General features: G+C 44.8%; 1 protein-coding gene across 1 annotated transcript; it reads right to left on the bottom strand.

Moving 5' to 3' along the window:
• Positions 1–30,176: 30,176 nt before the first annotated feature.
• Positions 30,177–61,392, bottom strand: LOC142290681 (collagenase 3-like). The gene is made up of 10 exons (XM_075334667.1): positions 61,273–61,392; positions 59,162–59,406; positions 50,039–50,187; positions 48,088–48,213; positions 43,571–43,732; positions 42,867–42,984; positions 39,157–39,290; positions 36,956–37,115; positions 34,384–34,487; positions 30,177–30,296 (listed from the first exon to the last, which is right to left on the bottom strand). The coding sequence occupies exons 1-10, from the start codon at positions 61,390–61,392 to the stop codon at positions 30,196–30,198; spliced, it is 1,419 nt and encodes a 472-aa protein (XP_075190782.1). The 3' UTR covers positions 30,177–30,195.
• Positions 61,393–72,089: the final 10,697 nt, after the last annotated feature.

Below are 72,089 nucleotides of genomic sequence, written 5' to 3'. Positions count from 1 at the left end.
AGCAGCAGACAAGGGGGGGAATGTTGTTGTGTTACCAATTGAAAAGTATGAAAGGGAGGTACTGAGGCAGCTACGCAACAGGGAAACATACAGGAAACTCCCCTCCAGCCCGTTGGTTGCATTTTCCAGTGAGCTCACTACCATCCTGAATGAGGCTCTTGAAAAAGGTTTGATTACCAAGAAAATGTTTGATGGACTTTACAACAAATATCCGAGGATACCAACATTCTATATCCTACCTAAAATCCACAAAGACGCCATCAACCCACCGGGACGCCCGATAGTGTCCGGCATAGAGGGCTTATGCGACCCCATTTGTAAATTCATAGATTATCACCTGAAACCTTTGGTGGAAGCTTTGCCCTCTTATGTGCGTGACACTACGGACGTCCTGAGTCGCATTGACGGTGTCTTTGTTGAGGATGACATGATTCTGGTTACCGCCGACATCGAGAGTCTCTATACTTGCATCTCTCACGAGGACGGTCTCAGAGCGGTCCGTTTTTTCCTCGGGATGTCGGGTCGCGATGACGATATGGGCGAACTGATTATTGAGCTCCTCCGCTTCGCCCTGTCACATAATTTTTTCGTGTTTAAGGATGTCTTTTACTTGCAGCAGCGGGGCACTGCCATGGGCGCGGCTTGTGCGCCTTCGTACGCCGGCCTCTTCCTGGGGTATTGGGAGAGGCTAGTTTTCGGTGACGGAGGTCCTGAGCTTTGCGCCCATGTGCAGTGTTGGCTGCGATACATAGATGACATCCTTTTTGTGTGGCAGGGCGATGCGGACCAACTCAATCAGTTCATGGGACAACTGAACATCAATAAATTCAATATTAAGTTAACTTACAAAAGCAGCAGATGCAGGATCGATTTCCTGGATATACTAATTACTGTTGATGATAGGAGATCGATCCAAACGGACGTTTTCCGTAAGGAGACGTCTGTTAATGCACTGCTGCACGCGTCCTCAGCCCATAATCCATCTGTAATTCACGCCGTCCCGACCGGGCAATACCTGAGGATGCGACGGATTTGCTCATCTGACACCATGTTTGAGGCACAATCTGTGGACCTCAGAGACCGCTTCCGTGATAGGGGGTACAGCATGAGGAGCATAAAATCTGGCTATAACCGTGCGAAAAAAACCTCTAGAGCACAGTTGCTGACCAATACCCCAAAAAAAACAAAAAAAACAGGATGGTATAGTGAGGTTCATTGGGACCTACAACCAAGAGTGGGAGACTATGCGCCAGATTATGAAGAAACACTGGCCAGTACTCTTCACTGATCCAGCACTTGCGGAGGTATTGACTCAAAATCCAATGATGACCTCCAGGAGGGCCAGAAACCTGAAAGATATTCTGGTACGGAGCCATTATATCCCGCCCAGGATTAACCCGTTTGGCTCCAGTGTGCCCATACGGGGATGTTTTCCGTGTGGGCATTGTGTGGCCTGCAGCAATATTCTCCGTAGCTCATCTTTTTATTCATCAGATGGATCTAAGAACTTCCAAATTAAACAATATATCACGTGTGGTACTACTCACGTGGTATATTTTGCTACATGCACGTGCCCCCTGACCTATGTGGGGCTCACCTCCCGTGAGCTCCGCGTTAGGGTCAGGGAGCACGTCAGAGATATTGCTGCAGCCAAATCAGAGGTAGATCCTAGTGTTTTAAAAACACTACCGCGACATTTCAGATCTCACCACTCCTGTGATCCATCCAAACTTAAAGTCAGGGGCATTGATGCCATAGTGGGAGGAATCAGGGGTGGTGACATCAGGAAACGTCTCGCACAGTGCGAGACGAAGTGGATCGTGACCTTAGACACTCTGGTCCCTAGAGGTCTCAATGAGGCCGTCAGTTACTCTCCCTTTCTGTAATACTAGGACATACGTTCACACACATGAGAGTGGGTACAGCCCTGTGGATGAATTCTGCAGGGACTAGTAACTTGTAGATATCTCCTTTGTCTCACTTATTTGTTGTGGTACCACCACCTTTCCCTAACCACCTATGATCTTATCACTTTTTAACATTCTTTTAATTTTTTACCTTTCTGCCCGTCTTTCCCAGTGTTTTCATTCATACTCTTTGTGATTGCAGGATAATCTAAAAGCTACCATTGGTGGAAGTGTGACAGGACACCCACATGGACTATTAAAGATATGAAAGGATGTCCCCTGTGGAAGATGATATAAATAATGTTACTATGCCTGCCATTTCCCTGTACCTGTGGATTCTGTATACCTGCAACATGATGTTTTGTAGATTCTATTACGCTTTTGGTGAGATCCGGGGGTTCTTGTGCGCGTGCGCCGGCTCACATGCTCGTCCCTGCCTGATCGCCGCCGTCTGGCCGTCTCGCGCCTGCGCGGGAGTCATGGAGACGCGTCCGTGCTCCCGCGCATGCGCGACTATGACGTGACGGCGGCGGTCTCGCGGGACTTGCCTGCGGGCCGGCGCATGCGCCGTATGTGAACTTCCGGGCCGGTCCCATAGCGCGCATATTTAAAAACCGGAGCTCTGGGATGGACGGTCAGAATACCTCCACCCTGATGAAGATTTTAAGAATTCGCCATTCGAAACGTACGTCGCTATTGTGAGGTCTTTGCTGTGACCAGGCTGGGTCATACCACCCCACCACTGACTGGTAGTTATACCAATGATAATATGGCAATTGCATAATATGATGGGGCTTTGAGGGGCTATAATTCTGACAGGTTGACATGGAATTGAAGTGTATTTGATACATGCACCGGTATGGGTGCACTATTGTGTTATATTTCATTATCGTTGTCTGAAATTAAGCCCTGATATGGTATATATCCCAGCTCTGGGTCCTGTGAATAATGGTTTTTATGTGATTTTATGATTACTCACCTTCTGTATCCAATAAAATTGTCTATTTTTGCACACAAAAAACTCTTGGTTCTCTTGCATGTATAATATGTTTTTGAGTTTGTGCCATTTGTGGGGGCTTTTACCATATTGTCCCCACATACTAATACGTTGTGCTTTCTGGAGTTTTTGCTTGACGTGTATATATATCTGTCATCTTCATCTGTTTAATGCTTTTATGTTGATGTACTGGTCCTGAAGAAGAGGTTTTACCTCGAAACGCGTAGACCTATGGAATAAAAGAAAGTTTATCTTCATCAACACGTTACATCTTCATTTCGGCTGATGCGCGGCTTTAACCCCTTCTCGACTCCATTTTGTATGCTCATCCACGTGGGGCTGCAGCAGACGCCATTATCTTATGTGCATTAGTGGTTGTGACTATCACAACCCGTTCAGGTGAGTGAATACTTATAGTTTAACCTCACCGATCTCTCTGGTATTACACTATCAGCGCTCCTTATTTTCAGATTCATATAATACATTAATAACAACCAATTTAACCTTAGATTCACACATAATGTACATAAAAAAAATCAATTTCCTGGATATTAATTCAACCCATGCTATGGTTAGAGGATTGATCATTTCCCATTTCAGAAAAGAATCTGCAACAAACTCTACTTTATATGCTATCTAATGTCATTCCAAAAACGTAATTAGGATCATTTTGGAAAGGTGAACTTTTCAGAATAAAAAGGAACTCAACACCTGGTACTAATTATCAAAAAAAATCTTGAGAATGTTACAATTATTTGTGAGAATGTGGCTTACCCCCATGGACACTGAGAACAGCTGAAAATGTAGTAGCCAAGAAAAACTGCAGTGACATGCTATCAGAGAATCATACCCACCATAATAGACATTACAGAACATTTAATAACCAATTAACATTTATCTCCACATTTAGTCCACAATTATCAACAATTAGTAATATTGTTAAAAATAATATACTCTTTTTATTTCAAGACAAACAAATGAAAAAAAGATTTTGTTAGAACTGCTACAGTTGGTGGCTAAAAGCACCTACCATTGTTTCTCCTAGTCTTAGAGCTTAAAAAGACCTTTCAGGATCAGTAAGTTTTATTGCTGTACGTTATCCTGTTATCTTGTTGTATGCTCCATAGAATTTAGTGTGATGTGTTAACTAGTCAAGCATATCTAAATACAAACTGCATATGCCCTGCTCCCTCCTCCCATCTCTCAGTGCTGGCATCAGTGAAAATAAATCTGAAATTAATTTGCACTGTTGCCCCTACCCGTTCTCCCTCCCAGCTCTCAGCAGTGATAGTGAATTCACTGTAAGGTGTGAATATACAAATTATATTTAGGCACACTTAACTAGTGTGCATGAGACACTGAATTTTACCGAGTTTGCAGCAAGATAACAGGATAAGATAGAGCAATAAAACTTACTGGTCCTGAAGTCTCTTTGAGCCCGATTTAAAGATAAACATTAGTATTGTGCTACAAAATCACCTGACAGATTCCCTTTATCAAACCTTTAAATCAACATCAGACAAGACTATCAGCCAAAGGTTCTTATAAATGAGGACACATGATCTATACGTGCTGTAATGCGGGCTTCACACGTTACGATCTATCGTGCGATTGCATGAGCGATCGTACCCGCCCCCGTCGTTTGTGCGTCACAGGCAAATCGCTGCCCGTGTCGCACAAAGTCATTAAACCGCCATCACACGTACTTACCTGCTGAGTGACCTCGCTGTGGGCGGCGAACATCCTCTTCCTGACGGGGGAGGGACGTTCAGCGTCACACAGCGGCTTGCCAATAGAAGCGGAGGGGCGGAGATGAGCGGGACATAAACATCCCGCCCACCTCCTTCCTTCCGCATTGCCAGCGGGTGCCACGGGACGCAGGTAAGCTGTGTTCATTGTTGCCGGGGTGTCACACGGAGCAATGTGTGCTATCCCGGGTACAAATTTTTTTAAAACTTATGTGGGTTTTACACGAGACGAGCTATAGTGCGATGCATTTTCGGGGTCACGGTTTTCGTGACGCACATCCGGCATCGTTCACAACGTCGTTTCGTGTGACAACTCCGAGCGACGCAGAATCGCTCACAAATCGTGAGTCGTGTACTCGTCGCTAAGTTTTAAAAAATTGTTTATTTAACATGGCACAGGTTGTTTATCGTACCCGGGGTAGCACACATTGCTCCGTGTGACACCCCGGGAACGATGAGCACAGCTTACCTGTGTCCCGCGGCACCCGCCGGCTATGCGGAAGGAAGGAGGTGGGCGGGATGTTTACGTCCCGATCATCTCCGACCCTCCGCTTCTATTGGCTGTGTGATGTCGCTGTGACGCCGAACGTCCCTCCCCCGTCAGGAATAGGATGTTCGCCGCCCCCAGCGAGGTCGCTCAGCAGGTAAGTACGTGTGACGGCGGTTTAACGACTTTGTGCGACACGGGCAGTGATTTGCCCGTGACGCACAAACGACGGGGGCAGGTATGATCGCTCGTGCAATTGCACGATAGATCGTAACATGTAAAGCCCGCATTAGCGACGAGTACACGACTCACGATTTGTGAGCGATTCTTCGTCGCTCGGAGGTGTCACACGAGACGACGTCGTGAACAATGCCGGATGTGTGTCACGAAAACCGTGACCCCAACGATGCATCGCGCGATAGCTCGTCTCGTGTAAAGCCCACCTAAGTTTATGAACACAACACCAAAACCTTTTCTTCTATTGTTGCAAATAAAAATTACAATATTAACACTTATTATTTAATCACGTACTAGTTGCAATTTACTACGTCGGATGCAGTGAAAATCTGAATTAGGAGACATCTTTCTGATGTGGTTAACAACTTGGTTCATAAAAGTTCATCTGTTTCCAAAATTTTCCTATTAAATATAATGAAGACTATTCTTTCTTCAGAGTTTATGGGATTGAAAAATATTAAATAACCACTTAGAGGCAACAATTACAAATTCAAGCTTGTTAATCGTGAGTCATAGTAGAAGTATATTTTACAATCTATATCCTTTTGGGAATAAATATTAGGCAACATCTTATTATCACTATGAATAAATTATTGATATGTTGCATGTCAATTATAATTCATCTGTTATCAATATTAAATTTGTGATTTGATAGTTGCCTACATGTGATAGCCACAGGATATGACAAAACACAGTCAATTATTTGCATGCAACAATTAAGGACTCTCGGCAAAAACATGTCTACTTTGTATTTTAAATAATTTTATTGTTTAAGATGGATGGAGTGCGTTTATTGAATAGTTTTTTATTTTTTTCTACAAATATAATATGAATTTTTACAGAAGTTGGGTCCTCTTCCTCTACAAACTAAGTTCTTAGCCTGTGGTTGAGACGCAGGGTAGGCAGGATAGGCACCTGTCTAGGGCACTACCTCCTGCCTCCTCAAGGGGAGGCACTTTGGAGGAAAAAAAAAGTGACATTGTTGAATGCCTGCAGCCATACGGCATCATTATATTTCCACAGGCATTCAGCCAGTGATGGCGCAGCGTAGGCATGGAGGTGAGCGATTTTAGACACTGACACCGCTCGCCCCTCTCTCTGCCTGTGCCCCATTCATCCCTCCCTCCCTACAATCTATCAATTGCTGTGAGTGCCACCCGGGACAGAAGCAGAGGAGCTGGGAACTTCAGCAGTATGCAGGCTATTCCCATCCTGCAACCTGCCGGAGACAGCGCATGCACAGGATGTTGGATGGCACAATGCAGTGACGTCATCATGCCATCTAGCGCTCACTGCTGTAGAATGCTCAGAATGCTGTTCCAAAGGGACAGATGCCCTTATCATAATGGCTCTACACTTTGGCCAATAGAGGAGGGTTGGGGGTTCACAGCATGGTAATAATTACATCAATATTCCCTTTTAATCCATGTGGCTTGTGTATAAAATGAGTGTTTAATATGATACATAATATTGTGTCATCATCACCAAACCACAAAAACAATGGACAAACATCTGTTTATACTCATTAACCTTGTATAGTTTGGTGAAGGAACCACATGTGTCATTGACTTCCTCCCCGGGAAATGATTACTACAGGTTTCCCAATAATCTATCTTTAAGGTATGTACACATAGAATAATGATTTGTCAGAATAATACATTGTGCATTTTTTGGAATTTTCATCAGAAATTCAGAGAATTAAACATTGGGTTTAACTCCACGGAATTTCCACTTTAAACCAGGGGTGTAGCTAGGGTAGGCAAGCATGGCATTTGCTCCTGGCACAGCGGGAAGGGGGAGCTGTTGAGACCCCTGAGGCTGTGGTTCAAGGTGTCTCTTTAGTGGCTGCATTCTGCAGCCCCCCAAATTGGGATTTGGTCACTCTCTAAACCGGCTGTCAAGCTGACAGCATGGAGGGCATGTACCATAAGAGGGACAGTGTGTGGGTCATATCATATTGTGTACAGAGAGCATAGTGAAGGGCAATTATTTATTCAGGGGCACAGTGTAGGGCTGATATTTTTATTCAACAGCTTTATAAACATTCTTCAATTTTTAAGTGCACCATGTCAGGGTATGCTGCAGAAGCTTGGAGAAGATGGAAGTCTGTATAGACGAGCTGTAGATATGAAGTAATCATAGCGTCTGGACAAGATGAAGATAAGAAAAAAATGTCTCTGATTAGAGACATCATCTATAAGTTGATGTAAATGTTTATTTCTGATACTGACTGATTCTCATTAGTTCTGTGGTTCCTGTATGGTCTGATAAGGACTGATAACTACAACTCCCAGTATCTCCCTACTATTTTTAAGGACATATTGGGTGTTGTCGGATCATGCGATACAAATATATATGGATCTGTGTTATGGTCAAGAGACCGCAAAAATCTTGGAAAAAAAACATAACAAATGATAGAAGATAATGCACAAGAGTAGTTGGAGACTTAGCTAGCTTCAATCCACTAACTGCACAAACACAACTAGAAGTAGCAGTGGAGCGTTCCTAACCAACCTAGATGCCTCGTCACCGCCAGAGAACTAACTAACCTCAAAGATGGCAGCTAGAGATGGGGAGACAGAAGGCGCAATAGGGTCTTACCCAGTATTTACCATGTAAAAATATATAGAAAGGTACACTCACCTGGTCGGGTTGTGCCAGTCACAACTCCTTAAAGAGCATGTGAGTGTCCACGTGGTCCAAGCAGCGGCCCCGTGCAAAACGGGATGCAAATATAAAAACAGGAAAACGGGTTTAAGCCGTGCTAAAAAATCCTGGCAACTGTTTTTTTAGCGTGGCTTAAACCCATTTTCCTGTTTTTATATTTGCATAACCTCAAAGATGAAATGAGGAATCCTGACTTGCCTCAGAGTAGCCCCAAAGGAAAGAGAAAAGCCCCCAACATATAACGACGGTGATATAAGAAAAAACAACACACAGATGGTAAATATAGTGTTAAGCAAAGTGAGGCCCTGCTAGCTAGATACAAAAGGATAAGATAGATTTGCTGGTTGCAGCCAGCAAAAACCCTAAAAAAAAATACCAACACCTCATAATAAAAGATTCCTTTAAAAGATGACACGATCTTTCCTCCACTATATCAGGAACTCTTGTGCACATACATTTAAATTTGAAAATGCAAATATAAATGAAAAGAGCTTTACTACCAAAACACATGAGATACAAAAATACATGTGTAGGAGTAGGAGTAATCCTATAGCTGCGTATACATTAAATGGAAGTAAACTCAGGACTACAGACCAGGAGAAGGACTTGGGTATTCTCATTACAAATAAGCTGAGCAGCTGCACTCAATGTCAAGCAGCAGCTGCTAAAGCAAACAAGATTTTAGGGTGTATAAAAAGAGAGATTAGATCCCGTGATCCCAACGTGTTGTTACCCCTCTATAAATCACTTGTAAGGCCACATCTGGAATATGGGATCCAGTTTTGTGCTCCACATTTTAAGAAGGACATTCAGAAATTAGAGTCAGTTCAAAGGCGACTAACTAGACTACTACAAAGAATGGAGGCTGCCCATATGATGAGAGGTTGAAAAAGTTAGATATGTTTAGCTTTAAAAAAAGACGTCTCAGAGGAGATCTCATTTATATGAATAAATACATGTGTGGCCAATATAAAGGTCTGGCACATGACTTATTTCTTCCAAAGACAATACTAAGGACCAGGGGGCACTCACTGCGAGTGGAAGAAAAGCGATTCCGACAGCTAAATAGGAAAGGGTTCTTTACAGTCAGAGCATCCAGACTGTGGAATGCCCTACCACAAGAGGTAGTAATGGCAGATAGTATAACAGCTTTGAAAAAAGAGCTGGATGATTTCCTCAGTACACACAACATTGTTGGTTATAAGTGACTTAGGGACAAAATGTAGAATTGATGGAGGAAGGTTGAACTAGATGGACCTAGGACTTTTTTCAACCTATGTAACTAAGATCAGACAGGGAGCAAAACTCCCTTTCTTGCTGGGAATAAATCGACCTCCAAACATGGTGCAGGGAGAGCTCTTATTCGCATGCAAGAAACAAAAGGTGCATGACAACTAATTCAATCTCAGAAGGAAAAAACAAAAATAATTATCAGGCATAGCTGCAGACCAGGATGACATGGAAACAAAACTGATGCAAAGGAATGAAAAAAAACGCTGTAGAAATAATTCCTTGAAAATCCAAAAAGGAGCAGAAAAAAGGCAAAAACAGAACCTACAGGGAAAGGCAAAAGCCTAAAGACTGGATGACAAAATTCAGTACATTGTCTCATGGAGCAGAAACAATTAACACCGGCAAAGGTTAGACCCAAACTGCCTTCCTTTAATCCCCCAGGCTGGACTCCATAGTCTTCCTTTAACAGCAATCATCTCCTACACCTGTCTGAGAGACAGATGCAGAATCAGACTCATTACCAGCACTAGCCACCTGAGGGAGCCCAGAAACACTTCCAGGAACAGCACCATCTCTGATGATATTCACAACAGATCTGTCTTGAAATGACAATTGATGTAACATGTACTGATGTTGGTTCTTGTGATATATTTTTATACTTCTGGTGGTTCTGGTGATGTTATTGGTTCTGATTCAAGATAAGGATTACTATATATTTATTTACGTTGGGAGCGTTAAAGGGGTTGTTCGAGTTTTTGACGAAAGTCTGTAGCCACTCTATGTGACTGCAGACTTCTAAATGCTCATAACACACACACTGCATGCTGTCAGGCTTCTCTGGTGCCGGTGGTGAGAGTGTGAGGTCACAAAACCTTACTTATGCAATTTACAGTACATACAAGTGATCATGTGCCGGCTAGACATATGCCGTCTCACTCAATACAAGTGAATTTAGTAAGGCCATACACGTCTGGTCCTTACATGACCATCCACTCTTGCCGCCGGCATGGATAAGTGTGTAGTGCGCGCTGTGAGAATTTATAATTCTGCAGTCAACTAGTCTGACTGCCAACTTTCATCAAAACCTCGACAAGCCCTTTATTTATAAAATTAAGCCGTCTAGCATGCTAATCCTAGCAGCGTGTAATATACTCACTGTAAGGAGTCTTGTTCCAGCAGTCATCACATGACCATTCATATACGATTTTCATAGTTACAGTCACATGACATCTAGTTTTTTTCCTGCTTCTCTCATGAAGCAGAAGCTGTAGTTTTCCACTGAATATTGGGAGAATTAGGACGAGCCGCTCATTGGCATGTAACTGTAAGTGTGCAAATCGCATATGAATAGGCAGTCAGTCACATGATAACTACTCAAATGGGTGAGGGGGGGTGCCAAACTGAATTCCTGCCCTTGGTGCTGGAAAACCTAGATCTGCCTCTGCTTTAAACTGAATAGAGGTTTATCCTCATGATGCTACCCACTGTTGAAATCCCTTTAGTAAGTAACATGGTGTTACGGGAGGACCGGCAGATTAGGACCAGGGGGTATATATCCCAATCGCCAGTCGGGGCCCACCATGCTCCAGATGGCAATGGAGCTGCTGGTGTGGCACCCTGGACTAGCCAGGTCGTCACAGGTACTACAACACAACACCCCCACCCCGAGATAGGCACATCAGTTAGACACACCCTATATCCCAGTTAGGAACACCAAGGCTACTAAAATCCTTGTTGCCTCCCTCCAGGGGCTGATGTCCACACCAGGTGGGGTGGAGCCAGGCGGCTGGCCCCACCCACTGAGGAGTTCACAGTCCTGGAGGCGGGAAAGGAAGTCAGTGCAGTGAGAGTTCAGATCTGAGTAGGAGTCAGGAGAGGAGTGAAGTGGTAGTAGAGGAGCAAACTGACCGTGTCCGGGTACGTGGCCCGGGCACCGAGAGCAAGGTTGGCAGACGGTGGTGGCCGTCTGCAGGAGAGGCAGATTGATGCGGAACCGTAGGACCGGGGACGGGCGGTGGCCCGCCGGTACCGAACCGGGGAGCGAAGTGAAGCCAGCACAAACCGGCAGGGCCTGCGGACCCCGACCAGGCTTGGAGTCGCCGTTAAACAGGTCAAATCCGTTAGTGACCGGAACCCCAGGGGTTTCCTAACAGCCAAGACCCGATTGAAGGCAACCGTCCAAACAGCACAAGGGAAATACAGCTACCGCCACAGCTAGAGTTCCCAGGGCCAGAGCCTGCGGGCAAAAGGGCTCCTCCAGCCCATATACACGCTGGGGAGCGGGTTACCGGTGGGAAGCCATCGGGACCGAACACACACAAAAGGTGCAGGGAAAGGAAGCCACCACCAACCAGCCGGGAGAAACCACAGCAGCCGGCTGCGGGACCCGTCCATCTAGCCATTTGTTTTACCAGAGACTTGCATCCGTTTGTGGCTGAGTGAGTACTACCGCGCCGTCCGGCACCGCGCTGCGCAGTTCCAGCGCCCCCTGCACCTTGCCCAGCCCTGCTTCCCCGTCACCTCAACCGGGCCCCGGGACCACCAACCCCCTACCCACAGAGGGGGGAAAACATCTCAGCTGCTCCCTAACAACGCTCCCAGGATCCCCGTCAACAGAAGCGGTGGTGCCCAACCTCACCACAACCCGTGGGTGGCGTCACGGACCAAATCCCCAAACCAAACTTCTCCCCTTTCACTCACGGGCGAGGAGCGCCGCTCGAGTCCCCGGATCCAGCCCACCGCTCGAGCCACCAAGCAGCAGCAGCGCCGGACCCGAGCATGGTGAGCGCAGCGCCCTCCCTGGCCGCGACACTGGCACCCAGTGGGTTAGGCGGAGACTATAGAGCTGATGACTCAGAGATAACCCAGGAGACCTGGGAACCGGTCACGTGTGTAGGGACACGTCAAACCGGACGACAACCCAGTTAGCGTTTCGGTGGAGCAGGCCGACCACGTGTATAGGGAACACGTCAGGCCGGATGGTAACCAGTTAGCGTTGACCGAGAAGACCGCTGCGACAGCACCCTGTCGGCCACGTGTGTAAGACACGTCAGGCCGAGCGGTCCTTCGATTAGCGTTTCTGGTCACCACTTGACTGGCCACGTGTGTGAATGACACGTCAGACCACGTAGTCACACCAGTAGCATTTGACTGGGAAGCCGAGGAGAGAAATAGGGTTCACACACCCAATCCAGGAACACCCTGTTAACTCCACAGGGATTCAGGAATACGCTGTCCGTGCGTGTAGAGGGCAGAATCGGACAGGTGACGCAGCAGGTATGCTGTCCGTGTGCGTAGAGAACACAACCGGACAAGTAAGGCAACAGTTATGTTGTCCGTGTGCGTAGGAGGCACAAACGGAGAGGTGACACAGCAGCCGCAGTCCAGTTAACGCCACTGGACTGCTATAGCACAACTGGAACGGCAGCAAGGAAGCACAGCGCCTGACGCTGATGTGCTGAGCCACGAATCTTGGCGTGACAGGCACCAGCCTAGCCCTACCTACCGCTTCCAACAAAGCTTATGCCATCATGAACTCTAAATGAAGACTGCGCACCTCCATGTTGTCTCCAGCCCCTTTTATAACCTGGGTCCACCCCAAACCTAGGGTGGAACCACCAAGGTCCAATAGCAGAGTGCCATGTTAGCAGCGACGTCACCAGTGGCCTATCCGGAACTGCCACGTCATTGATGACCTCATGGCAGCCACGCCCCAAACACTTCACCAGTCACTTCACCAGTCATCGTCTGACGACCAATGGTGAGGTGCCAGATCATAGGGGCAGGCCTCTGCAAGCCAGTCCGGAGTGGCCACGTCATCAGGACACCTGACACCCTCTACCTTATCAGGGCCTGCCACCTCACGGACATGCTCAGTGAGGTCCTTACCGGACCTAGCCTCTGATGCACTAAGTGCCTGAGCATGCTCAGTAGCCTGAACAACAGACTCAGAAATCAGACTATCTGCGTGAGCATGCTCAGTAGGAACATCCCAGAACTTAGACACAGCACGAAGTCCAAGTACCTGTGCAAAGAGGCTGTTAGGATTAATTGTGGGAGCATGCTCAGTAGCCTGAACTGAGGACTTAGTCTCAGAAATGACACAATCAGGCTGAGCATGCTCAGTAGGCAAAACACCAGACTTAGACTCTGGCTGGGGTAAATCGGTGCACGCATGCGCACTAGCTGCCTCTCCACACTTAGACGTGGTGGGAGGAGCAGCCAACTGGATGACCCGAGGCACGGCCAAGAACGGCAGCCAGCGCCTGGGCGCAACAGGAACCGCAGCAGGCTGCTTGCGGCTATGGCGGCGCCGGATCGTAACACATGGCTTGTTAAAGTGGTGTTGGAAATGTGTGGGGATTAAATGCAGCTGTATGATCAGCGACTTAGTTTTACTAGGGATCATTTTGTGTTTGTGGACTTTGGCACTAAGAACATACATTTTTTTGCACTACGTTAATGCTATGTGAACATAAACTTATACCCACATACTGCATCTTCAAGTCCATTATCCACCCTTTTCATATGCAGTATAAATATACTGTATTTAAAATAAAAAGGCAACTTATATTTTTGATCAACAAGCATGCTATTGTAGTGACCCAGAGTAGACACCATTAGCATGTTCCCTGATGGGCCATGTGCTTTTCTATAATGTTGGACATTATCTGTGCCTTCTGAAGCCTTGCCCTGAGAGTTGTAGCATTTCTAACCCTACACTGACCTCTGCTGGCCATTCTCAAAACTACCTTTGCAATATATGGTAAAAGAAGGTTAAGCAGCAATAAGGAAATTTCCGGATCTTTTTCTGACAGGAAAAATGAGAGAGAGGTCTGTGGCTGAGGACTCAGGAGGTGAGGACTGAGTTTGGTGGGAAAGGTGTATGAACTCTGAAGTTGGTGGGCCTACTTCCAGTCATTTATATCCTATAGTGATTGTGTCTGGTAAGGAGAATGAAACTCTCTGTGAAAAGGAAAATCCAGGCTGCCATTTATTCTAAATCAAGGTAGGCCCCGAACATAGCAAGATCCAGAAAGTCCAAAAACTGCTCAAAGCCAAGACAGTTATAGATGTCCGATGCTAAGATCCTCTCGGAGCGTGAATGGAGAAGAGGTAATCCTGCTGATATTGAAAGAACTGTAATATAGGTTGTGGATACTGTTATATGGACCGGCTTATAGTGTGCATTAATCAATACCAGAGTAGAGAATCAGGGTGTAGGCCGCTCTGTCGCCATAATGATCAAATGTGGATTATATCAATATCTTTTTTTTATTCAGGTCTGAATAAAAAAAGATATTGATATCTTAAATAATATAAAAACTAAACCAGATTTCTCATAGGGGCTGATTAAAATAAAAAAAATAGAGAATCTTACCTAGTAATACTCGTAGAAAAACTACTGTAAATTCAGTGTTATATGTAGTATTGTGATAGTGGTCTGCAGAATCTCCCACCCATATTGTAATTTGTAGAATAATGTAATGAAAGTTACCTTCCTCACGTGTTTCACTGTGTACATGGCTTCATCAGGGGAATAAAAGGGCGAAACCATGGTTATTTTTTTTTAATTTGCAATTTGCTCCTTGTCTTCCCTCGATGAAGCTGTGTAGACAGTAAAACACAAAGAGGGCAATATTTTAACTTCTACAAATTACAATGTAAGGCCTGTTTCACATGTCAGTAAAAAACACAGACGTTCTTTGCTGACGTGTAAAAAAACGCCTATGTCCCTCCGTGTGCCGTGATTCACGGCACACGGTGGTTGTCCATGTGCAACCCGTGATACATGATCCATACTCCGTGATTGCACATGGACATTACTCATCTGTCACTTTCTATTCTCCATAGTACTGAACTTCTCGGCTCTGCAGCATCCGCCCACCGCTCTCTGCAGCTACTTCCAGGTTGGCTTTGGCTGCATTCTTGAATATGCATGAGCCGGCCAGGAAGCTGCAGAGAGCACAGGCTACACAGAGCGTCGCTGGGAAGGTGAGTTAAAAATGTTTTTTATTTTATATGCACTTTTATTTTCTGGTCCATGTTTCACGGATCACAGCATAGTGTGGTCCGTGGGACATCAGTGATGCCAGAAAAAAACGGACTTGTCTCCGTGCAGCAATCACGGACACGCGTGTACGCTGCACGGAGACACGGTCAGGGAAAAATCACTGATGTGTGCACAGACCCACTGATTATGATGGGTCTGCATATGTGACGCCCTGGACTAGCCAAGTTGTCACAAGTAGGCCCTTACACAAACACCTTCCCCCCTTAATAAGGTGACAGCAGCCAAACTACAAAAAAACCCTTGTCACCTCCCTCTGGGTTTGATGTTCACACCAGGGGGGCAGAGCCAGGCGGTTGGCTCCGCCCACTGAGGAGTTCACAGGCCCTGAGGTGGGAAAAAGAGTAGTCTTGTTGAGTCTTGATAGTGAAGTGGAGTGAAGTTCAAGGGCAGACCTGTGCCTTCGTCTGCCATAGTCTACACAGGTGTCTGGGTTGGAGCACAGTCACCTCCGGCAAGGAGGCAGGCGGTGGTGGCCGCCTGCAGGAGCTGGGATTACAGCCGGTGGAACCGTAGGGACCGGGGACGGGCGGTGGCCCACCGGTACCGAACCGGGGAACCGATTGGAAACCGGAGCACCAGGAGGGGTACTCAGACCCAGTACGAGGCCCAGAAACAACCGGGCTGAGTCAAATCAACTGATTGAGGACTGGACTTTAGGACCTATCCCACCTAAGACCAGACTGAAGACAACAGCCCAACCATTAGGGTAACGCCACCGCCCAGGCATAGAGACCCGAGGGTCCAGCGTCTGCGGGCAAAAAGGGCTCTCCCGGCACATACCAAGCCGGGGAGCGGACTACCGTTGCTCAGGCATAGGAGTCAAAGTTTTCTACATAAGAAAGGTGCAGGAGAAAGGTGGAAACCACCAACCTGATAAGGGGACAACTGCAGCCGACTGCGGGCACCGTTCACCATCCCGTTTGGTTTACCAGAGACTCCAGCGTGTTTGTGATAGTGAGTACAACAGTGCCTTCGGGCCGCGCACCGCGCCGCACCGCACCGACAGCCAAGCACGCATCCGTTCCCCCGCCTTAGCACCTCCCTCGGGCCCCCGGGACCATCATCCCCACTACCCACGGAGGGGGTCAACACCAAGCTGCGCAACACCGTCCCCGGGAGCCTAGTCAATGGCAGCGGTGGTGTCCATCCATTCACCACAACCCGTGGGTGGCGTCACGAACTCAGATCCCCTACAAACAACCGCGGCTCTGGCCGTGGACCTCCCCACCAAAGTCCCTACATGTAGCGCCAACCCCCTTTCAGAGCGACGTGACCCCCGGGTCCGTGAAGAGCTCGAGCCACCCACCGACGAGCACGGATCCAAGCGGCTCGGCAGCCGGCCGAGCCCGGGGTGGTACACATATGTCCGTGATTCTGGTACATATAAAAAAAAGCACATACGTCCCAGAATCACTGAGGTCTGAAACAGGCCTAAGTGGTGGATTCTGCAGACCACTACCACAATACTAAATGTAACATTGCATTCATGTGTGATAGTTTTTCAATTATTTATCAATTAGCCTGTTTTATTCCCCTGATGAAGCTGTGTAAACAGCGAAACACGTGAGGAGAGCAATTTTTCATAACATTTTATTTAATTGAGGGAGTTATCCTACAAGTTATATTGTAAACAGTGGATTCTGCAGGCCACTACAATACTACATGTAACATTGCATTTATGTGTGATTGTTTATCTATCATTAGTGCTGTAGTTCTCCTATGAGTATTACTAGGTTGGCGTCTCTATTGTTGTTTATTTTGATCTACATCTACCAGAAATCAGATTTAGCTTTAAAGAGATTGTACAGTTTAAATCCATAACGCTGCAGTCACTCTATATGACTGCATTTCAGAGTGCAACTGTCTCTTTATGTATTATAATATATCTCATGTTCAGAATGCACCTATTCACACCAATCAGGCTATTTATCGTGCACTGTTACTTATTGTTCCTGGTCAACCATATCCCCGATGAACCCCTCTCAGCAATAATAGGGAGAGAGGGGGGGGGACGCATCGGGATTGGGTTCCTATCGGTCTGATGTCAACAGTGGTTCCATATTAAGACTACATATGAATTACCGGACTGGCTGAGTACCCTCAGATGACATTTATAACTTATGATGCCCTATTGATGCATGTTGTTGGTTGTTAAAATAGGACTAATTTAGGCTATTATGTGCATTTGATATAGATAACCAGTCAGTGTGACATTTACATTCATTGACTTCAATTACTGGTACCTGTACGGACGTTTTTTTCACTATTTTATTGCACCAAGCACTTTATGGGTGTGTTAATTATTGGTGATGGTAATCCTATGTAGTAGGGATAGCTATCGTGGAGTGGGGGCGCCAAAAACTTTAGGGTGCCGACCTCCATTTTAGGTAGGATGCAGTATAGGGATAGCGTCCTTACTAAGCCTGTGACGGCACATATCTATACCCAGATAGAGTCCAACAATAGAGATAGGGCAGCACTCACCAACGTCCAGTAAAAAAGACTTTATTCATGGTGCAGGTAAAAAGGCAGGAGCAGAGTTGACAGCAGGGCCCCCTCATGGACGACAGCCGTTTCGCGTGTACTCACGCTTCCTCTGAGGAAGCGTGAGTACACGCGAAACGGCTGTCGTCCATGAGGGGGCCCTGCTGTCAACTCTGCTCCTGCCTTTTTACCTGCACCATGAATAAATAAAGTCTTTTTTACTGGACGTTGGTGAGTGCTGCCCTATCTCTATTGTTGGACTCTATCCAGGAACTTTTTTTGCTTGGGGGATAAGCACCACCTGCCCAGTGTATGTGGAGGATTACCGCCTGCCGTCTACATAAGCAACACGGCTGATGCCCAGGGGTGGGTAGCTGCGGCAATTTCTGTTGATTGATCTACATATCTATACCCAGCCCTCACAGGTAAGGATGATCGAATACCTCAAATATTCGGCTTCTCGAATATCCGACGAATAGGTCGCCGCTATGCGAATATTCAGTGCGCAATGTAAGTCTGTTTACCATAGACTTACATTGAACATCGAATATTCGCGAATAGTCGAATAGCGGCGACCTATTCGACAAATATTCGTGAAGCCGAATATTTGAGGTATTCGATCATCCTTACTCACGAGCCATCATCATAAGTTCATGCGTGCACATCACCTTGCACTTTACACTGTTTTCTTTTTTTTTTACCTTTTTAAATAATTTAATAAAGTATTGCGTTTTAGAGAGATTTCATTTGGTTTTGATGTCAACAAACGGGCCTTGATGGATTGGAGATGTGGTGGAGTAACAGGGAGCTTGGAAAATTTAATTTTGTAAAAAAATTTTTGAAGCCAGTCTGAGGAGGAAAAAATAGACCTGGAAAATCCCTTTAATTGAATAATAAAGACATTTTTGAATATTTAGAAAAAAAATCCTGTACATAACATATGAAATTATACAACATCACCCTCTGCTGGCCACACAGAATATCATTTACAGTCAAGTTATCTCACAACATTTCGGTACAAAGTTAAGATTGCTCTGATGCCGCTCTGCTCTTGGGGTCCACTACTGAATACCCGTTAGGTAATATATTTTACTTATACATCAATAATACGTCTGCGTCCAAGATTACATGCTGACGTTTGCCAACATATAGCCATCATCTGATTGCAGGCAAAGTTTTTTATATTCTTAGATGGTATTTTATACACATTGCATAGTAATCTATATATTATTATTATTATTTATTATTATTTATTATTATAGCGCCATTTATTCCATGGCGCTTTACAAGTGAAAGGGTGTACGTACAACAATCATTAACAGTACATAGACTGGAACAGGAGGAGAGAGGACCCTGCCCGCGAGGGCTCACAGTCTACAGGGAATGGGTGATGGTACGATAGGTGAGGACAGAGCTGGTTGCGCAGTGGTCTACTGGACTGAGGGCTATTGTAGGTTGTAGGCTTGTTGGAAGAGGTGGGTCTTGAGGTTCCTCTTGAAGCTTTCCACGGTAGGGGAGAGTCTGATGTGCTGAGGTAGAGCGTTCCAGAGTATGGGGGAGGCACGGGAGAAATCTTGTACGCGATTGTGGGAAGAGGAGATAAGGGAGGAGCAGAGAAGGAGATCTTGTGAGGATCTGAGGTTGCGTGCAGGTAGGTACCGGGAGACTAGGTCACAGATGTAGGGAGGAGACAGGTTGTGCATGGCTTTGTATGTCATGGTTAGTGTTTTGAACTGGAGTCGTTGGGTGATGGGAAGCCAGTGAAGGGATTGGCAGAGTGGCGAGGCTGGGGAGTAGCGAGGGGAGAGGTGGATTAAGCGGGCCGCAGAGTTTAGGATAGATTGGACGGGTGCAAGAGTGTTGGAAGGGATGCCAGAGAGCAGGTGGTTGCAGTAGTCGAGGCGGGAGATGATGAAGTCATGCACTAATGTTTTTGCTGATTCTTGGTTAAGGAAAGCACGGATCCGGGAGATGTTTTTGAGTTGTAAGTGAGTGTAAGTTCTGAGTCTATATATCATGTGTTAAGGCCCCGTTACACGTAACGACATTGCTAACGACATATCGTTGGGGTCAGTGAATTTGTGACGCACATCCGGCCTCGTTAGCGACGTCGTTGCGTGTGACACCTACGAGCAACCGCTAAACCGCTAACGATCAGAAATACTCACTATTCGTTGATCGTTGACACGTCGTTCCTTTCCCAAATATCGTTGCTGGTGCTGGACACAGATTGATCGTTGTTCCTGAGGCAGCATACATCGCTATGTGTGACACCCCGGGAATGACGAGCAACAGTGTTCCTGCGTCCTCCGGCAGCGAGGTGGGCGTGTCGTTAATGCGGCTGATCTCCGCCCCTCCGCTTTTATTGGCGGGCCGCTGTGTGACATCGCTGTGACGCCGCACGAATCTCCCCCTTAAAAAAAAGGTTATTCGCCGCCCACAGCGACGACGCCAGGAAGGTAAGTATGTGTGACACATCCTAGCGATATTGTTCGCCACGGGCAGCGATTTGCCCCTGACGCACAAACGACGGGGGCGGGTGAGATCGCTAGTGACATTGCTAGCGATGTCGCAGCATGTAAAGTGCCCTTTAGCATAACAAACACTGGCACTTTTTGAGTTTTTTCTAAGTCCATTACTGTATGTCAGATAATTCTCTATACAGACAGAAGTATGAAAGTATGTGCCCCCAGTACATAGCACCTACAGGAGAATTTCTGACCTCCCATTTTAAATCCATAGACATTAATATGAAGCTAATCCCTACTTTGCAGCTATAACAGCTCCCATTCTTCTAGGATTTCTACTAGATTTTGGAGGAGTCTGTGGGGATTTTTGCCTCTTCATCCAGAAGAGCATTTGTGAGGTCAGACCATAGGTGTATCTAGGCTTTCCGACACTTGGGGTAAGAATTAATTTTAGTGAGAGTCATGTGTATGTCATGCAAAACACTAGACAGCTGACATCAACCACAAAATCCATTAGCACAATTGCCACCGCATCAGGGCAATCAGTGGAGCAAAGCAAAATGACAGAATTGCCATATCTTATGTGATGCGCCACCTCTGGGGTGGCTGCAGGCTGCTATTATTAGGTTGCGAAGGGCCCAATTACCATGGTTCTTCCCAGTCTGATATTGTCATCTCCCAGCTGTCTGCTTTACATTTGCTCATTATCAAAAAATACGGGGGACTCCATTTGTTTTTTAATTATCTTTTATTTTTAAGGTTAAACCAGGCTACACACCTTCTAGTGCCAAATGAAAGGCACTAAAGGGTGCAAGTTTATAATACAGTGGGAAAAAAATTTATGTGATACACTGTCAATTTCAAAGTTTTCCCACCTACAGAGAATGGAGAAGTCTGTAAAAAATTTTTTTATCATAGTTACACATTAGCTGTGACAGACAGAATAAAAAATCCAGAAAATCACATTGTATGATTTTTAAATAATTCATTTGAATTTTATTGCATGAAATAAGTATTTGACCACCGACCAACCAGCAAGAATTCTGGCTCTCACAGAGCTGTTTTTTTTTCTTTAAGAAGCTCCTACTCTGCACTCATTACCTGTATTAATTGCAATTGTTTGAACTTGTTACCTGTATAATAGACACCTGTCTACACACTCAATCAATCACACTCCAACCTCTCCACCATGGCCAAGACCAAAGAGCTGTCTAAGGGTATGTGCGCACGTTGCTTTTTACCTGCTTTTTACCTGCTTTTTACCTGCTTTTTTGCTGCTTTTTCTTCTGCGCTGTTTAATGCCAAAATGCATGTGTTCTTCTATTCAAGGAAAGTCTATGGGAATTTGGGTTTCTTGTTCACACTATGTTGTTCAAAATGCTGCCTTTTTGAGGCAGAACTTTGGTCAAAAACTCAGCTTTGCAGTGCAAAACCCAAATGGCAAAAACAATTGACATGTTGCTTCTTTGAAAAGCTGAGTTTTTGACCAAAGTTCTGCCTCAAAAAGGCAGCATTTTGAACAACATAGTGTGAACAAGAAACCCAAATTCCCATAGACTTTGCTTGAATAGAAGAACACATCCATTTTGGCATTAAACAGCGCAGAAGAAAAAGCAGCAAAAAAGCAGGTAAAAAGCAGGTAAAAAGCAACGTGCGCACATACCCTAAGGATACCAGGGACAAAATTGTAGACCTGCACAAGGCTGGAATGTCTACAGAACAATAGGCAAGCAGCTTGGTGAGAAGGCAAAAACTGTTGGCGCAATTATTATAAAATGGAGGAAACACAAAATGATGTTACTCGTTCTGGGGCTCCATGCAAGATCTCGCCTCGTGGAATAAGTATGATTCTGAGAAAGGTCAGGAATCAGTCCAAAACTACATGACAGGACCTGGTCAACGACCTGGAGAGAGCTGGGACCACAGTCTTAAAGATTACCATTAGTAACACATTATGCTGTCATGGATTAAAATCCTGCAGGGTTCGCAAGGTCCTCCTGCTCACGCCATCACATGTCCAGGCCCATTTGACGTTGGCCAATGACCATCTGGTTGATCCAGAGGAGGTATGGGAGAAGGTCATGTGGTCAGATGAGACCAAAATAGAACTTTTTATTATCAACTCCATTCACCTTGCTTGGAGGAAGAAGAAGGACGAGTACAACCCCAAAAACACTGTCCCAACCAAGTGGCATGGGGTGGAAACATCATACTATGGAGGTGCTTTTCTGCAAAGGGGACAGGACGACTATATTGAAGGGAAGATAAATGGGGTCATGTATCACAAGATTTTGGCCAACCACCTTCTTCCTTCATTAAGAGCATTGAAGATGGGTCATGGCTGGGTCTTCCAGTATGATAATGATCCGAAACACACATCCAGGGCAACTAAGGAGTGGCTCGGTAATAAGAATTTCAAGGTCCTGGATTGGCCTAGACAGTCTCCAGACCTGAACCAATAGGAAATCTTTGGCAAGGAGCCGAAACTCAGTTTTGCCCAGTGACAGCCCCGAAACCTGAAAAATCTGGAGACGATCTGTATGGAGGAGTCACAAAAATCCCTGCTGCAGTGTGTGCAAACCTGGTCAATAACTACAAGAATTGTCTGACCTCTGTAACTGCAAACAAAGGTTTCTACCAAATATTAAGTTCTGTTTTTTCTATTGTATCAAATACTTATTTCATGCAATAAAATGCGAATTAATTATTTAAAAATTATACAATGTGATTTTCTGGATTTTTTTTCTCTGGCTATCACAGATGATGTGTACCTATGATAAACATTACAGTCCTCTATATTCCTTGTAGATGGGAAAATTTGCAAAATCAGCAGTGTATTAAATACTTATTTTCCCCGCTGTATGTAGGGGGGTTGTGAAATTATATTTCTGCAGGATATCTATCTACTGTATATTAATTTAATATTTTGCTTTTATTTTTTTTAATTGGTTGCCAGGAGAGTTCAGGCTGGAAACTTCTTGTGATATCTGAGTAAAAATCATCAGACTATACACATACAGTGCGTGTACTGTCCAATATTTTCCTCATGCCTATTGACTTGCATTGGAGAGTCCCGTACAATATACGCAGCATGCAGCAATTTTTTCCTGGGTCAGATTCCAGCTGAGGAAAAACGTCTAGATGATTAATGGCTCATCTGATTCCTGTCCCAGTCGGGGAGAATCCGCCACTACAGCCAGACCCAAGCCCTATGCTTTCAGACGCTCAGGGAATCACCAGCCGCGAAACTCACTTGGTTCACGGACTTGTTCTCTCGGCCCACTACCCAAAGGAGCTATAAGCTTGTTGGGGCCCAACTGCCAGCCATCCGTCTTCCTGAAGCCAGTTAGACTCAGTCACTCCTGTTTGGAATATGGTCAGTAGACTTGTTGCGTTCACTCACTCTGTGTCGTTTACTACTCTGAGTCGCGCTATCTTGACTCTGGTCTCCTTTCTCTTGTTAGCACAGTTAACCCACTACATGAGGTTTTGACAACCTTTTAGACCATAGGTCTGCTCTAGTCACAAGCGGGACCCTATCTGAAGTCCTGCAGGAAACCGTACTTTCCCTATGAACTATTGTGGGCTAGTTCCAACTCTTAACTACTCCATGCACTACAGTGTGTCATGTCAACCACCTATAATATTGCTATACATTAGACATTACATTACTACATATCACATTATTTAAACTACAATTCACTTGGCACATTATTCACAAAGATGCAGGACACAATGACATTACATAACGTGATCAGTGTCTTCAGGGAGCTATGCGATTGTAAATCCACCTCCTAACACCAGAGGAGGTCTGGACTCTGCAGTTATGGAGTCAACAGAGCGTTGGGGACTTTTCTGCCCTCTGCCTCCCGCTCTGTAACGAATACGTGGTCTCCACTTTGTGTCTGAGTTGTTACACTTCCATCCACTTCTCAATATTATCATTCAAAGGTGATGGGGGAAGATTTAGGAGGACGAAATGTCATTAATGGACTTTTTACACTGGGGGCTCCTATTGCAGGACCGTGCTGGTATCAGTGAGATCTGCACCACCGGCTATTGTGTCATATGTTAGTAAAGGCAGATGGGGCAGTGAGTGGCCGGATGTTATACACCATGGGGTGAGGGGCCAAAAGGTATACATCAGGGGTGAGGGGCCAGATGTTATACACCAGAGTGAGGAGCCAGATGTTATAAACCGGGGGCGAGGGGCCAGATGTTATATACCGGAGTGAGGAGCCAAACGTTATACACTGGGGGTGAGGGGCTAGATGTTGGACACTGGAGAGCGAGGAGCCAGATGTTTTACATCGGGGGCGAGGGGCCAGATGTTATACACCAGGGGCAAGGGGCTAGATGTTATACACCAGGGGCGAGGGGCCAGATGTTATACACCAGAGCGATGAGCCGAAAGTTATATACTGTGGGTGAGAGGCCAGATGTTGGACACTGGAGAGCGAGGGGCCGAATGTTATACACCGGGAGTGAGGGGCCGTATGTTATACACTGGGGGCGAGGGGCCAGATGTTGGATACTGGAGGAAGAGGAGGGGACAGATGTTATATACCGGATGTAATGGGGCCAGATCTTGGACACTAGTGGGCGAGGGGCCGGATGTTGAACACTGGAGAGCGAGGGGCCGAATGTTATACACCGGGAGTGAGGGGCCGTATGTTATACACTGGGGGCGAGGGGCCAGATGTTGGATACTGGAGGAAGAGGAGGGGACACATGTTATATACCGGATGTAATGGGGCCAGATCTTGGAAACTAGTGGGCGAGGGGCCGGATGTTGAACACTGGAGAGCGAGGGGCCGAATGTTATACACAGGGAGTTAGGGGCCGTATGTTATACACTGGGGGCGAGGGGCCAGATGTTGGATACTGGAGGAAGAGGAGGGGACACATGTTATATACCGGATGTAATGGGGCCGGACGTTGGACACTAGTGGGCGAGGGGCCGGATGTTATACAGCTGCAAGGTGCTGGCTACTGGAGATCAGACAATAGTTTATTCTTTCATCTCATGACTCATGGATCCTGCACGCTGCGGCAGACGCTGAGTAATTCCTACTCATGAATCAGTGTTTTGCCTTGTCAGCTTTCCCCTCCTTGGGTTAAGGAAGGACACGCCAGGCTTTCTGCCAACCAAAGAGTCATATTTCTGTGCTGTGTTTTCATTAGACCTTGGCAAAGAACACTAAGGTTCTGTAATGTGATATAAGCATTTTTTTTATATATATAAATATATTTGTGGTGTTCACCTCAAGAATTTACGAGAAAATATCAAAAACATGCTGTCTTTATTTTTTTTAGTTGCAACAATACAAACACATTTATATAGCGAACATGCAGGTCATTGAAGTGGATCTCCTGCCCACAGAAAAAAAAAGTTTTTTGAGGACAAAGCAACATCCACATCAGTGTCATCACAAGCATCTTCCGAATTATCCCTTTAATTTGTTCAACAATCCCCAAAAACATTGCCTCGGCTCTGCTTTGATATACAGTCATGGCCGAAAGTGTTAGCACCCTTGAATTTGTTCCAGAAAATGAAGTATTTCCCAGTGTTAGAAAGCTGGGTTTGCATCCTAGGTCATGGGTCTTCCAGCAGGACATTGACCGCAAACACACTTCAAAAGTCCCATGAAATGGATGGAAACAAAGAGAGTTCTGAAGTGGCAGCAATGAGTCCGGATCTTAGTCCTATTGACACCTGTGGAGAGATCTTAAAATTGCTGTTGGGAGAAGACGCCTTCAGATATGAGAGACCGGGAGCAGTTTATAAAGAAGAGTCCAAAATTCCAGGTGAGAGGAGTAAGAAGCTTGTGGACGGTTATAGGAAGTGACTGATTGCAGTTATTTATTCCAAAGGATGTTCAACCAAATATTAAGTTGAGGGGGCCAACAATTTTGTCCGGCCAATTTTTGGGGTTGTGTGTAATATTATGTACAATTTGCTTTTTTTTTTAATCTTTTGTTCGTTTTTCCAATACACACATAGGGAATAAACATGTGTATAACAAAATGTGTAATTGCATAATTTTCTAGGAGAATTACATCATTTTCTGGAGCAATTTCAAGGGTGTTGAGTTGACATTCGTTCATGAGGCTTTTTTTTTTTCTTTAATAAAATACAATTTGATTAAAAAAATATTTTGTAACACAAAAAATGAAAAATATCAAAAAACTTTGTATCATAAACCAATCACTATTATATTTGGGGCCAATAAATGTTAAGTTTTATGATAAAATCTGATAGAATATTGGGACAGATTTACGATTGTGAGTGCGAAAAATGTCAAAAATTTTGAAAAATTTTAATTTTAGACCACTCTTTGGAAAAGGTGAAAATCAATTGGATAAAATATAATAATAAGCCAAAATTTCGGTGTTAAAATATGGTGCAAAAGTCAAGTCATAAGTCCGGCAAATGTGTCTAAAGATCTCCCAAATTTATTATCCAGCATGAGAAAGTGTGATACGTTTTGTGTATTTTCAAAATGCCCATATTTATCATGGGACTTTTTAAAGTTAGTTTTGCTGGTGGCTGTGTTACCGTTATTTGCACAAAATTTATCAAAGTGTCACATGACGCTTGATAAATAGTTTTATCACTAGTTACTTTTTTAAGTAGCTCATGCTCATGGATAACCACTCCCATTTGTACACTGACTTTCCAAATGTGGCAAAAGTGGTGTTCGAAATCAAAAAGTTGCACTTTTTTTACAAATTTGCATTTTTTTTAATGCCAAGAATCTGACGAAAAATACTTAACAACTTGCCACCAAATTTTGCACTAAGTACTAGGCGCCATTAGTAAATCTGCCCCATTGGATAATCAAAAACTAATTTTTTATTTTGTGACATAAAATGTCTTTTAGTTAAATCTGGCTTTTAAAAGGTTGTCCAATGCTGCCCTTTATTATTGGGTCCTTCCACTTGGAGGAAATGTGAACGCTGCAGCCAAACAGTGGATATTGATTGGCTGCAGCACTCACGTGAAGAAAAAAGATAATCCAGCTTCCGGAATAATATAAAATCTTGTGCAAGTTTTAGTTTAAAGGACATAAAAAATATTTATCTTTTAAGGCTTGACAAAGAACACAGGTAGCATTCGAAACGTGTTGCTGCACATGGGCTCCCTATTTTGTTCTTGTAATGATAAATATTTTTTACGTCCTTTAAAATAAAGCTTGCACAAGATTTTATATTATTCCGGAAGCTGGATTATCTTTTTTCTTCTATTGGATCCCTGCACTACCAGAGTGTTATCCCTGCATGCCGGACCTTGCCACAGCTGAGCTGGATCACTTTTTTCCCTTCTGATCAGCACTCACGAGACCCCAGTGGATGTTGATGTCAGGGGACTGATGGAGGTCGTAACTCTGATCACTGCAGGTCAGCACTGGTCCTAGAGTTGAGTATTACTTTTTTTTACCTCTATGGATCCATTAATAAGGGATTCTCCAGTAGTGAAGAACAGAGTTGAGTGAGTACCTAATTATTCGTACTCGCGATACTCATAACGAGCGCTGTCTAATACTCGTGTATTCGTTCCGAATAGCATGTGCAATGCAAGTCAATGGGGAAAATTTTGCAAAGTAACAAGAAATCCGAATTCCGCGCTATTCATTCGATTAGTGAATAGTGTGGAATTCCGGTTACTCGTCACATTGCGAGTATTCCCCATTGACTTGCATTGTACACGCTATTCAGAACGAATACGTGAGTAGTAGACAGTACTCGTTATGAGAATAGCGAGTATTAATAGTTCGCTACTCGCTCAACTCTAGTGAACAACCCTTTTAATTGTAAAATGTATCTGCTATAAATGGCAACCATTAGTAGTGAATGTAGTGACTATGAACCGGTGTCCTAATGTGCAATGGTCCAGGTATAAAAACGTTAATGTGAACTACGACAATGATTTGTATTGGTGAGTGCGCTGTCTGTATGCTATCAGTTCTGTATACAGACCACATTCTCACCCATTTATACGTCTGATCGAGCCCTTAGGGTGGTACTTTCATATGGAGGTATAGAAAAGGCCTTATGCATCACCACGATGGCCACAGATCACATATAACAACTTCCAGACCATATGCTTTCTTATAATTGATGCCGATAACAGCCACCTCTAACAAAAATCCTTCTACAGTAAAAATGCGGCATAAATATGAAAATAATAGACCTAACAAGAGACCTTATAGTGCTCAAAACAAGATATAATAAATACCTAAAAAAATATATCATACAAAATAAAACAGTAATCCATGATAATAATCATAAAATCTTTTGGTCATGGCTTGTTCTCTGCCAGCAGGAAGCGTGGGCACTGCCCTATTACTTCTTAGGTTACTATAGAGGGAGCGTGAACGTATATTAATATGTACAGGACAATATACATAAGTTCTGAGAAGCTCTGTATAGTTGCTTTGCTTTTGGGGTCTACATTGCTCTTGAAGAGGACCTGTCACTGTTCTAAAAAAAATATAGTTTAATATCTTGTAAAAATCCCGGAGCTCTCCTGATTCAGCCGCGCTTTTCCGTTTTGAGCTGTGTCGCTCCATTGCAAAGATATTGACATTTGTTGCTATTGGAGCGCAGTATGTGAAATCTCTGCTTGTAGTGCAACTGGGCGTTTCTTCAGAATTTTTTCTGTGTGGTGCACTTTCATCCCTCCCTGATGCTCCAAATCACAGCTCAGCAGCGTCTGAGACTGATAGACTTCAACATCAGCTGCCAAGCTGTGATTGGGAGGGAGTCGAGAAAGCGTACACCCACTGAAAGCAGAGATTTCACATATTCTCCTCCAAAAACAACAAATTTGAATATCTCTGCAATTGAACAACGCAGAACAAAATGGCAAAGAGCTACAGAATCATGAGATCTCAGGGATTTTGACATGTTATTTAACTAAATGTTTTGCGCAAGTGACAGGTCCCTTTTAAAGTAAATTCTCCACCCCTGCGGTCCAATATTCTATGCTGAATATTCCTTTATATATCTTCATAGTAATAGGAGCTCTGCTTTTTTGTTTATGAACTTAAAAAGTGCAGAAGATTGGATATTTATCCCTTTAAAGGGAATCTGTCAGCAGGTTTTTGCTATATAAGCTATTATAGGGGCCTTCCAGCCAAGGCAAACAATGGGCAAATGGACGAGTGAACTTGGCAGTAGTCTAAGTGGCTTTTTTTTTGCATCTTTATGCCATATTATTTATATTTCCATAACATTACAGTCAGATAAAGTATATTAGAATATTTTGGGGTAAAACACCTAAACCTACACTTTAAATTGCAGAGTTTACTCCATATGGCCAAGGTCATGGAACAAAAAAATCACTGCACGAATCACTTCAGTCAATAATTCCTACTAAAATAAGTACCGTAAAATTGGATTCCTGCAAATTATAAAATCATAAATAAGAAGCAGCATCTATGCCAATATCACAGATCCTAGACAGCAAAAATCCTGTAGTGTCTTAAAGGGATTGTCCAGATACTTAAGATTTGAACTAAAGCCAATCCCCTGTCATTCCTGGCAAGAAGCGTCCTACTTCTCCTGCTAGCAATGCTGTAACTTAAAGCTCAAAGGCCCCAATACAAAGTTATCCACTGCCAGTTTCTGTACTTCCTGCCCCATCCCAATGGACTTGTGACCCCTGCAGCCAATCACCAACAGCAGAGGTGTCCGACAGAGCCGGAAGTACAGATTATTATTACTACTTTTATTATTCTACACATGTAAGAGGTCCGACAACTGTAACTGTACAAACTGATGATACAAATGTGCCAATATGATAGGAGTAAAGCACAGGATCCGGGCAGAAGTTATTACAGTTGTCTTCTCAGCAGTCTGCCATGATGGATGACCGTGATGTGTCCAGAATTAGCACCACAGGATGGAGTTGGTCTTCAATAATCGGGTCACTTTCTTACTCCAGATGCTGTATTCAAATTGAAGGGGTCCATTGAAGAAGTAGATGTAACCTATGATAGAGAAAGATAAATATGAGGATATTTAGAGAATAAGGGTCTATGATAGGTTTCAGTTTCTTTTCCCATTTCACTTTCGTCTACCTTTCGTTTTGGTATCTGATGAAACAAATCTCTGGACTCGTGCGTGGAAAGTTACCATGATGACCGCAGTTGATAAGGGATAAATCTGGTGACAGGTTCCCTTTAATATCTTGTATAAATCTCTGAGCTCCCCTGATTCTGCTGCTCTTTTCCGTTTTGCTCTGCGTTGCTCCAGTGTAAAGATATTCACATTTGTTTATTCTGGAGCGCAGTATGTGAAATCTCTGCTTGTAGTGCAACTGGGCATTTCTTCAGTCTTTTCTGGAGGTGTTTGCTTTTACCCATTCCTTTCAGAAACTACCAGTCACAGCTCAGAAGTGTCTGAGACTAATGGACACTTTAGTCCAGCTGCCAAAGTGTGATTGGCAGCATCGGGAAGGGAGGGGTGAAATCGCACAACCCCCTGAAAGCAGAGATTTCACATATTGCCCTCCAAAAACAACAAATGTGAATATCTCTGCAATTGAGCAACATAGAGTGTACGCCCCGGTGTTGGTTGGGTTGCTCGGATCCGGGATCGTGGTGGCTCGAGAGGCCCATACCCGGCTTGGCGAACACTTGGATCCGTGATAGGGGGTTATTTACAGGAGATACGTTCGTGACACCACCTGTGGATTGCGGTAATAGGAGTACCGCCGCTGCTGTAGGGAGTACCGGGGCATATGGAGTGAAGCAGCCTGATGTTAGTCCCTCCACAGATAGGGGTGGCCCCGGGCTCAGGGGGTTGTTGGTGGTGATTAGTTGGGAGCGCAGGGTGTAGGGGGGAGCGAGGTACTCACTGTGGGTAGTCATGGTGCAGGATGAAGATTTTAAAGTAGACACATACACGGCAGATAAACCAAGTTCTCTGTATGTCACAGTTGCTACAGGGAAGCCCCGTCCAGGTGTCCGCTCCCACCAGTGTCACTTGATGGTCCCGGAGCCCACCTCCTTGCACAATTTTAGTGTCTGTCTGTGGCCCCTCGGCTTGAAGCGGTTAGGGCCCCGCTACCCTGTAAAGTGTAGTTGTGCTCTTGGGAGCAGGCACTTGGGACTTTAGTGGGCTGCTTGTAGCTGGAAAACCCTGTCCCCCGCATTGTGCTGATGCCCCCAATCTCTGAGCTCTGTGGAAAGATCCCTGAAGGTCTCCTTTCTCTGCAGGTTAATTGCCAGGCGGTTGAATCGGCTCCTGACTTAGGGTCCTGTACCCCGTCCTGCTCGGTACCAGTCAGTTTCTTTTGGGTTATCCGGTGCCGACAGTCCTCCTAGACTATGTCCGTCGCACCCTTTTCAATGTCACTACCACCGGTCCCTGACTCCTCTGGTCCCGAACCACTGTCTGCGACTGCAGATGGATTGCATGGTCTAGCTCCCCGGGAGCACACTCTCCCCAGCCCCTATATCCTCAAGGGCTCTACTCCTCTCCTCTCCTCTCCACTACTCAACTGACTTCCCTCCCACCAGTCTGCCTGACCCCTAGGTGGGTGGCCCTATTCCAGCTAGACCAACCCACTGGTGTGTCTGACAGGTCATTATATGAGGTGTTGATAGGGATTTGTGGTGCTGTTGTTAGTGACACCAGCTTCTTAAGAACCTGAAACCGGGGAGGGGGGGAGGCCCTGCACCCTGGGTGAGGATGCAGTACCCTGTGGCACCCTGATTTACTCAGGGGTGCCACAGGAGCAGAAGGGAAAAGAGCAACAGAATTAGGGGATCTCAGGTATTTTTGTAAGATATTTAACTAATGATAATCATTTTTATTTCTATAGCGCCAACATATTCCGTAGCGCTTTACAATTCACAGGAGACATGTACAGACAACATGAGACATTACAGAATAACAAAATTTGAATACCAAGGGGAGTGAGGGTCCTGCTTGTAACCTTACCGTCTATGAGGGAATAGGGGAGGCACAAAAGGTGAATGGGGGGAGAAAAGCTTGTCATATATGGTCCATCCATCGATTTAATAGGGGACTCAAAAACCGGCCTCATGGACCGGTCACCAGCCAGAATTTACACAACTAAATGTTTTGAGGAAGTGACAGGCCCCAATTAAAGTAAATCCTCCCCCCCTTTAATCTAATATTCTGTGCTAAATATTCCTTTATACATCCTCATAGTAATAGGAGCTTTGCTCTTCTGTTACTGAGCTTCAAAAGTGCAGAAGAGTGGATATTTAAGGCCTCATTCACACATCAATTTGTTTTACATACAAGGAAAACTATCCAAGTTTATCACTGATTTTGGTCAGCATTGTAAAATTACCATAGTAACCTCGCACACTCCTCTGAGGCCATGCTTCTTTTTATTAAAGGCTAGCTTAGGTGAGAGAATGTCACCACAGTATTTAGATAGCAAGTTAGAACTTACACTTTAGTAATCTTTACCAGTACTAGTGGTAAAGCTCTGCAGTGCTGCTTGGCTCTGCTACATTGCCTCCAGTGAGTCTCTTGACTTTCTCAGCTCTACTGTGCTGCTTGGCTCTGCTAGTTGCCTCCAGTGAGTCTCCTCACTTTCTTAGCTCTGCTGTGCTGCTGGGCTCTGCTAGTTTCCTCCAGTGAGTTTCCTCACTTTCTTAGCTCTGCTGTGCTGCTGGGCTCTGCTAGTTTCCTCCAGTGAGTCTCCTAACATTCCCAGCTTTGCTGTGCTGCTGGGCTTTGCTACATTGCTTCCAGTGAGTCTCCTGATTTTCTCAGCTCTGCTGTGCTGCTGGGCTCTACTCCATTGATTATAACGAGTTTCCTGACATTCTCAGCTCTGCTGTGCTGCAGGGTTCTGCTACATTGCCTCCAGTGAGAGTCATGACATTCCTAGCTCTGCTGGTTTCTGCTATTGAGTCTCCTAACATTGCCAGCTCTGCTACGTTCCTGGGTTATGCTACACTTCGTCCAGTGAGTCTCCTAACATTCAACTCGGCGGTGCTGTTGGTCTCTGCTATATCACTCCTAGAGAATCTCATAACCCTGCTGTGCCATGAGCTTTGCTGCCTCAGTCACTACAAGTGAATCTCCTTATATACCTTGTCCTGCTTTATCCCTGGGTTCTGTTACACCAATTAGAAATGAGTCTGCCAACATACCCAGTTCTACTGTGCCACAACACCCCACTATCATCATTGCAATGAGTGTCCTGACTTACTCCGCTCTCCTACATTGCTAGTTTACTTTCCTGTATCACTATGCTGCTTTGGTCTCCATTCATGACTCTCTGGCTTTCCTATGGTCTGCTACTCTACTCTTTCGGTCGCCATCCAGCCATTACAGCTCCCATTGCTCAGGCCTGTCCATATCGTTGCACCAACATCATTAGTCAATGTTGCTCATTGAGGATTTTGAAGCTCCACCTCACCAGGTGAGACATTACAGTACCTTGTGAGTTATCCTTCAATGTCTTTTATTACTATGGATTAAGGCCACAGGGTTACTTCTGGCTTAACCCTCTCACCAGCGGCCTCAATCCTCTATATCCAATAATGCTTCCCCTTCCGCTCCTCTCTCCCCGAGACATGAGGCCCTTCACCAGTTTGTTGTGGTTTTGACCTCCATAGGCATCCTCCAAATCATCATCATCAATCCTCCGTTGGTTTTCATGAACAATCAATCCAAGGATTGGTGCGTCAAAGATTTCTACTGAGCCTTTGGGATTTTTTTCTCATACCAATGAGTTTCTAACCCATTGCTATTCCCAATTCCCGACTGACAAGTGGAAACCCAATGAAAGAGGTTGGCTTTTTGAGACAACCACTACGAGGGCCTATAGGCATCATATAGTGACCCCCCCCACTTTGAAGGATTTAAAAGGGTTTGTCTAGGAGTTAAACTGATTGATGACCTATAAAATCGTTGAGGTCCAAAACCCGGCACCCCCAATCTCATAGTTATGATCCATACTATGGATAGGTCTTCAGTATGTTATTCCCGGACCACCCCACTAAGATATATTACGTATACACCATTACATATTAGATATTCAAATTCACAACATATAACCAAACATTATGATAATCCCATATTTACCATTTCTTTGATAAGCCGCATCAACTTTCTCACCGATGCCCAAAAAGTCATCTGAAATAATTCTGGGGTATCCTTTATCCATAGTCATCGTTTCCTCATCAAAGCTGGAAGACATAGCAACATTTTATTGTATTTTTTTTTATTTACTAAAATTTGCAATCAAAGTTGGCAATGTATTTCCCTTTTAGTTGGTGATTGACGAGGTTAACCTATAACTTCACACTGGACATCTCCTATGCATAAAATCGGGACCACAGAAACTGCTGTATTTTTAGTTTATATAAACTAATTTTTTAAACCAGTAATGAAAAATAAAATTTTCCGAATATATTGATTAATAGACAATCATATACCCCAAGACCCCAGCATTGTGTTTGCCTCCACTGCACCTCCTAGTAGTGGTCACAAACTTTAATACTAAAGGAGCTACCCTTTAGAAACAAATTAAGTGATAAATGAATAATCAGTGCGGTGCAACCCCTGTGACCTGCACTGATCACAAAAACAGGTATCCCATCTCCCCTATGTGAATGGAGGGGGTGGTGTGCAATTGATGGAAACTGAAGACCCCCATACTTGGATTTGATAGTGGTACAAACAATGGAAGCCCCTAAAATCACACATTTATCACCTAACCTTTGGATTAGTGATAGCTAGTGTTGAACGAGCACTACCACGCTTGATACTCGTAACTAGTGATGAGCGGGCACTACCATTATTGGGTGCTCAATAATCATAACCAGGATGAGTGGGCACTGTCATGCTCGGGTGCTCGGAACTCATAACTAGTGATGAGCGGGCACTGCCATGCTCAGGTGCTCGGTACTTGTAATTATTAATGAGCAAGCACTACCATGCTCAGGTGCTCAGAACTCGTAACTAGTAATGAGCGAGCACTACCATGCTCAGGTGCTCGGAACTCGTAACTAGTAATGAGCGAGCACTACCATGCTCAGTACTCGTAACTATTGATGAGTGGGCACTACCATGCTCAGGTGCTCGGAACTCGTAACAAGTAATGAGCGAGCACTACCATGCTCAGTACTCGTAACTATTGATGAGTGGGCACTACCATGCTCAGGTGCTCGGTACTCGTAACTAGTAAGAAGCAAGCACTACCATGCTCGGGTTATCAGTACTCATAACTAGTAATAAGCGGGCACTACCATGCCGGGTGCTCGGTACTCGTAACAAGTAATAAGCGAGCACTACCATGCTCAGGTGATCGGCACTTGTCACTTATGATGAGCAGGCACTATACTCAGGTCCTCCGTACTCATAACTAGTGATGAGCGAGCACTACGTTGCTTGGGTGCTCACTACACGTAACTAATGATGAGCGAGCACTACTATGCTTGGGTGCTCAGTACTCGTAACTAGTGATGAGCGGGCACTACCATGCTCGGGTGCTCAGTACTCGTAACTAGTGATGAGCGAGCACTACCATGCTCGGGTGCTCAGTACTCGTAACTAGTGATGAGCGAGCACTACCATGCTCGGGTGCTCAGTACTCGTAACTAGTGATGAGCGGGCACTACCATGCTCGGGTGCTCAGTACTCGTAACTAGTGATGAGCGAGCACTACCATGCTCGGGTGCTCAGTACTCATAACTAGTGATGAATGGGCACTACCATGCTCGGGTGCTCAGTACTCATAACTAGTGATGAATGGGCACTACCATGCTCAGGTGCTCAGTACTCATAACTAGTGATGAGTGGGCACTACCATGCTCGGGTGCTCAGTACTCATAACTAGTGATGAATGGGCACTACCATGCTCAGGTGCTCAGTACTCATAACTAGTGATGAGCGGGCACTACCATGCTCGGGTACTCGGTACTCGTAACTAGTGATGAGCGGGCACTACCATGCTCAAGTGATCATTGCTTGTAACTAGTGATGAGCGGGCACTACCATGCTCGGGTGTCTGACACTCGTAACCAGCAGTTGGACGCTCTTATGGTTGTGCATTGAATACCCAAGTATAATGGAAGTTAATGGGGAATTCAAGCATTTTTCCAGGAAATCTTCCAGAAAAATGCTTGAGTTTCCCAATGGCTTCCATTACTCAAATCGCGCCCATCTGAATATCCAACTGCTCATTACGAGTACCGGGCACCCGAGTATGGTACAGCTCACTCATCACTAGTGATAAAGGGGTTTATGTTACAAACCGCAGTTAAGTTGCCCAAAGCCCCCCATACAGATTAGACTAATATTGTGGTTGTTCACTTCGGACTAACACTTTTTGCTTGCTGGTCCACTGTAATAAATTGATCACAAGGTTTCTTGTTGTGGGACCTCTAGCGATCAGTGTCGAAATGCAAGTATTCCATTTCCCTACACTGCCCCCACAGGGAAAATGAAGCATTACAAGGTGTTCTTTGTGATCAATAAGTTGTCCCTTTAACAATGCGATGTGCATGGTCCTCCACAACAAGACGTCACTTTGGATAATATATGGGGCCCAGATCCAGGATATCCTCAAACTGAGAGTTTATGCCATAACAATATATATTATTATTTTGGATCAATAAGGAAGTTTTAGCACAACTAACAATGCTGGTTTTACCTCCAATACTTGTTCTCAGTGAAGAAAAAGGTTTTCCCATTTGCATCATTATGGACAGCTGCGTCTATAGATTTCAGAGTTTTGGGAAAACCAAGTTCATACAACTTTTTAGGATAGTCCTCCATGATATCATATCCATTCAGAGCCCAGAACTTTTTTCCTGGAAAGACAAGGTTAAATATCTTAGACGATAGCCTATAAATAATTAGGTTATAATATCTGTATAATTATTACATTTCCATTTTTCAACTAAAATTATCTTTTTTTTTCAGGATCTTTATTCTGTTCTAATTCAGTGTAAACGATGATGGATTATTTTTTGGAAATTCCATTTTCCCAGTTGGATTTTTATGGTTCTTTTATGAAAATAATTATTGACATTAATTGGCAGATTTAAAGGAGATTTCTGAAACAACTACTGTGTTTCCCTGAAAATAAGACCTACCCCGAAAATAAGCTTTAGTAGTCTTTTTGGGGCTTTTTTTGAGTATGCTTAAAACATAAGACCTACTCCAAAAATAAGCCCTAGTTGTGGGATACAATTGACAGATTAATTCAGATCACATCCAAATAATATTGCCCAACTACGAGGCCTTTTTTTTTTTATTTAAATCCATCCTTTTTGGACTGAATCAATAGCAAAATGGAGGTATAAGCTTAGTGCTAGTTGTCAATTTTGATCTGTGCTATGGATCCCCCTATGTCTTCAACTTACACCAATAAAATATATATATACAGTGTGTGTATATATATATATATATATTATATATATATATATATATATATATAAAATTATGTTGTTTTTTTTATATATATATATATTTTTATATATATATATATATATTTATATATATATATATATATATATATATATATATATTTATATATATATATATATATATATATATATATATATATATATGTACATATATATATATAATTAATAATACATACACATAACAGTGGAACCTTTGATTAAGAGTAACTTGGTTTAAGAGCGTTTTGCAGAACTAGCAAAGCTTTTTAAAAATTTGTAACTTGGTTTAAGAGCAATGATTTGCAATAAGAGCAAATACTCACCGTGACCCAATCTAGAGGTAACTTCTCTACATATGTACTGTATACAGTATACCATTGTACAGTACAGTATATACTATATAGCAAATCTATCAATTTGTATTTATGGATACAGTATTGTACTTTCTTATTAATAACCAGTACTGCACATTGCTTGTATTGTATCTCCCGCACACCAACAATTCTATTGTAAGCTAATGTAAAGCTTAATTTATTTTATATGATTTTACTGTACTGCACAGTATTTTGTATTAGTGTACTGTACTAATTTTATATGAATACAGTACATTATATTGTATTAATAAGTTTATATATATATATACCGTATATATATATATATATATATATATATATATATATATATATATATATATATATATATATATATATATACATATAGTAAATATTTTTGGGTTGTGGAACGAATTGTCTGCGTTTCAATTATTTCCTATGGGAAAATTCGCTTTGATATAAGAGTAACTTGGTTTAAGAGCACAATCTCGGAACCAATTATGCTCGTAATCCAAGGATCCATTGTACATACATACACACTCACTTTCGGGATCATTTTTTGTACTAAAATACATATACTTTGGGTTAAAAATAATTTCTGTAAATGATAATTTCATCGTTTGACTTTGCTGGCTGTAGAATGAGTTAACTGAGTGTGAGTTCCTTCTGACAGTTTGTATCACTGTTATCTGTCTTTTTTTCTGAGATACTTTCTGCTTTGTGACCCCGTCAAAGTTTAGGTCCAACTTTAATATGGTCTCTGGTCATAAATCATTTGAGAGAAGTTCAGAAAAAAGAGAGAGAAAAGATTTATAAACTCCCTCTAAGAAGGAGCTCACTGATGGATTCTCCGTTAACTCACTCTGCAGCCAGCAATCTACAGGTGAAACAAATAGCCTATAAGGTCAGATAATGAACATTTTTTGAATGAAAGCCAATGACAAATACTTGAAGGACATCTATTCCTCTTCATCAGTCTGTATGAAAAAGACAGTGATGGCGGCAACAGTGGCTTATGTGTCCTCTGGTGATCCTTGACACTGATTTTTGTAGAATCCTTCGGAATAGGATTGGTTTATTGAAGAGCAGATAACAGCAAAGTTCATACACACCTCTGAAAATGTATATCAGATCCTTCTGGGGGTTTTCATAAGCTGCGTCAATTTTGTTTGGTAGTTCTGGCCAGAAAGACTTAGTCAGAACTAACTCTGCATCTGTCATCTGTGGATGGAGCCTCCAAAAGAATCTGAGAAAGGGAAAAAAAAGGGGTTTTAGGCATAAAGGGATTGTCCAGCCTTAAACTAAAAATTTAGAAGCTGCAGAAAGTCATGACATCCTGTTCTTTGGTCACTCGACTGCTGAGGTTTGTGATTGGCTGCAGGGAACAGGTGCGTTATTGAATGTGCCTATCATAACACAACACTCCAGTCACCTGACCAATGGCGTATCGCTGCACTCACAACCACCAAACTATGCAGACTATCCTTTTCACTGCAGATGTGCAAGGGAAAAAAAGGAAAGAGGACACCATGACTCCATCACCTTCATTCGCAGGATCATATGATCACTGCCAGGGGTCTGTATAAAGGAAAGGAGGTCCCTTATTCTTAGTTTTTCTTTGTTTTAGCACATAGAAAAGACTACCTCCCCAATATGGAGCCTCATCCCAAGACACTGGCCAAGAGAAGTTGCAACAAGTCAGTAACGGCAGAGGAAATATACAGTCATGTCCAAATGTTTTGAGAATTCTACAAATATTAATTTTTACAAAGTATACTGCTTAAGTTTTTCAAATGGCAATTTGCATATACTCCATAATGTCATAAAGAGTGATCAGCTTAACAGCAATTACTTGCAAAGTCAATATTGGCTAAAAAAATGAACTTTAACCCCCAAAACACATTTCAACATCATTGCATTCCTGCCTTAATAGGAGCAGCTAACATTGTTTTAGTGATTGTTCCATTAACACAGGTGTGGGTGTTGATGAGGACAGGGCTGGCCATCAATCAGTCATGATTAAGTAAGAATGACACCACTGGACACTTTAAAAGGAGGCTGGTGCTTGGTATCATTGTTTCTCTTCAGTTAACCATGGTTATCTCTAAAGAAATACGTGCACCCATCATTGCTCTGCACAAAAATGCAACAGGGAAAAGTATCGCAGCTACAAAGATTGCACCTCAGTCAACAATCTATCGCATCATCAAGAACTTCAAGGAGAGAGCTTCCATTATTGCCAAAAAGGTTCCAGGGCACCCAAGAAGGACCAGCAAACGCCAGGACCGTATTTTAAAACTGTTTCAGCTGTGGGATCGGACTACCAGCAGTGCCGAGCTAGCTCAGCAATGGCAGCAGGCTGGTGTGAGTGCTTCTGCACGCACTGTGAGGCGGAAACTCTTTGAGCAAGGCCTGGTTTCAAGGAGGGCAGCAAAGAAGCCACTTCTCTCCAGAAAAAACATCAGGGACCGACTGATATTCTGCAAAAGGTATAGGGAGTGGACTGCTGAGGACTGGGGTAAAGTCATTTTCTCAGATGAATCTCCTTTTCGATTGTTTGGGACATTTGGAAAACAGCTTATTAGGAGAAGAAGAGGTGAGGGCTACCACCATTCTTGTCTCATGCCAACTGTTAAGCATCCTGAAACCATCCATGTGTAGGGTTGCTTCTCAGCCAAGGGAATCGGCTCACTCACAGTCCTGCCTAAAAACACAGCCATGAATAAAGAATGGTACCAGAATGTCCTCCAAGAGCAACTTCTCCCAACTGTCCAAGAGCAGTTTGGCGCCCAACAATACCTTTTCCAGCATGATGGAGTACCTTGCCATAATGCAAAGGTGATCACTAAATGGCTCATGGAACAAAACATAGAGATTTTGGGTCCATGGCCTGGAAACTCCCCAGATCTTAATCCCATTGAGAACTTGTGGGCAATCATCAAGAGACGGGTGGACAAACAAAAACCAACAAATTCTGGCAAAATGCAAGCATTGCTTATGCAAGAATGGACAGCTATCAGTCAGGATTTGGTCCAGAAGTTGATTGAGAGCATGCCAGGGAGAATTGCAGAGGTCCTGAAGAAGAAGGGTCAACACTGCAAATATTGACTTGCTGCATTAACTCATTCTAACTGTCAATATAACCTTTTGGTACTCATAATATGATTGCAATTATATTTCTGTATGTGATGTAAACATCAGACAAACACAATTAAAAACCAGAGGGCAACAGATCATGTGAAAATATAATTTTGGTGTCATTCTCAAAACTTTTGGCCATGACTGTAGTATTCAGAGCAAGACCCCTATAGGGTTTATGGACAATCATGTTATCCCTGCAGCAACAGGTACTGCATTTCCCCAAAAATGAGCCATACCCCAAAAATAAGCTCTAGCAGGATTTTTTGGGCCTTTTCAGAGTAGGGCATAAATATAATCCCTACCTCAAAAATAAGCCCTAGTTGTCATTCAATAACGAAGTGTCCAGCTAAAAAAAGTTAAAGAATACTGCAGGACACTCCATTAAAGAATGCAGACACCCCTCAAAAAAAGAAGACAGACCCGCAATCATATTCACCAAAATGGGACACTGTGGAACGTGAGGACCTGCGGTGGAATGCATCAAGGACCCTCTAAATGCAAAATTAAGCAATTTTGTAAATAGTCTTCAGTAAACATATTCTAGCGTTTTGCTGTTCCGTAGTGTGTGTCAGTAATTCATGTAGCTGACCGCTCTGAAAAGTTGTTACAAACCCATCAGAGGTCCTGCTCCTAACAGCTCTCTCTGCTCCTCATTCCCTTCTCTCAGTGTTAAGGATAGTGTGACGCCCTGGTAAAACCAGGTAGTCACAGAAAGAGTTAATCCTCCTTGGCTGCTACACAAGAGAGAGACAGACAGAGTGTGGAAGGAAGGGCCCCTGGCTGTACATCTGGGTGTGGGACCCGAAGACACCCGCCAACGGTGACCGGCCATTTAGCAAGTTGGTTTACAAAGGACTCTGTGTTTTCTGACCACACGCATCAGCCTAGCTTCATCCAATACGAAGACAACCGAACTGTGAGTTTCCTGCTCCCTGCAATTCCTGCCATCACCACAACTCCCAATTGGGCCCCGGGACTATAACTCCCCTACCCGTGGAGGGGATCCCACCTTGCTGCCCCCACACCATCAGTCCCGGGCACGGTCCCCAGAGGCAGCGGCGGTGCCACCATCTCATCACCGCAAACCACAGGTGGCATCACAGACAATCCCCCTTTACATATTCCCCGTTTGTTGTGGAGCCTGGGATCACAGACCGGGTCACGCCACCGTGATACCCCTAGAAGCGACCCAATTCGCCCGGCTCTGAGTACCCCCTATCCCTGGGCGACCCCATCGCAGGAGGAAAGGGTGCGGTGTTGTACATAGATCTACAGAGCATGGACAGGGGAGAAAGTAGGTCAGAGAAAATAGTTTATAGAAAAGGATGAAAGCACATGAAGAGGAAATTAGTGCAGGATAGAAGCTGTGCTGATACATGAGCCAATGAAGACAACTGCACACTGATAACACAAAGATATTCAAATCCGGCCTATATTACTGGGAGAGAAAATCTCACAAGAGAAAATCTGAAACTTTCATCAGGCTGAAAATGTGATATTATGGGGTCTTAAAATGAATGGAGGAGTTAAGATCGCAGACTGAAACTTAGTACAATGTTATTAACTAATGATAACCATTAACATATGTCAAAATAATTTTTTCCATGTCAAAGGTGTCTTTAGGATTTATGTTTATACTCATCGTCTATAATGGACCACGAATGAGATGGGTTTTACCGACCTGTCTTTGAAGATAAACTTTTCTCCTCTGAGTTCAGTGATGGCATCAATCTCTAGATCTGGGTCACACTTCTCGGGGGTTTTGGGGTGCTTTGGATTTGGGTCTCTATCACCAGGTCCTGCAAAGTGAGTAAAAAAAATATATATCTATTAATTGTTGTTTTAGGACCAAACTCCAAATTGAGTAAATTAACACCAGGCTTCGCAGGAGCGGACTCCGGTGGGGACATGACAATAGTAATGTGAAACAAAACCATTGAAGTGTATGGTAATGTGAAACAGAACCATTGAAGTGTATGTGCCTGATGTGATGTGTTCTCATTGAACAATATCGATATTACCCAGTATAAGTTGTTTTTCATAAAATACAACCAAGTGTCACCTGAATTGCATATGGGGGGCTGCCTGAGATGAGGATAGCAGTGAACCAGTAAGTGTACCGAACCCAACACAGTTAATCAGGAACACGTATTGTCTGTAGCGTGCCCCGGCATAAAACGACTGTGAAAGCTCGCCCATGACTACCGCATCTCTGGCACCCTACACGCCTAATCTCTATAATACTGTGAGTTTAAGTTATCAGACCTGCAGTCATGTCAGGTCATGAGTATAAGCCGGACACTATAATGTGGAAGCACAATAGCCACTTGCCAGATCTTCCACGCTGATCGGCATCCTGACGACAACATAAGATGCTATACGCACCGTATAGTTCTTGAATTCCTTGTACATCGTCTTCAGGAAGAATAAAGCTGGTGGTCTCTGCATAACTATAAACCGGATACATCAAGGACCCCGGATCCCTGGAATGGTCGAGGCCCAGAGCGTGGCCAAACTCATGAGCAGCAACAATGAACAGGTTGTATCCTGCAAAAAAGCAGAGTTCACATTATGTTATTGATTTACAGTGATTGACAGTGAGGGCAGTCAGGAAGTGAAACAGGCTACCACGGGAGGTGGTGAGCTCTCCATCAATAGAAATCTTCAAGCGGAAGCTGGATAATCATATGGCTGGGATGATTTAGGGAAACCTGCACTCGCAGGGGGTTGGACCTGATGGCCCTTGAGGTCCCTTCCAACTCTACCATTCTATGATTCTATGATTCAACATACACAGAGTTAATTCTTTACCCATATTAATCATTAAAAATATCTCTCATTACAGCATCAGATATCAGAAGTACATCCGGAAATTTCCTCTTGTCTCTCTACTGATGAGTCCTTTCTTAAAGAGGACTTTTCACTGCATTTACACATTTACACTAACAACCTCCTGCAATTGCTGCTGCTCCGCTGATTCTGAAACAGTTTTCCTTTTTCTTCTGTGCCCCTCCACTCCAAAGCTATGCGCCTCGGTAATAATGGTACACACTTTGCCTTTAACCAACTGGGTGTGTACCAAAGAAATACTCTGTAGGCATTGCCATATTTTAATTGGCTGGTGTCAGAGGATACAAAGCAAATGCCGACAGTGAAGTTCTGTGATACACGCCCAGTTGGTTGAACGGAAATATAGCACCATTATAAGAGAGGGGCATAACTTTAGAACGGAGGGGCGCAGAAGAAAAAGAAAAACTGCTCCGGAATCAGTAGAACAATGCCAATAGGAAGAGGTTCTCGGTTTAAATTAATAAAAAAAAAAAAATCCATTGAAAAGTCATCTGCAAAGATCTGTCTGCTCACCTGACATATCTGTTTTAACAAACACTTGTGTTTCCCGTGAAGTAAACCATTCTGAATTCCATGTTCTGTGCCTTGTGTTGTATTATTTCGCTTGTGAACAGATCTTGAGGCCAATTCATTATAGCGTTTTTGCTAGAATTACATCGTAAACTGATGGCACAAATATTTTGTGACTTTTTGCATTTTTATGCCAGTCTCAACCCAACTCCGTCAACTTTTTGAAAAGGGAGCCAACCATAGTAAGGAAGAGGCATGGTCAATCACTGACGGAAATTTTTTCAGAATTTATGTCACAAAATTGGGGTAAATAACTACAAAAATTGACTCCACTCTCTAAAGTGGCACACAGCAGATATCATACACAAAAAGAAACGTATGCTAAAAAAAAACACCCCAGAAGTGCAAATGAGGGATTTTTATAAATTAACTACTGTGAAAATAATACAATGATGTGATCATATTGTAACACTGCTTTTGTATTGTGTTGTTCTCCTGTTATTCTTCATAGAAATCTAAAAACAAATCAACCATTGGGTGTTAGCACTCACTTTTGTCAGTAGGACGTGTCTCCACATAGTCCTGCAATGTCAAACTGCTTGGAAGCCAGTCTTGATGAAGGAGGCGCTGGAGTAAAATGCGCCAAATTAGTTAGATGCATGCTCCTCTATATAAACGGACATGGTCAACATCAATTTGACATTGCCAGACTATGGAGGGGACACATCCTACTGACAAAAGAGAATGATAACACCTAGTTGATAATTTATTCATACTGTCATGCTTGCCAGGTATGACAAGCGTGGCACATGTGTTCAGATCAACGGGGAACCTGACCCACCACAAAAATAAAACAAACAATACCACAAGTAAGGAAAAACACAGGGGATACTATAACAATGGTGGGCCCTGGCATTAGTATGAGGGGTAGATGGGACACCTCCTGCACTCACGTGCTGTCCCTACTCTTATAGCCAGTCCCTATACAGTCTCCTCAACAGCAGGAACCTGTGACCCTGAGAAATCCTGTAGATGCCCTGGCTAGTGCGCTGGCAGGTGAGGAACACTAGCTCCACCGCTACACTAATACGACACAAAGAAAGGTAAAACAAACAGGGGAAAACAGCAACAAAAATGATAAAGTCTGACTTCAGGGACACTCCTGCACAAGACCTTCCATCAAGGCAGCCAAAGAACAAAAGATTTGTATCTTCAGCAAAGTTTGCTGGGAAAGACCACTACTTAAACCAACAGGGGTGTGGCTAATAAGCAGCTGTAGCTGAAATGCTCTTCTAAGAGTTGCTGGCAAAAAAAAAATGATAGTAACTCCGTAGGCACCAAAAGAAATGAAACTATGTTTAAATATAGAGTTTAGGATGGTGATAAGCGACTCTAATCTTGAACCTGTCACTAGTCCAAAGACAGAGAGATGACCGTGACACATACATTCTCATGAGCAACAACAGGAAAGGTGCGAGGTATGTCAAGAGTCTTGAATATGAAGACTTCGGCATATTATTTTTTTCACAATAATTAATTTATAAGAAACTCTTAGGTCTTCTTCTTACTTTCGCTTTTTATTGCAAAAAATGGACCACTTTACATCTGTGTGCTAGATCTGAATTTGTTCCATTTTTGGCCCATTCTCCCATGAGTTCAACATCCATTTTATAATGCAAAAATAAATAAAATGCTACCCATTAGCCTGGGGTCACACTAGCGTATAGCATCTGATGCAATATACTAATGACACTTGGCTAAAATTCTGCTGCGGGCGTGAGCCGAGCGTCATCTGCTGTGAGCATGAGCTGAGCGTCATCTGCTGTGAGCATGAGCTGAGCGTCATCTGCTGCAAACGTGAGCCAAGCGTCATCTGCTGCGAGCATGAGCTAAGCGTCATGTACTGCAAACGTGAGCCGTGTGTCATCTGCTGCGAACGTCAGCCGAGTGTCATCTGCAGCGAGCGTAAGACGAGTGTCATCTGCCACTAGCGTGAGCCGAGTGTCATCTGCCACGAGCGTGAGCCGTGTCATCTGCTGCGAGCGTGAGCCGAGTGTCATCTGCTGCGAGCGTGAGACGAGTGTCATCTGCTGCGAGCGTGAGACGAGTGTCATCTGCTGCGAGCGTGAGACGAGTGTCATCTGCTGCGAGCGTGAGACGAGTGTCATCTGCTGCAAGCGTGAGCCAAGTGTCATCTGTTGCGAGCATAAGCCGAGTGTCATCTGCTGCGAGCGTGAGCCGAGTATCATCTGCTACATGCGTGAACCGAGTGTCATCTGCTGCGAGCGTAAGCCGAGTGTCATCTGCTGCGAGCGTGAGCCGAGTGTCATCTGCTACATGTGTGAACCGAGTGTCATCTGCTGCGAGCGTGAGCCGAGTGTCATCTGCTGCGAGCATTAGCCGAGTGTCATCTGCTGCGAGCGTAAGACAAGTGTTATCTGCTGTGACCATGAGACAAGTGTCATCTGCTGCGAGCATAAGACAAGTGTCATCTGCTGCGAGCGTGAGCCGAGTGTCATCTGCCATGAGCGTGAGCCGAGTGTTATCTGCTGCGAGCGTGAGCCGAGTGTCATCTGCTCTGAGCATCATCTACTGTGATCACATGCTAGAATCGGATCACAGTAGAGAAGAACTGAGAAGTACGGAGAAGGTGGAGAGATTAATTTGTCCATCCTGTCTATTATCTTTATCTGTGTATATCGGACTTGATGACATCAGTGCAGTCCGATGTTAAACTTGCACTCATAGACTTGTATGGGTGCACTTGAACCAATATACGCTGCCAATCTTAGCATAGTGCGATTTTTTTTGGTCATGCAAAATCGGCATGAGAAAAAAAATTGCAAATATGCTCTGCCTCATTGACTAATATTGGTCAGAGTGCAATGCGAGATTTTCTCGTATTGCTCAATTGAAATGCTTAAAATTATCCCCAGAACCAGTTCTAATTAATGAGTCTGGCTGGACATCATCCTGGGATTATAAATCAGAAGAGGCTTCAGGAGACAGTTTGCAGGGCTCCCGTTTGGTGGCCATGGACAACTAACATTGATTAGTGGACCCGGATCCTACAAATCCATTCACTCACCCTAGTAGGGATACTTATAAAAGAAGGAAAGAAGCAATAATAACTGCTAGAATTCCAAGAATACATCTAATGGCCCCCACCAGGAATGGAACAGTTGGCATCACGTCCAATAGTCACCTGAGCTATGAGGACACTAATTGGCTGCATGGTTGGGCAACTGGTAGTCATGACACCATCACGTTCAGTCCCGACACAAGCATCGGGGAGGCACCACCAGAGCAGTGTGGGATTCTAGTGTAATTATTGCTTTATTTTCTTTTTAAAGGTCCACATCTTCTGTGAGTTTTTCAAAAGGAGCAGAACACCCCTTTAATAATAATTTCTAGTCTGGCTTTTTAGGCTGAGATCTAACAGTCTACTTTGTCTATGGAGTTTCCAGTATCCATCTAATGAGGGTCTGTAAATGTACTATACATATTATACACAAACTTTACAACTAAATCGTAACTTTTACCTTTAAAGTCATTCGTGAACATTTCATCATCATCAAAGTGCGTGTCTCCTCCAATTTTTTCTCCAGGGGGAAAAGCATGAGCAAGCAAACCATTAGGGCCATCAAATGGGTAATAATCGCCATGCTCTAGAAAAAATAAAAGACATTTATGTATAACACATGGGACGTGGGTGGGGTAAAAACAAAAATCTGTTGAGTTTTTTGGGAGGACTTAAAAGGATTTTTTGAGTTTCTGCCATAATTTGTTGAAATAATAATAGCGCATGTACTCACCGGTCAAATCCACCTGCCATTCTAGAGGTCATTCTCAGTCCTCTCGGCGAGGCATTGTTTGCTTCGCTTATTCACTGATTTTGTGCCTTTTACCACATGTGACTATTGCTGACTGGTTTCAGTAGTTCACATTTCATGGCCTTAGACAAATTTTTCACAAACTCAAAAAACTCCTTTAAAAGCCCATGGACATTTTTGGACATATTTTTTACTCTTCATTTGCTTCCTAACTAGTCCAGTTAAAGGTGGCAAGTCTACAGTCACTGTGTATCACTCTATGTGACTGCAGACTTGTGAATCCTCACATCGCGCATACTGTAAGCTGTAAGGTTTCTTCAATGCCGCCACCAAGAATAAATAAATGTGGCCATGTACCGACTGGATGGGTGCGGTCTCAATCAATGCAAGTGTATTGAGTGTGGACAGATATAGTCTAGTTGGAATGTGGCTGGGAGAATGCAAATCACATGCTTGTGGTCATGCGTCCACCATTCCCTGCGCCGACATCGAGGGATCCTCACTTCGCGCACACTGTGAGCTGTAAGGATTCTTCAATGCCGCCACCAAGAATAAATAAATGTGGCCATGTACCGACTGGATGGGTGCGGTCTCAATCAATGCAAGTGTGTTGAGTGTGGTCAGATATAGTTTAGTTGGAATGTGGCTGGGAGAATGCAAATCACTTGTTTGTGGTCATGCGCCCAACATTCCCTGCGCCGGCATCGAGGGATCCTCACATCACTTACACTGGGAGCTGTAAGGATTTTTCAATGCCGCCACCAAGAATAAATAAATGTGGTCACGTGTCGACTGGACGGGTGCGGTCCCAATCAATGCAAGTGTATTGGGCGAGGACAAAGACAGGTTAAAATGTGGCTGGGAGTATGCACATTTCACGCTTGTGGTCATGCATTCGCCATTCCCTGCGCTAGAATAGAAGAATCCTCACAGTGCACAGTGCGCGCGATGTGAGGATTTACAATTCTGCCGTCACATAGAGTGACACATAGAGGGACTGCGGACTTGTAGCCTAATCCTGAACAAACCATTTTAAACATCATCTTCATTCAATCGTCTATCACATTCCTGCTCCATTATACAGCTGAGTGATCTCCAAAAATGTTACAAATCCACAGCCTGGAGAGAGAGGAAAGTATGTACAGTCTCAAGAAGGGAAGAGAAAACTGGCTGTAGAAAAAGTAGAAAACAAATGGAGAGGAGATAAGTACAGGATAGAAGCTGTGCTGATATATGAGATAATGAAGTGAGCAGCTCACTAGATACACAGAGCTCGCATCCAGCCTGTATTACTGAGAGAGACACTCCCACAGGAGAAAAATCTCAGCCTTCAAACTGCATAGCAGGGAGCCTGAAAATGAGTGAAGTAAGGGCAATTGCAGACTTAATTTTAGTGAAATGTTATTTGCTAAAGATTTTCTCTATCCTTCTTAAGACTGTACATAGTTTCCTCTTTGGGTCGTGATGGTCTGATGGCCACTGACCGCAACAAAGTGGAATGTGTAGGTAAACAAGTAATCTATAAAAGCCACACAATTACATTTATTTAATGAAACCCAAAGGGATCAGATCTAAGGCACATGACATTATTAGGGGTCAGTGCCCTAATACATTTTATAGTATATCCAATGCTAATCTTCATTGTTTAATAGCTACTTACCCATTTTTCCAAAGGACACCATAATATCAGCAGTGCCGGCCCGCAGTCTGGTGAAATTCAATGGCGTGACATCACTCCACACTTTCAATGCTTTTTTAATTGCTCTGTCCACATCTGCCCGTGGTAAATCCGGGGTGTAGTTAACAATTCTAGAAACATAACAAATAAATTGTGCATTAAATCATCAAACAATCCCAAATAGATTAAATAAAAGGGGAAATTATCACAGAATTGAAACGCCGCACCAAAAGCTTTGTAAATATGACGTTTTAGAACTGCCTAATACACCAGGAGCCCAATTCATTATTGCAGTTGCTTTTTTTTGCCTAGTTTTTGTGTTTTTTTTGTGTCTGTTTTTCATTTATGCCTTTTATTTCTTTTAGTTTGTGCTTTTTTGAAGTCTCTTTTAGGCCTCTTTCACACGTTTTTCACGGACGTGTCAGAGGTGCGCTTTGCCCTCCGTGAGCTGTGTTTATGGCCTACGTGTGTTCTCTGTGTGTTATCCGTGATAACACACGGAGAACGGGAACTTTCTACTCACCTGTCCCTGGCTTCGCTATCCGTGGTGCTGATCTTCGGTCTCTGGTCCTGCCGACTCTCCGCTGTTGCAGCTTCCGGCCGCAGTGAAGTGAATATGCAATGAGCATAATGAGCAGCGGTCGGAAGCAAGTGACAGCAGCAGCAGAGACAAGAGGGCGAGAGAAGGTGAGTAACGTATTTTTTTATTTTCTCAAACACGTGTGTTTTCTCCGGCGCGTGTCACACGGAACATGTGGTCCGTTTGCGTTCCGTGTGACACCCGTGATGCCGGAGAAAAACGGACATGTTGATGTGTGGAGCACACGGACACACGTATGCTCCACACATACACACGGTCCATGGCAGAAAATGCACGTGAGCGCAGACCCATTGATTTTAATGGGTCTACGTGTGCCCGTGTCTCCGGTACGTGAGGAAACAGACCAAACACGTACCGGAGACACGGACGTGTGAAAGAGGCCTTATATGGGTTCACCTGTTTGTTTTTTTTACTGTGAGTGGGGTTTAGGATTTGTAGATGTTTTCAGTTGATTAATGAATTTCCACTTTTCGAAAAGTTGCAAACTTTGCCATAAATGCAGAAAAATGTACTACGGGAGTGACTTTGCTTTAAGGCCACTTTACACGCAGCGACATCGCTAAAGCGATGTCGTTGGGGTTACGGAATTCGTGACGCACATCTGGCCTCGTTAGCGATGTCGTTGCGTGTGAAACTTACGAGCCACCGCTAATGAGCAAAAATACTCACCTTATCGTTGCTCGTTGACATGTTCCTCCATTCCCAAATATCGTTTCTGCTGCTGGTACAATGTTGTTCGTTGTTCCTGAGGCAGCACACATCGCTATGTGTGACACCGCAGGAACGAGGAACCTCACCGTACTTGCGGCCGCCGGCAATGAGGAAGGAAGGAGGTGGGTGGGATGTTCGTCCCGCTCATCTCCGCCCCTCCGCTTCCATTGGGTGGCCGCTTAGTGACGTCGCTGTGATGCCGAACGAACCGCCCCATTAGAAAGGAGACAGTTCGCCGGCAACAGTGACGTCGCTAGGCAGGTAAGTACGTGTGACGGGTTCGAGCGATGTTGTGCAGCTGTGTGCCACGGGCAGCGATTTGCCCGTGACGCACAACCGACGGGGGCGGGTACGCATGTAGTGTCGCGGGCGGGGAGGGGACGCTGCGCTCACCATGCTCGGGTCCGGCGCTGCTGCTGCTCGGTGGCTCGAGCGGTGGGCCGGATCCGGGGACTAGAGCGGCGCTCCTCGCCCGTGAGTGAAAAGGGGAATGGTTTTGGGGATTTATTGTCCGTGACGCCACCCACGGTTGTGGTGAGGTTGTGACACCACTGCTGCTGGTGACGGGGATCCCGGGAGCGATGACAGGGAGCAGCTTAGATGTTGTTTTTCCCCTCCGTGGGTAGGGGGGTTGGTTGTCCCGGGGCCCGGTGAGGGAGGGATGGCAGGTGGGTTACGGGGCCTGGTGAGGTGCAGGGTCGCGGGGGCAGCGCAGTGCCGCACGGCACAGTAGTACTCACTCAGCCAATGATGAATGCAAAGTCTCCGGTAAAACAAACGGCTGGATGGACGGGTCCCACAGACGGCTGCGGTGGTTCTTTTCCCGGTAGGTTGGCGGTGACTGCCTTTCCCTGCACCCGTGTTATGTTCTCAGTTCCGATGGCTTCCCACCGGTAACCCGCTCCCCAGCTTGGATGGATGCTGAGGGAGCCCCTTTTGCCCGCAAGCTCTGGCCCTGGGAACTGTAGCCTTGGCGGTGACTGTATTTCCCTTCACGGTTTGAGCGGTTGCCTTCAATCGGGTCTTGACTGCTGGGAAACCCCGGAGGTTCCCTTCGCTAACGGATTTGACCGGTTTTACGGCGACTCCAAGCCTGGTCGGGGTCCGTAGGCCCTGTCGAATGGTGCTGGCTTCTCTTCGCTCCCCGATCCGGTACCGGCGGGCCACCGTCCGTCCCCGGTCCTTACGGTTCACGTCAATCAGCCCCTCCTCCAGACGGTCACCACCGTCTGCCAACCTTGCTGTATGTGCCCGGGCCACGCACCCGGACACGGTCAGTCTGCTCCACTACCACTTCACTCTTCCACTCTCTAGACTCCTCTCTACTGTTCTTCTCACTTCCTTTTCCCGCCTCCAGGACTGTGAACTCCTCGGTGGGTGGGGCCAACCGCCTGGCCCCACCCCCTGGTGTGGACATCAGCCCCTGGAGGGAGGCAACAAGGATTTTTGTCTGACCTTGATGTGCCTAGCTGGGGTGTGGGGTGTGTTGTTACAGTACCTGGGACGTCCTGGCTTGTCCAGGGCGCCACACTAGCGATATCGATAGCGATATCGCAGCGTGTAAAGCGGCCTTTAGCCAATTTTTTATGCAATTTTTACTTCATTTTATTTTTTTAAATCTGCTATCTTTTGCAGCAAAATGTCACAAAACAGGTCAAAGACACAATTAAAGGGTTATTCCTATCTCCAAGATCCTATCCTAATATGTAGAAGGTGTAATAAGAAGAATAATATTCTATTAATTAATTAATATCTTCAATTAGAAATACAGTATAGTTTTCCTGATATAGCCATGTCTCTTACCTCATGAGCAGGGCATTACAGCTTAGGTATCCATGGTTATGACCACAAACAACTAACTGTCACTGTATGATTGGACGTAACCATGGATACTTAAGCTGCAATTCCCTGCACATGAGGTAGACATCGCTATATCAGGAGAGCTATACTACATTTCTAATTGAAGGAATTTGCTAATATTATTGTTATTGTACCTACTACTTATTGGGATAGGATCTTGGAGATGGGAATAACTTTTTAAGCACAAAAAGTTATAAAATCCCTTAAAGGAAACCTGTCACATAAAAATACACTATTAACCTGCAGATATGGGGTTAATCTGCAGATTAATAGTGTTTGCATCCTGCTCGGCGCATACACTTTGAACCCTGTTGCCGGGAGGAAGTAACTGTAATCCTCTCAGCAGCATTTGGGTTTCAGGCACAGAGGCGACGCGAGTTTAGTCACCGCTTTGTATATGGGGAGCGGCGGCTGTATCTGCCACCCCCCCAGGCATTAGAATTAAAACCAACATTAGACCCAGCTATCTGTCTATGCATGGGATGGATACAGCCGCTGCGCTTCATACACAGAGTGGTGACTGAACACGGCGCCGCCCCTGTTACTGAAACACAAGTGCTGCTGGGAGGATTAAAGTTCTTTTCCTCCTGGCAATGGGGTTCAAAGTGCAAGTGCAGAGCAGATTCAGAACACCATTAACCTGCTAATTAACCCCCATATCTGCAGGTTAATAGAATTTATTTTTTCCCTTAAAATTAGTCTTTAACCTCATCGGGAAATAAAATCAGCCAGAAACCTTATTCCAGGCAAGGACTGGAGTAAGATGAATAAAATAAATAAAATCTGTCAAAAAAATCTGGATAAGCAATGTTGCTGAGGACAAAGTAAAAAAAAATTAAGACTTAAAGAAAGACCACTTAAAAACTGGGACAAAACTTAAGAAGAGAATAGGTCAAAGGTATTAAAATAAAAAAGGGCAAATTATTGAAGAAGACTGGTGAACAAGAATGATGAATCAGGGCCAAAATATGTTATAAAGTTATACAGTGATGCATTATTTACACACAATAAAACAGGGAAATTCTTTGGGGTTTTCAGCATTATCCTTACATATAACCCCAATGGATTAGCAAAATAGGAAATAGCACAAACCTTATGATCCCTGCCATTCGTTGGTCCTGCCGGCTGTGACCCCCACTGTTCTCTCCTTCTCTTCCGGCATGGGTGATGCATGATAGTTGCTGCGACCACTGATTGTCTGCAGCTCTCAAATACTGACTATTCCGGAGGAGAAGAAGAGGAGACCAACGGATGACACAGCAAGCGGTATGGAGGAGTGTTGGGGGAGTCATAGGAGAGTAGTTGCTATTACTTATATTTTACCACATTGGGGTCAAAGGTAAAATAAAATCTTTCTGGAATATTGTAGGCCACCTAAAAAAATGGCATCAAAACTCTTAAGCGGGCTTTACACGCTACGACATCGCTAATGCGGAGTCGTTGGGGTCACGGAATTCGTGACGCACATCCGGCCGCATTAGCGATGCCGTTGCGTGTGACATCGATAAGCGATTTTGCATCGTTGCAAAAACGTGCAAAATCGCTAATCGGCGACACGGGGGTCCATTCTCAAATCTCGTTACTGCAGCAGTAACGAGATTGTTCCTTGTTCCTGCGGCAGCACACATCGCTGCGTGTGACGCCGCAGGAGCGAGGAAGCTCTCCCTACCTGCCTCCCGGCCGCTATGCGGAAGGAAGGAGGTGGGCGGGATGTTACGTCCCGCTCATCTCCGCCCCTCCGCTGCTATTGGGCGGCGTTTCAGTGACGTTTCAGTGACGTCGCTGTGACACCGCACGGACCGCCCCCTTAGAAAGGAGGTGGTTCGCCGGTCACAGCGACGTCGCCGGACAGGTAAGTATGTGTGACGGCTGTGGGCGATGTTGTGCGGCACGGGCAGCGATATGCCCGTGTCGCGCAACAGATGGGGGCGGGTACCCACACTAGCGATATCGGGACCGATATCGCAGTGTGTAAAGTAGCCTTTAGGCTATATTCACATGACTGTTCCGTTTTTGCGGGCCGCAAAAAACGGTCCGTTTTTTTCACGGATGCATCCGTGTGGCATCCGTGTGACATCCGTGTGCCTTCCGTTTTTTTCTGCGGACCGCAAAAAACGGAAGCAGCAAGAAAGATAAATAGATGAGTAGATATAGAGATGGATAGATACTCGTAGATATAGAGACAATAAAGACAGAGAGATAGAGGGATGAATGAATGAATAGAGGGATAGATAGATAGATAGATAGATGAGAAAGACCTATATAATGTCCCACCCCCCTGCTATTCTAAGCTGACACCCTTTTGTGACTTTCATGTGGCACTAATGGGTGCTTAGCCTTGTATTTAGCCAAAAAATAAATAATTTAAAAAAAAATGACGTGGGGTCCCCCCATCTTTTGTAGCCAGCTAGGGTAAAGCAAACGGCTGCAGCCTGCAGACCACCGCTGGCAGCTTCACCTTAGCTGGTAATCCACAACAGAGGGTACCCCACGCTGTTATTTTAAATTAAATAAATAATTTAAAACAAAAAACGTGGGGTCCCCCTCAAATTGGATCACCAGCCAAGGTAAAGCGGACAGCTGTGGTCTGGTATTCTCAGACTAGGGAGGTCAACTGTTATTGGACACTCGCCAGCCTAAAAATAGCAGGCTACAGCCACCCCAGAAGTGGCACATCCATGAGATGTGCCAATCCTGGTGCGTTGCCCCAACTCATCCCGTTGCCCTGGTGCGGTGGCAAATGGGGTAGTATATGGGGTTGATGCCAGATGTGTAATGTCACCTGGCATCAAGCCCTGGGGTTAGTGATGTCACGCATCTATCAGATATCTGACATCATGAACCCAGTCAGTAATAAAAAAATAGACAACAAAAAAGGTTTTATTTGAAAAAACACTCCCCAAAACATTCCCTCTTTCACCAATTTATTGAAAAGAACAATCAAATCCGGGTCCGGCATAATCCAATAAGGGGGTCCTACAACGATCCATACCATAGTCACTGTCCCAGTCAATGAAGAACTGAATGTTCCCCATTGGCTGGGAGATAACAGAGAACAATAGAAGAAAAACTGGTTTTTATCAGCCGCGCCAATGATCACTTCTCAGGTATTCAGATTAATGGAACTTTTATTTTGCACAGGTCTACGCGTTTCTGGAGTCTCAGCTCCCTTCCTCAGGACCATCAAGCATAAGAACACATCAAATCTACCATAATGGAGACAAACACAGTTTAAATAAAACTAATAAAAATAAGTTAAACTGTGTTCGTCTCCATTATGGTAGATTTAATGTGTTCTTATGCCTGATGGTCCTGAGGAAGGGAGCTGAGACTCCAGAAACGCATAGACCTGTGCAAAATAAAAGATCCATTAATCTGAATACCTGAGAAGTGATCATTGGCGCGGCTGATAAAAACCTGATTTTCTTCTATTGTTCTCTGTTATCTGCCGTTTGGGTTACTGCTGACGTGATCCCAGTTTTCCATGCCTATATAGTAGTTGTGACTTTCACAACTTCATTTGGTGAGTATTACTGCTCCCTGTCTTTACCCCCTGTGTTATTGGGGTAAAACCCTATTGCGCTTCTTTTCCACAGCTCTCTACCCATTGGCTGGGAGAGCAGTGCAGTGACCTGAGCTAACATCAATATGTCAGCCCAGGTCACTGCAGGGGATGACGACCTCTGCTGTCAGGAGGTTAGATGAGATCATTACCTGCTGTGACGATCTCCTGCACTCCTGATGTCAGCGCTGTAACTGACTTCTATGCCCGCCACGTTCACAGCGAAGAATAGAATCGCAGGAGCCTGTGACGTCACCGATAGTCACAGTCTCAGGCCGCCCGCGAGACTTTATATGAGAACGCGGCGGACATAGAAGGCAGTGACAGCGCTGACGTCAGGAGTGCAGGAGATCGTTACAGCAGGTAATGATCTCATCTAACCTCCTGACAGCAGCGCTCGTCATCCCCGCAGCTGCCCGCACTGCAGTGTGAGATGCTGCTGATACTGCAGTGCGGGCAGCCGCGGGGCTGGCAAGGAGCGAGACACAGACTGCTCGGGCACCCGACGGAGGTCACACGGAAGTGCTTCCGTGCGGCTTCCAGGGATTTTGCGGGCCCATTGACTTGTATTTATTCACGGTCCGTTATTACGGAACAGAATAGGACATTTTCATAATAACGGAATGGACATACGGCATCCGATGTGTTTTTTTGTAGGATCGGATACATACAGAAGTTTTTCCATGTGCCATCCGATCCTACTCAAAAGAAATTGAAAAGATGGTCCTGTCCGTGGGTTCGCAAAAAAACAGGAACTTACCAGGAACTTACTTCTCCGGCATCACGGGTGTCACACGGAACGCAAACGTGTCACATGTAATGCAAATGGACCACATGGATGTGTTCCGTGTGACACACACCAGAGAAAAGACATGTGTCTGTGAGAAAATAAACCAAATCTTTACTCACCTTCTCCAGCCCTGCAGTCCCTGCCACTACTGTCACTTGCTGCCGACCGCCGCCGGCCGCTCATAATGCTAATTGAATATTCACTTCACTGCGGCCGGAAGCAGCAGCAGCGGAGAGTCTGCAGGACCGGAGACCGAAGATCAGCACCATGGACAGCGACGCCAGGGACAGGTGAGTAGAAAGTTCCCGTTCTCCGTGTGTTATCACGGATAACACACGGAGAACACACGTAGCCCATAAACATGGCTCACGGAGGGCAAAACGCACCTCTGACACGTCCGTGAAAAACGTGCGTGGTTTTTCACGAATGTGTGAAAGAGGCCTAAAACATATTTATAAATTATTTTTGTGTAATAATGAAAGACGAGATTGGTGATGACATGGCAGGATTGCTGCCAAGCTTTCACCCACTCTACTGGTACATGTCAATCTTGGTGCTTCTCAAATGCCATTTATGAACCCAAACTAACTGTATTATGGCCATACTACTTGGCAGATCATTTTTAGATCTCCAATGAACTAATTGGCCATTTGAGACTAGTTGCCACTTCAAATCACTGCAACCATTTACTTGTGGATATCCCTCAGCTCATCCCTAGTGGACCGTTTAGCTGATATTACTCCAACTTTCAGAACAGGAGAAGGTTAAGGAGGCTTAGAATTACTCAAATCTTTCATGGGTTATGTAATGACAGGACAGGGGCCCCTAGGTTGGCCATCAGACTTGAGATCCTGTGCTGTCCCTTATCTCGGAGGTAGGCTTGATGGTAGCCAGGTCCGAGACCCCACTGTGACCCTTTCTCCTGTCTGAGCCCTGAACTTACTCTCCTGTTCCACTTACTTGGGGCTGGCCGGAAACACAATGACAAAACCCCACAAAAAGACACGAACAAGGGAGAATGGAAACTTGTACACACAGCACTCAAACCAAACAGGAGAGACAATATGTGTACAGGGGAGCAACCAAAAAGGGAAGGAAGTAACGCACAACAGTTGAACATTCACACCACTCAATATCGCAACACTGATCACCATAACGGTATAACCACCGAGATCGGGATCGCTGGAGCTAAAGCTGAAGCAATCATCGGCACCTACTGGAAGAAAGCCGTGTTTTAAATAGGGAGGAGATAGCTGAAAGTGGCATTTAGCAACCTGAGCTCTTGGGTCCTGCTCACAAGTCTGCAGGAATTAACGCCTGCTGAGCTGAAGATCAGAGAACCTGAACCAGACGACACCCGGTTCTGGCTGAACAATCCAGAAGCCTCAGGTTGCTTGTCAGACGCTGTGGTGTGAACAGTGTCTGATGACTCCGTGCCACCAGGTGTGTGCAGAGCCGATCATTGCATTGCAAAACCACACATTCAGCCCCTATTACTGCCATATTAATAAGATCTATGGATATATAAATATGGATGGAAATATAGACAGGTTACTATGCAGAGGTGATAAATCCAGATACCTGTAGGTGAGATTGTGTCTGGGCCATTTCAGCTTCCTTGGGAAGAAATTGTATTCTCCGATATCTGGGACCCCACACCTCGGCTGTTTCATAATGTCAAGCGTTTCCTCATCCAGTTTGCCCGTCACATCCAGGCCAAAGAAGGCTTGCATTTCTTTTAGCCGGGCCGTCACACTGTTGATTCCGCTTTTTCTCAGAATCCCGGTGGGGTTGGTTGAAGAACTGTACAAGGTGCTTAGATATTTCTACAATCAAAAAATAAATACATTTTGTTGCTATGAAGAAGTATATAACTGTTTTGTGTTTATGGCATGAGACAAATTTATTAAACACCTGCGACCAATTTCTGTTGCTTTTTGCCTCATCTGACAGTTTTCTGTTTTGTAGGACATAATTTAGCGTTCCAGATATTTTTAGACATATTTACCAATTGTGACTTTTTCAATAGGCGCAAAAAAAGCTACAAAATCGCTCCAGTAGGAAGAAATGGCATAAACTAGGGAAAAACTTCTAAACAAAAAGGGGTTCTGCATAATCAGGAGCATTTTTTAAAGATGTTATCCACTACTTTTACTTTGATGGCCTATCCTTAGGATAGGTCATCAATGTCTGATTGGCTGGGGTCTGACACTTGGCACCCCCACCGATCAGCCATCGTCGGTGTCTGTGGCTGCAGCAGGCAGCCGCCATACTATGTACCGAAGCTGCCCCGTATTCTGATAGCGGTCATGGCCAGTTACTACACATCCGCCTCCTATTGATTTGAGGGGGAAGTGGATGTGCAGTACCCGACTATGGCCACTATCAGAAGCCAGAGCAGCACCAAAACTGAGCATTTTCGTCTAACTGCTACTGCCGATGACACCAAAAACTGATCGGCGGGAGTGCAAGGTCTCAGACCCCAGCCGATCAGATATTATTAATTAATTAGGTCATCAATGTAAAAGTAGTATACAACCCTTTAATTCATTTTTTAAAGTAAAAAAAGTTCAACGTCATTGGGTTTTGCACCAAATTTACAAAATGTCATATCACGTTTGTCAATTTTTTTTTTTAGAGTTACTTTAAAGATGCCTTGATAGCTGATATTTTTCCCTGAACTCTAGAACACATCACAGCCCAGCATCGCTCCTGCTTGCGGCGCTCTGCAGCAAAGGAGAGCACGCGAGATGATGGGCTGTGATGAGCGATGAAACTCCGCACAGAGGCCAGTGACTCATGGAGACTGGGGACGCCTTGGTGATGTCAGGTCAACTGGAAATTGCCGTGACACGACCGGATCTCAGAGATCACGGAGTCGGGGGGTCACGTAATGGGGATGAGCGTTCCACGATAGCGCCACTCAGAGGCACATTTGACTACACAGGGTATTTGAGAAAAGACTTCTTTATGAGCTTTACATCAATGCGTGGCTACTATGTTGTGTAGTGGAACACCCCTTTAAGCCTCATTCAGACTTCCATTTCTCATGTACGTGTTCCATTCATTAATTTAATTTTATAGTCTGCTCATTACCTTTTTTGCAGATAAAAAATAAATTAGACTTCCAATTTGGATCTGAGTCAAGAATCAAATTTGCTCCTTTCAAACTTATGGGATCGTGAAAATAAAAACAGCAGGAAGTTAATGCCATCCATGTGCTGTTTTTTATTGCTTTTTGGGATATAATTGTTTGGAATTTTTATTCCAAGGAGATAACACAATGGTGGTAAAAAGGGACCAAAAATAAGTGAAATTCAGATACAGAACACTAATGAAAAATGAACAATTTTCCCCCCCAAAAAAGCAAAATAAAATTGATAGAAGGCCTTTGGATGAAGGGTATGTTTCATCAATTTTTGGCTCTGATTTGTACAGAAAAAATCACAATACATATAAACATAAACTAAAAGTTGCAGGTATTTTGAAAAAAAGTGGCAAACCCAGCTAGGATATTGATATATCATAACTATATCATAACTGTCTGAAAAAACCCTCATACTGCTATGTAATAAAAAAAAAGTAGGGATAATATACAAATAAAAAACAGGATACAATGGAAATAAACTATGGAAAAAACAATTATATATTATCAATTGAAAATCAGGTAGAATCAAGAGTAGCCGGCTTACCTGTGCAAAGCGAAGGTCTTTGTCGGAGACTTCAGAGCTATCGTCTACAGGGATAGGGATGGAGAAACAACAGCCGAAAGTGACCACCAACAGAACGAGCGCTGATGTTGTGGCCATCATGACTGGTTCTTGTGCCCTAAACCTCTGCTGGCTGAGTATGAGCCTCCTTATATAGTGTATGAGCCATGAGTCACTCCATTGAGACATGCTAAAACTTCTAACCAGTGGATGGTAAATATGATTACTCCCAAATCCCCCCAGAAGACATCCTGGTTTGTGGTATGGAACAGAAAAAATTTCTACATCTGTGCCCCGCTGCAAAGAGGAGATTGTAAAGTAAACATGCCCTCAGCAGATTTGTGTGTGGGAAGTACTGAGTTGCATAAAGTGCCACACGGTGCTCAGATTTATTCATTAGTTTGCAAAATGAACTTTTTGACTTTGAAAGTTAAAAGAAAAACCTTGGAGAAAGATTACTGTGGGCAAGTCTTCGTAAGCGAGAATCTTGTCCAGACAGCAAGTTGCCCCGTGCTAGCAGGAAGCTCGAACTATATATACAGACTTCTAGATAGATAAATGTGGGATCAATAAAAAGATATTAGATAGATTTGTGATAGTGTTATATTTATACCTGGACTTGTTCCAGCGACTTCTGCTTCTTTCATCAGATGCCGCCATATTCATCCAGCAGGAGGCGCTTTAGAAGAGATATTACGGCCAATATCTCTGGGCAACGCAGGCTCCGTCCAAGTCAGGTATACTGTTCAGGCTGAATGAGTGTGCCTACTATCCTATAGCTCAACAGGGGCAATCAGCTCAATGCTGTGGCTATTTGGGCAGCGCAACACCCTACTTAATCTCCCAGCATTCCGATAAGAGTAGCCAGTTATTTTTTTTATTTTCGTACATCTTTGGTGATACTTGTATGCTTTTTTCCTGACTCTGATCTGGCTGGTGACTCTGACCAACGTTTGTTCTGTAATCTCTCCTGATTGTGAACCCAGTTTACCTGATGCCGCTCTTGACAAACTTCTTAGCACCTGATCCTGGCTTTCTCTGTAACGTTGGTTTTGTCTACTGTTCTTTGTCTTCTGACCTGCCTTTGTTTGACCATTTTTGCCTCTACTCCGTTTCACCAACTGGCAACTACTCCATGGATGCAACCCATGGCGTCCTGTTATAGGTGTCTTTCTCGGTAAGGTTGGTTTTGTCTACTGTTCTTTGTCTTCTGACCTGCCTTTGTTTGACCATTTTTGCCTCTACTCCGTTTCACCAACTGGCAACTACTCCATGGATGCAACCCATGGCGTCCTGTTATAGGTGTCTTTCTCGGGAAGGTTGGTTTTGTCTACTGTTCTTTGTCTTCTGATCTGCCTTTGTTGGACCATTTTTTCCTCTAGCTCGCTCCACCAACTGGCAGCTACTTCATGGATACCACCCAGGGTGTCCTGTTATAAGTGTTAAAAGGTGAAGGTGGGGGATTATCTTGAAATATGCAAGATGGAGTCACTTGAGCCAAGTCTGTCTGAATTTTCCTATTTAAAAGCTGAGGAAAAGCAGCGCAAATAGGATCTTACCAGATATTAAAATAACGGTGTGTAAAAGCCTTATAAGGTTGTGACTTTCACAATCTTATAAGTTTTGAAAGTCACAACCATCAAGCAAGCATAAAGCCAATAGCGCTGCCACAGCCCCACGTGGAAGGATCGTCAGTGCTGGAGAGGAGAAGTGGGGGTTAATGTTGCGCTGTCGCCAGGAAGGAGGAAAAAAATTCTTGATTTGATAAAAAAAATGTTTGATTCCATAATTCAACGCGTTTCAGGGCTTAAGTCCCCTTTTTCAGGACAAAAAAGAAGAAAAATCAACAATATCAATATCATTGTTGATTTTTCTTCTTTTTTGGTCATGAAGAAGGGGACTTGAGTCCTGAAACGCGTTGACCTATGGAATAAAACATTTTTATTATCAAATCAACAATTTATTTCCTCCTTCTTGGCAACAGCGCGGTAGTAACCCCCACTTCTCCTCTCCAGCACTGAATTAGCTTATTTGGAAGATAGATAGACAGACAGACAGACAGATAGATAGATAGATAGGATACATAGTAGATGTTCAAAAATTAAGAAAGCTCTGCACTTGGAAATTTTTGAGGAAAAAAAAAGAATAAACATTCCACTATGATTCCATTAGCTTTTTAGGCAATGTAGATTGTGAGTAGAAATTAGTGAACCCGAACTGTAAAGTTTGTAGTTTGTATTGAACAAGGACTTAGAAAAAAAATCAGTGTGCGAGTTTGGAGTTCGGGTACTGTATCTATGCTATCTGTATCTATGCTAACCACTCAATCGAGAATTGGGGTGCTCGGGTACGCTCGGTGCTCGGCCCAGTGCGAGCTGCTTGCAGTCTCTGAATGGCTCTCACTGAGGGTGAAAACAGCATTTTCGGATGTAGTGTGTAAAAAAAAAAAGCAAACACCCTTCCCTCCCCCAAAAGTGCTCTGTTTACGGCTGGTGTATGTGAATGGAGACCCAACCTGCCCAATCATTGCCTTCCAATGGGGTTCGGGTTCCAAGATCAAGATCAGGTCAAGTCTGGGTGCCGAACTGAACTTTATCTAAAGAACCGCTTGATCAGGTAAACCTGAACTTTCACCTGCTAATCTCTAATTGTGAGCCCTATGGTTGACTATTGTAAAAGGTGAGGACTTCTTCACACTATATATGTGTGACGCCCTGGACCCCCAGGGGTTTACAGGTCACTACACACACACCCCCACCCCAGTAAGGTACCATTAGTCAACAAAGACCTGATTGCCTCCCTCAGAGTCAGACAGGCACACCTGGTGGGCGGAGTCAGGCGGATAGACACCCCCCCGAGGAGTCTGGTGGCCTGAGGCAGGAAATACAAAGAGCTGAAGTTTGGAGAGGTTAGGGAGAGGAGCTAGAGGAGTACAGTTCTGTGAGGGGCCTGGGTTGGAGCCTAGGACCCCCGATCAGTCAGGCAGGCAGACGGTGGTGGCCGCCTGCAGGAGTCCGGGAGTACAGAACTGCGGAACCGTAGGGACCGTGACCGGGTGGTGGCCCGCCGGACCCAAACCAGGGAGCTAACTTGTTTACCGGAGCACCAGGCAGGGTACTCAGACCCCGAATTAGCCTAGAAGCCACTAGGTGTAGTCAAATTCACTGATTGCGGTCTGGACCTCAGGGGTTCATTCCCACCCAAAGTCCAGATTGACGGCAAAAGCCCACTGATTTCGGATATGAGCCACCGCCAAGGGCCAGAGATCCACCGGCGCCTGCGGGCAAAAGGGGCTCCTCCGGCATCTAAAAGTCGGGGAGCGGACTACCGTTGCTGAAGCATAGGAGTCAAAACACACAATTAGAGGTGCAGGAGAAAGGCAACATCACCACCCTTACTGGGGACTCACGCAGCCGGCTGCAGGCACCGATCATCACCGAACTTGGTTTACCAGTGACTCTGTGTGATTTAATCGTGAGTACAACAGTGCCATCAGGCACCGCACTGCACCGCACCGCGACACTGCGCCCTGCAACCTTCCTCGGGCCCCGGGACCAACACCCCCTACCCACGGAGGGGTTAACACCTAGCTGTGCCCACTACACCGCTCCCGGGAGCCCCGTACCTTCGCGGCAGTGGTGGTGTCCACCATACAATCACCACAACCCGTGGGTGGCGTCACGAACTTTACCTATTCCACCCAAAACCCCTGCGTTCACCGCCACTACCCCCCTTTAAGAGCGACGTGACCCCCGGGTCCGGGAGCGGCTTGAGCCACCACGCGCAGTACACGAGCACGGATCCGAGCGGCTCAGCGGCCACAGCCAAGGCCGCGGGGCGGTACATATGCAATGGAGTATAATAAAATACATTGCCCAACAGCACGGTGGACAGAGTAGAGATCAAAAGCTTAGCTTACTAAGCTTATAAAAGGCAACTAGTTTATAATTGGTTGGCTCTAAAGATTGTAACAAGCTACAGAACCTGTGGAGAGGGGCTGTGCCTACAGGAACAGTGAGTGGCATCCAGAAGCTGGGCAGCCCCTTTTCTTGAGAAGGGGAACTCCTTCTCACAAACATTGATGGCTTCACCGAAGGATAGGTTATCAATACTACCGTATATTTCCAAAGAATCCCATTTCAAGAGGTTGTCCCATCGCTGAACCCTTTGAATAATGAAGCCCATCTCGCCTCTGACATCACCTGTGAATAACCAATATCGTTGGACGGAGTTGTTACTTCTCATAAAAAGAAAGGCAGGGTCCGCTAGTGTGGTATACAGTCTTTGTAGCTTTATATTGAAGGTGGTTAATGTCAAAATCAAATGAATCCAACCTCTCTCATCTACAGTATATACTAAGATTGCCTACATTAATGTGTTTTTGAGAGTGCAGTCCCATGGTAAAGCATTCATAAGGTTTGAGAAATCCCCATGAGCTGTACCGCGATCAAGAGGAAGGGAATGGAGGAAGAATACTTAACCACATCCTAATTAGTAAGAACCATGGAATATCATAAAATGATCACAGCGTTTATAAAGAAACATATAAACTTTATATTAAATGGACTTGTTCTAATCAGAAAGGGGTATATTATTTATTGGGCTTATTGCATGAAGCAGAACAATGATGAACACAAAGAAAAAAATGTCATTACCGCATCCATAACCCATGTCTGAGCAGAACATTAGACATCCCGTCAGGACGGCTATGTTAGGACTGGCTTGGTATGCAATCACTCAATTGTGTGAAAAATGATGCATATAAAAATGTAAGGAAATTCCGTGGAATAATTTCTGTATTGCAAAATCTGCTTTTCAAAATAAATCCTGTTCTTCTGTTTGTCATGCATCATCACTTTCTGGGCCGATTAAATATTTTAAACTACTCACATTGTAAAAAATACAACATAATTAAGAATTCCACTTCTACATCGAGTAGCAAGGTGAGCACCGCTGATGATGACTTATCTACAAGTGCCCGTCAGAAAGCATTTGAAGGAAGGGGTGGATGCTGGGCCGTGAGGGCTCCACACCCCCTCGCCAAAGAGAGCTGGTGTTTGCAGACTGCTTAGGCCAGGGTGTGCAACACTTAAGGCTGCATAACACGCAGTGACATCGCTAGCGATGTCGCTGGTGAGAGCACTCGCCCCCGTCGGTTGTGCGTCACGGGCAAATCGCTGCCCGTGGCACATAACATCGCTCGGACCCGTCTCACGGACTTACCTGCCTAGTGATGTCGCTGTGGCTGGCGATCCGCCTCCTTTCTAAGGGGGCGGTTCGTGCAGCGTCACAGCGGCGTCACTAAGCGGCCGCCCAACAGAAGCGGAGGGGCGGAGATGAGCGGCCGTAACATCCCGCCCAACTCCTTCCTTCCTCATTGGCAGCGACCGCAGGTACGATGTTGTTCCTCGTTCCTGCGGTGTCACACATAGCGATGTGTGCTGCCGCAGGAACGACGAACAACATCGTACCTGCAGCAGCAACGATATTTGAGATTAGAACGACGTGTCAACGATCAACGATATGGTAAGTATTTTTGATCATTAACGGTCGTTCTTACGTTTCACATGCAACGACGTCGATTGGACCCGGGGAGGGTGAGAAAAGTTAGTCTGAGCTTTTTAAGGCAAATTGTAGATGGCGGACAGGTGTTTTCTGAAACTGGAAAACCCTGTTACCTAATTTCATAAAAATTGTCTCTAGCTGCAAGTAATTGGCTTTCTACAGCTTCCATTTGGGTTGCCTCTTACTGGACCTTTGGGCCCAGTTTCTCCACTGAACAAATCAAATACTGTTGATCTTTACCAATATCTTAATCTGCAACATATAGGTCAGTCATACATGAATCTAATCAGTACACTGAGCTCTGGACTCTGTGGATTGACCTCATCTGACTCCTGTAAACTACAAGCATGACATCTTTGGTGCGCTGTTATCTCAGGCAGTTGACAGGTACCTGACTCCACCGCCTCTCTGACATTGTGGTACTTCTCAGGTTGATGCAGCCGCATTTTTGGTATGACTTTTATGATGAATGCTTCCATTTCCATTGCACATACTTCTAGGTGGGATAACACAATGTGATCTCTCACTAACGCTTTAGAAATGTGCTAACATCAGGACTCAGGTTACTGGAGGAATGTGAATGTGTAGCTAACCCGTAACAAACACATTCCTCCAAAATCAGCAAACAGCCTCAGGACACAGTTTTATCTGTTTTGAAAAAAATAAGTGAACACATCATCCGTCAGTGATTGGGCAATAATAAAGGGTCTCACTTTGCAATTGTGAAGATAAAGTTGTTTTCTAGGTATATCCAGTACAGAAATGATGGTCGAAGGAAAGAACAAGCCCCCTACCCAAAATAAAAAAGTGTATATGGATACAAACTATTTTCCTGTCTGAATGGCGTAAAAAAGGGCAAAACAGCTATCAAATAAGACAATGGCTTATCCCTATCTAAATTTCTTGACCAAAACTAAGTGGTCAGTGTACCACCCTGAGAGGGGCCCGGCCGCTTCTCCGCTTGCTCGGGCCGAGCCGCTCGAGGTCGGGTTGTCGGTGGCACGAGCGCCTCCGGACCGGGGGCTACGTCGCTCTGTTAAGGGGGAGGCAGTAGGGTGGTGGTGGTGCGGGACTAGGCGCGCAGCCGGGTGGGCCGCGTGGTGGTCCTACAGGTCTGTGACGCCACCCACGGGTCGTGGTGACGGGATGCCTCACCGCTGCGGCTGGAGCGAAGGCGGGCTCTTCCTGGATCGGTGCTGCGGCCACAGCCTAGATGTTAGCCCCTCCGTGGGTAGGGGCGGTGTATCCTGGGACCCGGTGGTGAGGGGACCGATGGCGACGGTGTTGTTGTCGGGGTGCAGGGTGCCGTGCTGCGGTGCAGTGTCGTGCCCGGATGGCACTGGTGTACTCACGATTAATTCACACTGAGAGTCACTGGTAAACCAAAGTTCGGGTATGGTCGGGTCCCGCAGCCGGCTGCTGATGTCCCCTGTGAGGTTGATGGTGGCCCCTTTCCCTTGCACCTCTTGTGTGGTTTTTCGGCTCCCCTGCCTGGACAGTGGTAGCCCGCTCCCCGGCGTTGAGCTGCCGGAGGAGCCCTCGGTTGCCTGCAGGCGCTGGCCCGTCGGGTGTTTGGCCCTTGGCGGTGGCACTCACCCGGAATCGGTGGGCTTTTCCCTTCTTTCGGGACTTTGGGTGTGGATGAACCCGTGAGGTCCAGCCAGCAATCAGTCAATTTGCTTAAACTCAGTGGCTTCTAAGCTAGGACGGGGTCTGAGTACCCAGTTTCTGGTGCTCCGGTACACGGTTGACTCCCCGGTTCAGGGCCGGCGGGCTCCAACCCTGGTCCGGTCCCTACGGTTCTGCCGGTTGCTGTACCGATACTCCTGCAGACGGCCACCACCGTCTGCCTGCCTGACGTTTCAAGGGTCCCAGGCTCCTACCCGGGTACTTGACAGCTCTGCAACTCCCCTCACTGTCACACTCTACAACTGTTCTGTTTGTATTTCCTGCCTCAGGGCAGTAGTCTCCTCGGTGGGCGTGCCTTTCCGCCTGGCTCCACCCACCTGGTGTGCCCTACTGGCCCTGAGGGAGGCATCAGGTCTCCCTTTCAGGTGACGGGTGTATCCTCACAGGGGATGGGGGTGTGTGTAATGTGGTAGGTGTTGTAACCTGTGACCCCTGGGGTCCAGGGTGTCACATCAGCACCTGTTCTTACATTAAACACCGGAGAACATGCCTTGGTAGCCCTCCACCATTATGCATCTCATCCACCTCCTCTAAGCTTTACACAGTCTACTTTAAACTTCCTTCTCAAAAGGTCATCATCATTTTATTTTACAGTGACCATTGTGGTATTAATTGAAAATTGTTATTTCAACACTGAATGGCTCTATTATATAGGTACTGTGTTTATCCAAAAGTGAGCCCTAGCAGGAATTTTTATCATATTTTGTGTAAGGCTTAAATATAAGCCCTACCCCGAAAATTAGTCCTAGTCGCTGTTCAATGAAGTGTCCATGCATCTAAAAAATTTAAAGAATACAGCAGGACACTTCATTATAGAAAGCAGACACTTCCAAAACAGAGAAGAAAGAAGAGAGAAGATCCCCACAATCATACTGACCAGATGCCGAAGGAGAGGACCTGCAGTGAAACGTACACCCACACACATCAGATCTCACACACAATCACACATCAGATCGCACACCTGCACACATCAGATCACACACCCATACACATCAGGTCACGCACAAAGTCAGATCGCACACCCACACACATCAGATCTCACACCTGCACACATCAAATCACATACAAAATCAGATCGCACACCCACAAACATCAGATTGCACACCCACACACATTAGATCTCACACACAATCACAACATCCAGCGATACCGATTGCTTCCGACCAGCAGGAGAACCTGGGACGCAGTGCAATGGAGTGCGAGGACCTGCAGTGAAATGTCTGAAGGACCTGCAGTGGTATGCATCAATGCATTCCACCGCAGGTCCACTATACGTTCCACTGCAGGTCCTGCGTTCCACTGCACTCTGTCTCATTTTTGCTTGCTGGCCAGAAACAATTGGTATTGCCAGATGTGGTGAGTGTGTGTGTGCGATCTAATGTGTGATTGTGTGTCAATCAGAAGCAGGGAAGGACGGTGTGCAGCATACCTGCTGGGAGCGCCCGCCGAAGATCACACGATGATCTGGGAGCCATGCAGACGTTCGGGGTCTGGTAAGTATAATTCTCCTGGGAAAGGGGGTCTGCTTTTTTAGGGGGGTAAACTTAGCCCCAATTGTGTTCCCCTAAGAATAAGCCCTACCCCCAAAATAAGCCCTAGCGCTTTTTTCAGGGCAACAGAAAATATAACACAGTGTCTTATTTTTGGAAAAACACTATATTATATAGCCATTTTGTATTTGTTACTTCTTTAGTTTAATTTGTTTTTGTACTCGTTTTGGTACTGACTTAAGGGCACTTTACACGCTGCGATATCGGTATCGATATCGCTAGCGAACGTACTCGCCCCCGTCGGTTGTGCGACATGAGCAAATCGCTGCCCGTGGCGCACAACATCGCTTACACGCATCACACAGACTTACCTTCCCTGCGACGTTGCTGTGGCCGGCGAACCGCCCCCTTTCTAAGGGGGCGTTTCGTGCGGTGTCACAGTGACGTCACACGGCAGCCGTCCAATAGAAGCGGAGGGGCGGAGATGAGCGGGGCGGAATATCCCGCCCACCTCCTTCCTTCTTCATTGCCGGTGGATGCAGGTAAGGAGATGTTAATCGTTCCTGCGGTGTCACACATAGCGATGTGTGATGCCGCAGGAACGACGAACAACCAGCAGCATGCACCAACGATATTATGAAAAGGAGCGACGTGTCAACGATAAACGATTTTTGACGTTTTTGCGATCATTGATCGTCGCTCCTTGGTGTCACACGCTGCGATGTCACTAACGGCGCCGGATGTGCGTCACTAATGACGTGACCTCGACAATATATCGCTAGCGATATTGCAGCGTGTAAAGCACCCATTAGGGTATGCTCACAGTAGTGTTTAAAAAAAATCAGTCCGATTTTCATCCATCCGAGTGCACATGAGTGTGCACTTATTTTTATTTATTTTTTTTAATTCTATCTATGCAATGCATTTTTTTTTTCAGCAACTATTATTCTACAATCATTTACAGACCATTTACAGTGTTCTATGCTACAGAATGGTAATGTGTCTATGCTAGGATGGTCCATGGGCCGTGTACACATTTCTCCAGCTCAAAAAAACCCCAACAAAATAGATGGATCATTATTTTTTACAGAGAAGTGAAAAAATTGCCGTATTTTTACAGACAGTTCAGGAATTTCTGGAAGGGTGGTAACCCTGCATAGATCTGGAGCCCATGTGTGGCTGCCCAGGCTACAGTTTCTAATAAAATATAAATTACATTACAGGAGTAAAATAAAATAATTAGATGACCTCTGAGTCAAATTTTGTTCTGCAAATGCTTATCTTATGAAAAAGAAAATATATATTATTGGAATCACTTAAATACCAATCAAGAAAATTGAGCCCAAATTCAGTTTGGGCTATATTTCATACCACCCTGGTCCTCCTTAATATCACTGAATTAGTGTCTTGGCCCAATAATGAACCCCAAGGCTTCATCAGAAAATAACACAACATGGAGTCATTGTCCCTAAGTTGATTTACTAAAATATTTTAATTTATGAATGAGATTGAATGAGAGTGCCATTACCATTGGTTAAAGGGAAACTGTCACCAGATTTGGCAATTATAAGCTGCGGCCACCACCACTAAGCTCTTACAGCAGGGGTGGGCAATTAATTTTCCCATGGGGCCGCATGAGAAATTGGGATGGTTTTAGAGGGCCGGACTAATATAATTAACTTGGTTCCACACACACATATATATATATATATATATATATATATACACACACAAACACGCATATATACTGTGCGTGTATAATATATATACACATACACACAATGTATACATACACACACAATCCCCATATACTACATCACTACACCCGCCACATACTACACCTGTAATATACATCAGTATACACTACACCTGTAATAAACTACACCTCTATATACTATACCACTATATATTACATCACTACACCCCTATACACACCTGTAATATGCTACATTACTATATACTACACCTGTAATAAACTGCAGCACATCACTATATACTACACCTGTGATAACCTACATCACTACACCCCTATATACTACACTTGTATTATACTAC

The sequence above is a fragment of the Anomaloglossus baeobatrachus genome, chromosome 2 (genome assembly GCF_048569485.1).
Source record: "Anomaloglossus baeobatrachus isolate aAnoBae1 chromosome 2, aAnoBae1.hap1, whole genome shotgun sequence".
NCBI lineage: Eukaryota > Metazoa > Chordata > Amphibia > Anura > Aromobatidae > Anomaloglossus > Anomaloglossus baeobatrachus.
The sequence above is the reverse complement of the archived record's forward strand: the minus strand, read 5'-3'. Positions and strand labels throughout refer to the sequence as shown.

What these genes read in the sequence shown, in the direction of transcription:
- LOC142290681 (XM_075334667.1), bottom strand. Translation starts at nt 61,392, where the DNA reads ATGATGGCCACAACATCAGCGCTCGTTCTGTTGGTGGTCACTTTCGGC. An exon ending in GTTCACGAATGACTTTAAAG is followed by an intron (nt 43,733 to 48,087) that starts GTAAAAGTTACG and finishes GCTTTTTTGCAG; the next exon opens with GATACAACCTGTTCATTGTT. An exon ending in ACTGAGAACAAGTATTGGAG is followed by an intron (nt 34,488 to 36,955) that starts GTAAAACCAGCA and finishes TATGTCTTCCAG; the next exon opens with CTTTGATGAGGAAACGATGA.